Source organism: Oreochromis aureus, linkage group 18 (genome assembly GCF_013358895.1).
Source record: "Oreochromis aureus strain Israel breed Guangdong linkage group 18, ZZ_aureus, whole genome shotgun sequence".
Classification (NCBI taxonomy): Eukaryota; Metazoa; Chordata; class Actinopteri; order Cichliformes; family Cichlidae; genus Oreochromis; species Oreochromis aureus.
Window position 1 is genome coordinate 21,685,536 of NC_052959.1, and position 70,343 is coordinate 21,755,878.

The 70,343-nt window shown below is 40.9% G+C and overlaps 5 protein-coding genes and 2 long non-coding RNA genes across 14 annotated transcripts in view; 5 read left to right on the forward strand and 2 right to left on the reverse strand.

The window, feature by feature from the left end:
* Positions 1-2,787: 2,787 nt before the first annotated feature.
* LOC120434473 lies at positions 2,788-5,196 on the forward strand. The gene is made up of 2 exons (XM_039602626.1): positions 2,788-4,295; positions 4,519-5,196. Exon 1 carries the CDS (start codon positions 2,837-2,839, stop codon positions 3,761-3,763), a length of 927 nt encoding a protein of 308 aa, XP_039458560.1. The 5' UTR covers positions 2,788-2,836; the 3' UTR covers positions 3,764-4,295; positions 4,519-5,196.
* Positions 5,197-10,643: 5,447 nt separating this feature from the next.
* LOC120434472 lies at positions 10,644-31,258 on the reverse strand. 3 transcript variants are annotated; one of them, XM_039602625.1, is made up of 4 exons: positions 31,161-31,258; positions 30,301-30,389; positions 11,602-19,624; positions 10,644-11,488 (listed from the first exon to the last, which is right to left on the reverse strand). In XM_039602625.1, the coding sequence occupies exon 3, from the start codon at positions 19,598-19,600 to the stop codon at positions 11,609-11,611; it is 7,992 nt and encodes a 2,663-aa protein (XP_039458559.1). In that variant the 5' UTR covers positions 19,601-19,624; positions 30,301-30,389; positions 31,161-31,258; the 3' UTR covers positions 10,644-11,488; positions 11,602-11,608. The 3 variants fall into 3 exon arrangements, with proteins under 3 accessions (XP_039458559.1, XP_039458558.1, XP_039458557.1); XM_039602624.1 differs by having other exon boundaries at positions 31,112-31,225; XM_039602623.1 differs by having other exon boundaries at positions 30,301-31,167.
* On the forward strand, positions 28,662-32,239 carry LOC120434475. The gene is made up of 3 exons (XR_005609111.1): positions 28,662-29,118; positions 31,176-31,259; positions 32,155-32,239. It is a non-coding gene; the product is annotated as an uncharacterized LOC120434475 (long non-coding RNA).
* A 2,697-nt stretch (positions 32,240-34,936) lies between these two features.
* On the forward strand, positions 34,937-50,160 carry LOC116329462 (tumor necrosis factor receptor superfamily member 14-like). 2 transcript variants are annotated; one of them, XM_039601841.1, is made up of 6 exons: positions 45,099-45,891; positions 46,010-46,102; positions 47,428-47,553; positions 47,634-47,792; positions 47,881-47,965; positions 49,651-50,160. In XM_039601841.1, the coding sequence occupies exons 1-6, from the start codon at positions 45,849-45,851 to the stop codon at positions 49,787-49,789; spliced, it is 645 nt and encodes a 214-aa protein (XP_039457775.1). In that variant the 5' UTR covers positions 45,099-45,848; the 3' UTR covers positions 49,790-50,160. The 2 variants fall into 2 exon arrangements, with proteins under 2 accessions (XP_039457776.1, XP_039457775.1); XM_039601842.1 differs by lacking the exons at positions 45,099-45,891; positions 46,010-46,102 and adding an exon at positions 34,937-34,979.
* A 6,976-nt stretch (positions 50,161-57,136) lies between these two features.
* LOC116319406 (tumor necrosis factor receptor superfamily member 14-like) lies at positions 57,137-65,417 on the forward strand. 4 transcript variants are annotated; one of them, XR_005608984.1, is made up of 7 exons: positions 57,137-57,394; positions 57,522-57,653; positions 58,654-58,779; positions 58,892-59,050; positions 59,138-59,222; positions 60,934-61,208; positions 64,102-64,235. XR_005608984.1 is itself a non-coding variant. In XM_039601838.1 (6 exons), the coding sequence occupies exons 1-6, from the start codon at positions 57,370-57,372 to the stop codon at positions 64,238-64,240; spliced, it is 666 nt and encodes a 221-aa protein (XP_039457772.1). In that variant the 5' UTR covers positions 57,137-57,369; the 3' UTR covers positions 64,241-65,417. The 4 variants fall into 4 exon arrangements, 3 of the variants coding, with proteins under 3 accessions (XP_039457772.1, XP_039457774.1, XP_039457773.1); XM_039601838.1 differs by lacking the exon at positions 60,934-61,208 and having other exon boundaries at positions 64,102-65,417; XM_039601840.1 differs by lacking the exon at positions 64,102-64,235 and having other exon boundaries at positions 60,934-61,649.
* Positions 65,418-65,911: 494 nt separating this feature from the next.
* Positions 65,912-67,607, reverse strand: LOC120434201. Its single transcript, XR_005608986.1, has 2 exons — positions 66,459-67,607; positions 65,912-66,378 (listed from the first exon to the last, which is right to left on the reverse strand). It is a non-coding gene; the product is annotated as an uncharacterized LOC120434201 (long non-coding RNA).
* A 192-nt stretch (positions 67,608-67,799) lies between these two features.
* Positions 67,800-70,343, forward strand: part of LOC116321218 (tumor necrosis factor receptor superfamily member 14-like) — an 8,091-nt gene continuing 5,547 nt past the window's right edge. Inside the window, exons 1-2 of one of the 2 annotated variants that reach the window (XM_039601837.1) lie at positions 67,800-68,101; positions 68,227-68,319. In XM_039601837.1, the coding sequence (XP_039457771.1) occupies positions 68,077-68,101; positions 68,227-68,319 (118 nt within the window). In that variant the 5' untranslated portion in view covers positions 67,800-68,076. The remainder of the gene's footprint in view (positions 68,102-68,226; positions 68,320-70,343) is intronic. The other variant, XM_039601836.1, reaches the window with a different exon arrangement.

Genomic DNA, 70,343 nt, shown 5'->3' on the forward strand with positions numbered 1-70,343 from the left:
GAAACTCAGTACCATGACAGCTATTGACACAGTCATCTCGAGTAAGAGTGTTCATGGTTTACAAGTTAGAGGACTCCACTCTGAAAGTTGTATCCAACTACAACAGGCTTATAGCCGCGACTTTATCCCAGTGGACAAGTCGTACATCCCAACGAAGGAAACAGCATTACTGTGGCCTCATCTCAGAAGCTTGGCGGAAAGGTTGCCGCCTCTCCAAGATTGTGATGTAGGGCTCCTGATTGGATATGACTGTCCATCTGCGCTGGCTCCTCTTGAAATCATCATAGGTGACAAGCATGAACCCTTCACACAAAGGTCAGAACTAGGATGGAGTATAATTGGCTCATCAAACCCCCACCTAGACAGACAAGGAAACCAGAGCTTTGTGCATCGGCTCACAGTAAAAGAGTTGCCTGTTCCATCAGCGACAGATGTTATAAAAGCCCTGGAATCAGATTTTGCTGAGAGAACCTATGAGAACAAATATGTGTCCCAAGAAGATGTCCATTTCATACAGTTCCTCAGTAATCACATCACACAAAGGGAAGACGGACATTACGAAATGCCTCTCCCTTTCAAAGGCAACAGCCCACCCAACCTGCCAAACAACAAGAGGTTAGCCACAGTGCGTCTACAGTGTCTCAAGAAAAAACTAAAGGCTAACAAACAATACTACAATCAGTACCGAACATTCATGGAAGAAACCATCAACAGGGGTGATGCAGAGCCTGCTCCTACAGCATCTCAGGGGCAGACCGAGTGGTACCTGCCACATCATGGAATCTATCACCCCAGGAAGCCGGACAAGCTAAGAGTTGTTTTTGATTGTTCGGCCAAATCTCATGGTGTCTCTCTTAATGATACCCTATTAACTGGACCTGATCTCATCAACCCTCTGGTTGGGGTGCTTTGCAGATTTCGGAAAGAAGCCGTGGCCGTAATCTGTGACATTGAAAGAATGTTCTATCAATTCGCTGTCACCCCTGAAACCAGAAACTATCTGAAATTCCTCTGGTGGAAAGAAGGTGATTTGGAGAAAGAACCTCAGGAGTACAGAATGGCAGTTCATCTGTTTGGAGCTGCATCATCTCCAGGATGCGCCAATTTTGGTTTAAAGCATCTTGCACGACAACATCAAACCGATTATCCTCTAGCATCAGCCTTTGTGGAGAAAAACTTCTACGTTGATGATGGATTAGCCAGCGTTTCATCAGTTGAGGAAGCCAAAGAACTGATCACTCAGTCACAAGAGTTGTGCAGAAAAGGAGGCCTGCGCCTTCACAAATTCAACTCAAATGAAGAAGCTGCTCTCTCCAACTTAGACCCTTCTGAAAGGGCAGCAACCATTGAACCTCGTGGGTTTGACCCATCCGCTTCAGAACGCGCTCTTGGCATTCAATGGTCGATAAAGGATGACACCTTCAGCTTCAACATCAGCCTGAAAGATCAGTCTTCGACCCGCCGTGGTTGTTTGTCTGTCATTGCCTCACTCTACGATCCACTTGGATTTATCGCTCCATTCAGCCTAAGTGGAAAACATATCCTACAAGAGCTTTGTCACAGAGGCATTGGATGGGATGACCCACTCCCAGAAGATGTGAAGCCACGGTGGGAGAAATGGATAAATGGTCTTTTCAAGTTGAATGAGGTCTCGATTCCAAGATGTTACCACCCACATGACTTCCAAAACATTGTCAGAGTAGAGCTACACCATTTTTCGGACGCCAGCTGCGTAGGATATGGTGCATGTTCTTACCTGAGATATAAAAATGACAAGGACAAGGTTCATTGCAGCCTTGTGATGGGAAAAGCAAGGGTGGCACCCTCAAAGGTCACAAGTATCCCGAGGCTTGAATTCGCAGCGGCGGTGGTTTCTGCAAAAGTAAGCGTCCTGTTAAAGGCTGAGCTTGACATGAAAATTGATGATGAGTTCTTCTGGACCGATTCCCAAGTGGTCCTTGGTTACATCAACAATGACGCTCGCAGGTTCCACATATTTGTTGCAAACCGTGTTCAACTCATTAGAGACAACAGCAATCCCAATCAATGGTATTATGTGGACACCTCAGAAAACCCAGCGGATCATGCATCCCGAGGGCTCCATGTTTCAGACATCCACTCTACAAACTGGCTGCGAGGACCAAAGTTTCTCTGGGAACGCGAGTTACGTCTAACACCCAGCACTCCAGCTGAGTTACTTGTTGGTGATCCCGAAGTCAAGACAATTCAGGTGCTTGCAACTGACGTCAGTACCTTCAATGATATTCTCGATCATGTGAATCAGTTTTCATCTTGGACGAAACTCATAAAGGTGGTTGCAAGAATCAAAAGACTGAGGTCTCAAAAAAGGCATATTGAACATGCAACTATCGAGAAGCGTGAAAAGGCTGCTGAAGCAGTGATAAAGATCGTACAGCAGCACGCCTTCCCTCATGAAATAAAAACGCTTCAAGCCAAAAGGGACCTTCCAAACTCAAGCTCTCTCTTCAGTCTTGACCCCATCTGATCTGATGGATTCTTGCGTGTTGGTGGGAGATTAAAGTGGTCGTCTCTTTGCCACAAAGTGAAGCACCCACTCATCTTACCAAGCAACAGTCACATAACCAAGCTGATTGTGTCCCACTACCATGCTAAGACATGCCATCAAGGTCGAAGCCAGACACAAATGGAGCTTAGAGCAAATGGATTCTGGGTCATTGGTGGGAGCAAGCTGGTGGCCAAAACGATACACACCTGTGTAAGCCATGAGGAAACTCGACGACCTACAGAGAGCCAGCGAATGGCTGAACTCCCTAAAGAACGTCTTGAAGCCTCAGCACCCTTCACATTTAGCGGCATGGACTGCTTTGGCCCGTTCATCGTAAAGACAGCACGCAAAGAACACAAAAGATATGGTCTGATTTTCACGTGTTTGTACTCAAGAGCTGTCCATATTGAGATGCTTGAAGATTTGTCAACAGACTCTTTCATCAATGCATTGAGATGCTTCATCAGCCTTAGAGGAGCTGTCCAACAATTACACTGCGACCAAGGTTCCAACTTTGTTGGTGCCAGGAACGAATTCAAGGAAGCACTTAAGCAATGCGACACCAAGCAATTGGAGACCTTCTTATCTGAAAAACAGTGCGAATTTGTCTTCAATGCCCCTTCCGCAAGCCATGCAGGAGGTGTCTGGGAAAGGCAAATAAGAACGGTTAGGAATGTGTTGAATGCTACCTTCGCACAATGCCCAGGTCGACTTGATGATGCCTCTCTCAGAACGCTGCTATATGAAGCCATGGCTATTGTCAACAGTCGCCCATTATCAGTTGATGGAATTAATGATCCTCATGCACTGGAACCTTTAACGCCAAATCATCTCATCATGATGAAAACAAAGGTCGCTCTTCCACCCCCCGGAGTGTTCGTGAAAGAAGATTTGTATGCTACAAAAAGATGGAGAAGAGTCCAATATCTTATTGAACAGTTCTGGGGCCGCTGGAAAAGAGAGTATCTGCTCAACATTTCAACAAGGCAAAAATGGCACTTACCTCGGCGTAACCTCAAGGTCAATGATATCGTTGTTATCAAGGACGACAACCTCTCACGAAACCATTGGCGACTAGGTCGAGTTGTGGAGACCTTTCAAGACCATGATGGCTTAGTCCGTCGAGTTAAAGTACGAGTTGGGGAGAGAAAGCCTCAAAGAAAGCAAGATGCCCCTTCTAAACCTTCAGTTATTGAGAGACCAATCCAAAAACTAGTACTACTCCTTGAGAATTAAATAAAACAAAATATGTTAAGACAATAATAGTCATGTTTATACACTACCTCAATGCATGAAGTGCACTTACCTGTATAACTCTGATAGTTCAATTCAGTCATCCATTTATTAGTATAAGAAAATTCTGTACAATTCACTTGCTTTGTGAATTTGTTCGTTCATTGTATCAGGATTTGGTGGGAGTGTAAATGCCGGCAAAGCCACTTTACTTTGCACTTTTATTTTGAAGAGTACCTTAGCACTTCCTCTTTTATTGTGTCAGACTTCCTGTTCTGTTCTCAGTGAAACGACACAAACACGTTGCTTCAGAGTGAGTAAAAACGTTTATTTTTTGAAAATACTCATGCAAAACTATGTTTTCTATTTACCTGTCACATGCTATAACTTTGAAAGTTTACTCAGTGTGGTTGAATTCGTTTTATTGTGTATGCATGTCATTTGTTTGTGGTGTGGAAAGACTGGCAAAGAGATGTGCATGGAGGAGGTTGGCTAGCTGGTTCAGCATGATTAGCACCCTTGGAAGCAGAAAGAGGTTGGTTTAATGATTGCGAATGATTGTTTATGTATTTAAGAGACAGAAAGGTTGTTGTTAATTCATTTTATTAAATGCTGTAACATAAATTGTTTAAAAGCGATTGATTTATGTCAATGTCATGATTTGAGTTATCAAAATAGTTTTCTATATAGTAAAATGTGAACATTTCTGCACTTTCTACTTGAATGTTATAATGGTATTTGTTTGTGCATCGTTATAGTTTTCACGGTGCCATATTGTCGGTGGTAAAAGAGGAGAGAATAAAGTTGCATCAGTCGAAGCTCTCTGCGTCACGTGTGGTAATTCCAAGTGGGCAGCTACAACACCCACACATGGAACGTGGAAAACTGTGAGGGAATGCAACACCTGCAATGAACACAACCCAAAGCAGCTGTACCAGTGTTCAAAAAGGGAAGTTTCCAACACTGAAGGCTCCTTTTAAGGGCATCAAAATGGATTCTACAGACATGAGGAGCTGACAAAAGACAACAAAGAACATTCTTGTGACGGTGGAAATAAGAAGAAGCAACACCCTGCAGAGAAAAGACATAAACCCAGTCATAAAATGGCTGAGAAATGAACTGGTACCAAGATATGAAGTACCAAGAACCATCAGATCAGACAACAGATTCCACTGAAATGACAAACATCTGACAGAAGTGGATAAAACTTTTGACATCACTCATCGCTTCAGCATCTTACCATTCAGCATTGCGGGCCATTGTAGAGAAGCTAATTAAATTTTATAGAGGAAACTAGCCAAAAGCAGAGCAATATTTTTGTATAACAAAGGGTATGGTAGATTTGTCATGTCCAAAATAGAGTTATGTAATAACAAACACTGGTCCACGTGACTAAGGTTTTTCCCCTTAAAATAGTCAATAATTAAAAAGTAGAATACAACCAGCAGGGGCATATGCTAGGATGTGGTACTGCAACAGAACAAAAGCAAAATAAAGAAAGAAAACCCATTGTGTTTAACTTTGATAAATTCAAATTATAATGTACCATTACACTCAGAGGATCAATATGAAATTAAAATGGTAAATGGTAAATGGCCTGTATTTATATAGCGCTTTTCTAGTCCCTAAGGACCCCAAAGCGCTTTACATATCCAGTCATTCACCCATTCACACACTGGTGATGGCAAGCTACATTGTAGCCACAGCCACCCTGGGGCGCACTGACAGAGGCGAGGCTGCCGGACACTGGCGCCACCGGGCCCTCTGACCACCACCAGTAGGCAACGGGTGAAGTGTCTTGCCCAAGGACACAACGACCAAGACTGTCCAAGTTGGGGCTCGAACCTGCAACCTTCCGATTACAAGGCGAACTCCCAACTCTTGAGCCACGATGTGTGTAAATTTTGTATGAAACACATGACTGATAACTGTTCTGTCCTGAGCTCTTGTTTCCTATAGCACCCAACTTGACCACACCACCAGTTTTCACGCCAAAGGAAGGTAATTGCACATGTCTGATGGAGGAATCTCACCAAAAGTGGGAAAGGTAAGCCCCGATGGGGGTGACAACACCATAAATGTCACTTATGGTCAAATTCCTAAAATTTTGACACCAGGGACAGAGTTTTTAGAAACTGTTAAATTTCCTGCCCAGTACCTGGTCAGGTATTTGCACAGATGTCCACTTGGGACAGCTAGTAACAGATATAGGTCATAGGCAAAATACAGTTGTCCAGAAAGTTGAAATAGACTTTGACAATTTTAATCCTACACAAAATTCTCCAAAATTTATAGACAGAGAGGAGTTCTAGATAAATATAATTTAGCAAACCCTATAGCTATTGGGGGTTTGAATCTATAGTATTTCAAAATAACACCCGATAAAATGATTGACCATGTTGATTATGTTCATTACAATGTGCAGAGACTGGCTAACCTAACCAGGGAATGCAATAACAGGACTATCAGTACAGTCGACGTTAAAGTCACTTGTGACAGTCCAGAATAGGATGGCGTTGGATATGCTCTTGGCGAAAAAAGGATTGGTGTGATCAAGGTGTGGTTTGGCCTGTTGTACGTATATTTCAAAAATGATTCAGCTCCGGATGGGTCAGTTACCAGGGCATGGAAGGACTACAGACATTATCAAATGAGGTGAAGGAATTTTCTGGGATTGAAAATCCTCTGGGTGAGTGGTTGACTGAAATATTCAGAAAATAAAAAAAACTATTATTTTATCATTGATGGTGTAATTGGCCACATTCACAGCTATATTGACTTGTTGTGGATGTTGTCTATCCCATGTTTGAGGACTCTAATTAACAGATTGAAAACAGCGGCACTAATGAAAGAACATGCAGTGCCACCCTATCAGATGCCAGTGTCGGTTGGGGTCAGTGATGAAACAGGTGAGCTGGATTCATGACTGAACCAAGACATAAATTGCCCCTAGGTGCTTAGAGGTAGGAAAAGCTAAATGTATATTGCTATTTTCGTGCTAAAGGCTTTAATGATCAAAAGAAACTGAATCATGTTTAGAAGATAAAATGCCTGTGTTCGTTTAGTGTGTTCTCATGAGGAAGCATGCTGACGGTCTGGAAGACCCAGTATCTGACCAACTGAATGGGGACGACAGCTGATTTAGCACTGACATCACCAAAAGATGCCACCCCAGTGAAGAGGGAAAAGCTGAAAGGCTGAGTATCACACTGGAAGGGAACCTGTGGGATAGCAGGCTGAACGAAACACATGCTCTTTTGTTCACACGTTAAAAACGTGTGAAAGGAGGGACTGTTAGGGTTGAAAATTTATAATTATTCTACTAAATAAAGTTGTTTCATATACACATGGCAAATGTGCTCATATGAGGTCAAAAGCTTTGTTCGGCGTGACTGTCCAGACTGATATAATGTAAGAATGACGTAGAGTGGAGAGGGTTGATTGCAAACACGCTTACACACAGATAATGGTTAGAGAGTCCTGAACACAATATTCTGAACCAGAACTTATCACCAGAAGAACAATGGATAATAACATTAGACTATCAAGGCTAGGCAGAGAGGTGTTTGCCTTTTCTGTCTCTTACAGAGGAGGGAGCAGATACCAGATGAGGTCACGGAGGTACGAGAATGATTCGCAGCAGACAGCAAGACTGCCACGTCCGTGCGGGAGCCAGATAACCATAATAATCGATGTTATTGTCGTAGTATAAAACCTGTACCGCCTGATTCAGTGTCATCCTTTTTGTGAACCAGATGCTTGATTTCACACAGAGGTCCACAGCGCTGTGTAAACTTGTAATTTCAAATGCCAAAGCAAATTCAATCTTTTTAAATGACAGACCTTTTGTCACGGTTCTGGGTCATTTTGACCCAGCATTTTCTGTTTCTTATGTTTTGATGTTTTTCTGTACTATGATTTATGTCTGATTCTTTAGCTATCCTGTTTTGATGATTATTATAAATCGATATTTCAGTTTGGTTCTGATCATGAGTTTAGTTTGATGTTAATTCTTCTTTAAGTGTCTGTCGTCCCTGGGTTCCATGTGTTATATTCTTTCAGTCTGCCTCTCAGTGTCAAGTCTGCGTCTTTGTGATTTGTTTTGTGTTTTATTTTGATAGTCCCAGTCTGATATCAGTGTGTTCAGTTTTACTTCTCCCCTGTCTCGTTAGTCTAATTTCTCCCAGCTGTGTCTCCCTCCAGTTTCCCATTCCCTGATTACTCCCCAGTGTATATAAGCCCTGTTTCCTTTGCTCTCTGTCACGTCGTTAACGTCTGTTCACCCTCATTCTCTCTGTGTGTTCCATTTGCTCGCTTGCCTGCCTGTTAGTTTATTTGTTTTCCCAGTTCAGTTAGTTTTCTGTTCTTCTTATTTTCCTGTATTAAACCGAGTATCTTAAGTTCACCTCTGCCTCCGCGAGTCCTGCGTTTGGGTCCAATCCTGCCTGCCTGCACAGCACGCAGCCATGACACCTTTCTCCTGAAATTCCTTCTGAAAAATTTTGAACATGACAACACTCAGAGTGAAATTTACACATGCTTCAGTTTTGCATGAGTCAGCCATATATCCAAGAGCGAGATGCTGCAACTAATGACAAGACCTTTGACTGACGGTTCAAACAGCGACCTGGAACTCCTCCCTGAAAGTCAATGAAATCATTTCAAAATACAGGTGGCCCTACCTTTTACCAATAAGCAAAAAACAAAAACAAGGAGCAAGAGTCTAAAACAAACCAAAACAAAGCCCATGAAAGGTTCAGGAAAACAGGAAACAGTTCTGAAAGGTTCAGGGGCCAGCCCGGAGGTCGACAACACAAAATGGTGGCTGACTGGACTCACCAGAGCCGTCAGCAGACCTGAGGAGGTGCTGAAGCGATTCTTCGCTTCAGCAGACCTGAGGAGGTGCTGAAGCGATTCTTCGGACCCTCTAGCGGAGACTGAAGGCTGAACTGGCCCCTCAGACCCTCCAGCGTGGACAGACGAAGGCTGGAGCGGTTCTCCGGGACCCCCAGCAGGAACAGACGACTAGACGGGCCCCTCGGCCCCTCCAGAGGAAACAGAAAATGGCTGGGCTACAGGCAGAGCTAATGGTTGAGCTGCGGGCAGTGTAGATAACTGAGCAGGTGGCAGAGCAGATGAAAAAAGTCTTTTAAATCCAGAGAGAATAAAACAATTGGCTCCGAAATTAATGCAGTCTGGGACTGCGATTCCACAGAACACGTCACAGACTCAGCATTAGCAGGAACAGGAAAAGTGCTCTTGTGAATCACTATTGCGAATTGCTCAGTAATCCCGGAAAAGGGCTGAGGAGAGAAGTGGCGGTGGCGAGGGCGACGTTTCCTTCTGGAAGTGGGAACTGGGACTGGTGGAGAAATGGAGACCTCCTCCTCATCTTTCGACCACATAGCCACAAGGAAAGAGGCAGACGAACGGACAGGCGAACGAGGTCCTGGCTGGCGTGTGGAGGAAGACAAAGTCTGTGGCAGCGGCGCAGAAACTCTGTCCCACTGTGGTGACCACTGCGTAAGCTGCTTTACGGCGAGCTCAGACCGCTGCTGCGTTGGCGTAGTGAGGAAGAGGGCAAGCTCACATCCCCTGACCTGCCCCCTCCACGCAGCTATGGTGCTGTCCAGATTGGTGTCCAAGGCAAACTGTTGAAGCCAGGGGCTGGTTTTCACCATTGCTTCCACTGTGCTCAGTCCCACAGGCATAGCCCGTAGGCAGTCGGACTGGGATATGCGGTCCAGCAATTTAACCAGCCTTCCCATCTCAGCATCTAACTCCAAAGTGAAAAGGTCTGCGGGGTCCATGTTCTGGTCGCGATCTTCTGTCATGTGAAGGCTGTGTGCAGGCAGGAGTGGTGATATGGAGGACCCAAAGTGCAGACACTCAGAGGCAAAACGTGAACTCAAAACAGCTTTAATGCTGAACTCAAAAAGTAACAAAACTATGAATCTAAAATAAACTGACGCAGACAGACAGAACACACAGCAAGATGACGGTAGATCGCAACACTGACACAGAGAAACACAGGCCTAAAATACACAGAGGGAGCAATCAGGGAATGGGTAACAGGAGGGGGCAAATCAGGCCTAACGACACAGGGGAAGCAAAACCAGATACATTAACATAAGACATGGACCTTTAAAGTAAAACAGGAAACATAACACAGAAACGCGGACTTGACACGGGGATACAGCAGACAGAGGAGACAGCAACTATGGATCACAGACAGAAAACCAAAACACTAAAACTCTAACAAAACCCACACAGAGAACCTAAACTAAGAATAATCCCATAACCCATAAGACAAAGCTAGAATATAATGAAATAAACAAAATCAAAGAACCAAAAACACAAAACACTGGGTCAACAAGCCAGGCACCCTAACAGACTTATGGCCAATATAGTAATTAAAAGAGAGGAAGGCCCTAACATTGGCCAGTGAGAGAGTGGGGGAGGCCAGCTTTGGGGGGCTTTGACACAACACCACCCCGCCCCGGGTGAAGGCAGAGATCAGAGAGAGACTGGAACCACTAGCATGCCATTAGATTCAATTACAGGAAGAGGCCCCTGAATCCCACCCACAGCCAGGATCTGGATAGAACACAAATAAATAATGAAATGAAATAGACTGAAAATTTAACTGAGTAATCAGGAAGTCCTGTGTTTGGGTCCAATTTTCCGTAAATCTGAAATTTGTTTCTTATAACTGTTGCTTCACACTAACGGTGCCTATTCCATCTAAAAACAGCAACATGGTTTCCATATGACACAGAGTGATGACTTTGATTGAACCTGGTTGATTGAATCTTGATTAAATTTGTATTGTTGCTCTGACCCCTTTGCAAAGACAAATTAAAAACTCACAAAGACAACCAGCTTGTGTGTAATTCTATTTATTTCAGAATGTTCATAACAGTGGCCAATTATGTTTATAGGCCGTTTTCACCAGTATGTTTTAAATACATTTAGATAAACTTTTAAAGTATGTAATATCATATTGGTACATTTCCCTGCAGTTTTATTGTCCACTATTGTGTAAAAACATTTCCATAGAAATAATATATTTTATAATTTCACTGTTAACCCCCCCTCACCACCACCATCATAGTTACACTGAATTAAACAAAAATTATACACCGTTTGCAAGATAACGAATGGGATGCTGCTGACAGAGAACTACATGCAGGTTTTTTTTTCCTGTAGCTTCTGTGATTCATCTCAAGCAGTTTCTTTATTTCCAGAGCTCCTTTCACAGTCAGGCTCTGCAGAATCACTCCAGCTGTCACCTTGTGCTCCAACCAACAAAAAAGAAAATCAAGTTGCTAAATCTTAATATGACACATGTGTAGTTTGTCTCTTGAACACTGGAGGGCACTCAGGTACTTTGTGGATGATTTAGAAGCCTTTCAGAGTGATTAGTAATGTACTACAAGAAATACTTTGTTGCATCATTTTAGTAAGCTCTTTGTGCGCAACAAAAAACAAAATAAAAAACAAAACAAAACACAAAACCTGTCCTAAGTTTGCAATCTACATTAAGCTATAATGGCTCAACAAGCAGTTAGGACTTTCTTTTTTTTTCTGTGATAAGTACAAAAATTAAGTTAAAATTAAACCAAAGGCACAGAGATATCTGATAATGATGATTAGACAGGTGGAAGATCTCCAGGTTTTCACTGTACTTCATTTGCTTGTAAGAGTCACATTCTCTTCTCTTGCAAACTGAAAAGAAAACAGAAATCCCCTCTGGTCAGATGTTTACCACAATGCATGCAGGTACCTCCCATCCCTTTCATTATGAATCACATATAATATGATGTAAAATTTGACGTTACCTTTTCATCAGAGGAGGTTGGCAACTTCTTTCCTGTGTGGATCATTTTGATCTTTGTAGCCCTGGTTAGCGATCCAATTATTAATAGTAGTTAGATGGTCATCTGTCATAACACCTTTGTTTTTAAGCTGGTCACACCATTTATTTACCATCTTTTCACTGTGGTGTGGAAAACTGTTTTCAAAATCTTTAAGTCTGCTTTTGCTTATATTTGTATTCTGAAAGTTTTTGAAGTTCCTGCTACTATCCAACCAGAATCTTGGCATTGAACCAAGGATCGTCAGCTTGAAAGTACCCACAACATCATCATTACTTATGGTTTTAGTCAAAAGGTCTCTGAAGGCTGGTGATTTTGTACTGGGAAATTCACGATGTACTTCTGCAGGCACATAAACTGTTGGAAGTTCACGGCCATGATATTTGTGCACATCAGAAATGTTCCCAGTAGATGAGTTTGTTGCCAGTTCAAGCATGGCCTTTGCTAATCTGCTATTCTGGTTCTGTTCATGGGCCTTCAATATACTACTGACTGGTGGCTGGTGATCTGCATTGATGAACTTTCCAATTCCTTTATTTTCTTTTGCATATGTTTGCCAATCTTTGTATTTTTTTACTTTTCCAACTTCTTCCTGGCGTAACTTTTTGCTTTCTTTTATGACTTTTCTGGCTCCAGCTCCCTCTAACATGTACCAGTCCCCTCCCCTGATTGTTTCAGTTAATTCTTTCCGCTTGATGAAAGGCTCCCATTGGCCTGGGTGTCTGAGGAGAGTATCGGCCTCCACAGATCGAAGACGATTTGCTTCCAAAGTGATCTCTTCTTTGCTGGCTTGTGGTTTCATTCCACGTGCCAAAGCATAAAACAGACAGCTCTTGCCTTTGTTGTCTATGCTCACTGTCTGGTTATTGATGTGCACATCATAATGGCTATTGGGGTATTGGTCACTCTTTGGTCTGTAGATCAGGGTCACAGTTTGATTGGCATGTCGAGTGTCTGGGCTCAGCTCCTGCATTTTGGTAAGTCTTCCATTGCTGTCCTCTGTTAGGATGACAACTTTAGTGCCAGTGGCTTCTGACAGGACTCTGATATCAAGGATGGTGCCTGCAGTCGTGGAGTTCTTGATGTTTTCAGCATGTGATTGTGAGTGTTGACCTGCCTCTCCTTCAACTTTGTGTTTAGAATTCAGTTTTCTTGGCATGTATGCAATGTATCTGTTGTTCTGTCCAGCTCTGAGCTTTTCCTCTGTTCTGTCACTCTTTAAACCCTTTCTCACATATTTACCAATAACACCATTTGCCTGGCCTTTAACAATAGAAAAAATGTGACTGGAGACCTTTTGGTGGAAAACTTCTACCAAAGCATCAGCCAATAAAGTACTGATGGTGCCGGCTAAATCCTGCTTGAAATCTTTCAACAGTTTAATGTCTTCTGCAGACAGATCACTTATATTCACAGTCTCTGATTTTTGTTGCTTTTCTTTAAATATTTTCAGCTGTTCATGAAAATTTGAAAAGAACTTGTCTGACAGGCTGAGCACTGCAGTGATGGCTTCTCCTGCCAGTGTGACCATGTGGACACCTTGTATAACTGTCAGAATTGCTTTTGCTTTTCCTCCAGTGTGTGATTTAGCTTTTTCAATCACTGTGAAGAGGGATGAATTCAGTTTGTTCTGCCAGCTGAGGTCTGCATAGAATGGCTGTATTGCAGTTTTGCTTAACTCTGTGAAAACGGCCAGCAGCTCTTTCTTTCTTCTCTCGTTGTTTAGGTCATGAAGTTGTTTTTTGTCCTCAAGTTGTGAAAGAATAATGAAGTCTACTAATGAAGATGGAGGCTCTTTTTCTATTTTTAATTTCACTTCGTGATCAGTTGTCTCTTTCACTATGCTTTTGATTCCTTCTAATATTTTTTCAAGTATTTTATCTTCTATCTTTCCCACTCCAAAGGTGATGAGTTCTTCTGCAATTTGTTTAGCTGTGTATTTTACGGCATTCTTCATATTTGCCTTTAAAACAACACTGAGGCCATCTTTAGCTTGTCTAGAGAGAAATTTTGGCATTGACTTAAGCTGTTTGCCAAATTTAAGTAAGGTTTTAAAACATTTGAAGCCCTTTGATATCAGCTTTCCAACTCCGAACCCAATGAGAGAGACACCAATAGAAATGGCTTTGTCTATAGCCCATGACTTCCAGCTGAATTCTCCTGTCCTCATGGCCTCAATGCCAGTGATGCAGTCTGATATTCCCTCAGTAATGAGTCCCATTCCAACTAGAGCAAATGTGCCAAATGTAAATACAGTGAGCAGTGCTCCTCCAACAATCTTTAAAACGCCAAGAAAGAACACCAGAAGACCTTCCCATGAGAAACGAGGCTTTTCTTTCACAGAAAACACATATTTCAGACCTCGTCTGTAGAGATTGTAAACTTCATCTTGGAGATCTTCATCAGTATCTGAAAATAGTGAGAACATGGGAGATTTTTGGGTAATTGGATTCCTGCCTTTCTCTCTTATTTCTTCTAACTTTTGGATGGCCTCAGTAATGTTTTTATCAAAGTAACTATACATTGTAGACCTGGTTGATAACTGTTTTTCCAGGCTGGTTGGGTTGCTGTTGGCTGAGTCTGCAGAGGACATTTTTACAAACTGAAGACAGACTATTAGTTCCTCATTGAGAAACTTCAGAGATTCCTGTGCCTTCATTAGATCATCTATGGCCTTAGTGAGGTAATCTGCTTTCTTTTGTTGTATAGTGCAGTATGCATGATTGTAAAAAGCTACAGCTGCCCAGCTTTTATCTTGTTTCATGGCTTTTTCAAACATTATGGCTGCAGCATCCCACTGTTTTTCATCCAGTGCAATATTTCCAAACTTGATGTAGTGATAAATGCTGGAACATGGTGAAGTCTTACTTTCAGACTGACTTTTTGCCTTTGACAAATCAGCTTTCAGACTCTCTTGCAGTTCATTTCTCTTCAACTGATCAATTTCCTCTGATTTAGTTTGGAGCCAAATCCCCCAAAACTCATTCATCATGTCAACAACAGCTCTTTCCTCGTCTCCATCAGTGGTGTTATAAATATGTTGAAGTGTTTCACAGTATTCTGAAAACAGGTCCTCCCGCAGTTTCATCTCAGCAACATCGTTCATCATGTGACTTATCTTTTCTGCTGCAAGTCGGTCCCTTGTGCTCTTGGCTTCCTCCAGAGAGGACACTGTGTGGAAAGATGGCTGCAGGTGTTCAGTGGAGATGATTATCTGAGCAGATCCAGGTTTACCTTTGCGTGCAGTTCGTCCAAATGCCTGGAGTTCCACCCTCGTATTTTCAGAAAGGAAGGAGAGGATCACAAATAATCCTCCATTATTGTTCACCTCTCTGGACACTTTAATGTCTGTGCCACGGCCGGCAAGGTTTGTGGCAACAATGACATCACCAGGAAGCAGCTCCTTGTCTATTTTACTCAAACTGTCTCTGTCACTGCGGCAGTAGAGAATCACTTTTTTACTTGGGATGCTGCTCTTCAGCTCTTCGCAGATCTCTTTGGCTGTATTGATAGTTTCACAGATCACCAACGCTGCTCTTCCTTCTCTGTATGAATTTGGGGAAATCTGAGCCGTGACCACATGTTTTATTTCAGATTTCCATTCTTCAGCTGTTTTTTTCAGAGTACCTTTGACCTCAAATAACTTCTTTCTGTTGAATGTTGGTATTTTGCACACAGAGAGATTTGGATATAGATCCTGCAAAAACTGAATGTCTGCTTTGCTCCCCAGTGTTCCTGTTGTTCCGTATATTTTTCCCTGGTATTTCTCAAAAAAGGAGATGTTGGAAATGTAGTTTGTCACTGTTGAAATTGTGCTCAGTTTGACTTGGTGTTTAATCTCCACAAACTGCTGCAGACCATCACCCCATTTCTTATTCAGTTCAACAATACCAGTGGATCTGAAGTCCACTGGACAGACGTTGTCATTTTCTACAACATATTCTCGTCCTTGTTTCAGTAACATTGCCAGAAAGGCATTCTGAACCCACACTGAGACTTTCTTCTCCACCAGATTCTTCAAGAATCCAGGAATGCTGATTTTATCTTTATTGTTTTCACATGGGGTGTACTGAATCCTCTCAGAGATCAATTCTGCAATGGGCTTGATGAGAACTTCTTCTGACTCATAGAGAGGACAACACAATCCTTCCTCCAAGACAAGAAATGAAAGCTCTGGGATGTCCCGGTCATTGTATGGACTGCACTTTTGAAGACAGAGCAGTCCTTTGTCATCTAGTGTGTAAACAGTAAAGCCGTAAGGAACATAGTCCTCAATTTCTTTGAAAAAGTCAACCATAGCATCCTGACTCACTGTTTTCAGTTTACTGAGAAGTTCATCCTTTTCACTCTTGTAGATATCTTCTGTAAATCCTTTTGACACAATGTTGGATTCTTCAGCAATACTTAAAATGTCCATTGGATCATTAATTTCAGTGTCTTCTGTGTTCATTGAGTCATAGATAGCCTTGAAGAATGAAGCAGGAGGACCTCGTACAAATGTCTGGTGTCCTGTAGATAGGAAGCCATACTGACTGACGTGGCTCCAGATCATGGTGAGAATAATGTTCAGGTGCTGCATGGACACCATGGGGCTGGACAGGTATGTCAGCTGCACTCCTTGATCTAGCAGCAGTGAGTCCACTTCATCCATAATGATGCACTGAAAGTTACGATCAGGCCTCACATCCTTCATCTCAAATATTTGGCGAAGGTGATCAGCAGCAAAGGCTTCAATGGTTCCATAGACCACGTCCTTCTGATAGCATTCTTTCCGATCTTTATCCTCATTTTTATTTGTGTTTGTGTCGACTGTAATGCCAAAGTATTTGTAAAATTTGGCCCATTCTTCAGCATCTCTTTGACATAACACAGAGGAGCTGGACACTACATCCACCTTTTCACCTCTAAGCACACGCAGCACTGCAAACATCGCTATGACACAAGACTTCCCTTCTCCAGTTCCCATCTCCAGGAGCTTCCCAGTGTCAGACAGGGCCAACAGGCACCAGCTTATCATCTGAGTTGTCCTGGGAAACCACTTCCTTTCTGCTTTGTGGAGGTGTACAGCATTGCATAAGACTGCAAGGATCTCCTGTAAATCCCCAACCTCCATGCTGTGACTCAGAGTCCTAGCTCGCTCTATGTCTGTGTGTTTTTTAATTTCACCAGTTTTGATTAGGTTTGTTACATGAGTTACTATGTTGTATGATTTACTCAGTGTTTGCTCAACAATTTCTTTCATCTGCCGTATTTCATAAAAAAGGTTGTCAATCCTTTTAGTTTTCTCACCTCTGAGGCTCTTTTCTAGATGCTGGATCAGAATCTGAGTTGTGCATGAATGTATGAGCTCAATGAGAGATTTATTGTTTTCATCTGTCCAATTGGAGGAAACCTGGTATGTTTCCATCAAATGTAAAATCTTCAAGATGGAAATACAGCCGCTGTCATGGTGGTTGTGAGTTAATGCACCAAGAAGGTTTAAGGCCTCTACTGGTGACCAAAGTGCTTTTTTTCCAAGATTTGAAACCATCTTGAAGACTTCTTTGGTTTCTTTGTCTAAGTCTTGGAATTGTTCCACACAGGCAAATAAGCTCTCTAAACACCATTTGCCCGCAGGATCTGTCATGTTTTTAACAGCTTCTGTTTCTCTAGCAAACACTTGCAAGAGATTTTCAAGAAATGTCAAAATAAAGATCTCATTAGAAAGCAATTCCTTCCCTGTGATTTTCTTTGAGATGGTGATGATTTTTGTGTCAGTAATTGTATCTTCTTTTAGGTTACAATGGAGGACCTGAAAAAGGGCCTTAATAAACATATGTCTCAGTTCCACATCTTCACTGTGAAATTTACTCATGAGGTTCTGCAGGACCTCTGCAGCAAACACCAGGGAGTCATCGTCTTTGAGTCTTGAAAGCTCCAGAGCATGCAAAGCACTGAGACTTTGTTTTTCAATGATGAATCCACGATTTAACTGTGGGTTCCCTGTTTCCATCGTCTCTATGCCTTGTCTAAAGTAATCAGACACAAAATCATCCATTGTACCATAAACAATGTCAGCTTCATAGACATCCTGGAATGATGGATCAGTCTTCTTCATGTTTGTGTTGAGTGAAATGTCAAGGTGCTTGTAGAAGTCAGACCACTCCTTTGTTTGCTCCTCTGAGTGAACATCAGAGCTCAGCACAATGTCCAGTTTGTTTCCCATGCAGACTTGCATGGCTGCAAACATGGCTGTAACACATGGGTCTTCTTCCACACCAACCAGTTGTACCACTCCACTTTTCTGAGTCAGCACCAGTCCACACCACCGCACCACCTGCCTCACTGTGGGCCACCAGCCTTTTATGTTGAACACTGCTTTGCAGAGCTGACACAGACACTTCTGTTTGTTGTCTGAATTCAAAGATTCACATTTAAATGAATCTTTCATAAAAAGTTCCTCTTTTGGTACATTTTCTGTATATTTCAGGACACCAGTGTTAATGTTTTTTATCATATCAATGGCAGAGTCATTCAAATTCCACAACATCTTTACTTCTGCTAAAACTGCAGTTACACTGCTCTCATCGTTTCCTCTTAGAGTCTTTTGGAAATCCTGACAAAATCTCTCAGGAGCAGCAGATTCAAGGAGCTGGATTAGAGAGCGCCCACAGTCATCTATCCAGTCTGGTGGTATGTCATACACTTGTACCAAGGTAAGGATTTCAGTTATGGAATCATCATCTGCATATTTCTGTGACAGTGCTTTAAGCAGTGTGACTGCTTCCATTGGAGTCCATTGGTTTCTTTGTACAAGTTTGAGGAGCATTTCAGTGGATTCTGAGTGGGCTTCTTTTCCATTTAGATCTGTGAGTGTGGATAAGAGAAGCTTTAAACATTGGATTTCCATCTTTAAAGTGAACACAGAGGCTCTTCCAACTGCACTTTGCAGTGATGATGTGAGGGTGCTCAGGAATTCAATTATAAAGAGGTTCTCAGTGGAAATCTCATATTCTGCCCATTGTTTGGCTATGAGGACAGCATCATTATTAAATCTGCTATCGTCACGGAAAAAGTGCATCAGGTTCAGATACAGGGCTTGAGTCAAGAGGAAACTCTCAAAAACACCACATGCTGATTGGCTGATGGATCCCAAATAGGACTGCATATGATTGCAGATGGTTTGTAGGGAAACTCCTTCAGATATTTCCAGACACAGAGCACAGAGCTCTGTGATGAACACCTGAGTGTGCTGCAGAGTGCTGATGGATGGAGCAGCACGAATCCACTCATCAAACAGAAGTTTGTCCAGGACTGAAAGGATCTCACTGAGCTGATCAGCTGTGAGCTGACTCAGACTGATATTTGAATGTGGAAGACTGCATTTCACTGAGAGGATTTCAAGAAGCTCATCGCTGTCACTACCTGATTCATAGATAGCTTCAAACTCATCCAGATGCTCTATTAGAACATCTCGCTTAGACTCACATTCATCTGAGATGTGGCCACTCTGTTGTTTCTCAAGCTGCTCTTTAGCTTGTTGGTGAGATTCTTTTAGTCTTTGATTCAGTTTTTCTTTCTGTTGCTCCTCTTCTCTTCTCTTCTCCTCCTCTATTCTCTTCCTTTCCTCTTCTCTTCTCTTCTCCTCCTCTCTTCTTCTCTCCTCTTCTCTTCTCCTCTCCTCCTCCCTTCTCTTCCTTTCCTCTTCTCTTCTCCTCTGCTCCTCTCTTCTCTTCCTCTCCTCTTCTCTTGTCATTTCCTCTTGATCTCTGATTGGCTTGTTAAAGCAATATTCACATTCATACAATTCATTGTCACCAACTGGTCTGTAGTATTCACCTCCATTGAACACATGCATGTGTCGCCCATAAATAGTACTTTGGTATAAGTCTTCAAATGATTTGCATGGAGGCAAGACTTTAAAACATTTGCAGCATCTCAGGCGGCTTCCCATGTTACTCTCCTTTGGTAATTGATTACCCATTTGTGATGGTTTGGTGTTTGTTTACTAGAAGAAAAAAAGAAAAGAAAGAACAACTTAATGATCACAGACTACCCCAAGTCAGTGCCAGAGCATTTAGGCAAAAAGTCACTCAAGTGCTGCTTTAGGTCATCTCCCAAGTCAGGATCCTGGGATCATTTGGGATAGAAGGCAGAGGCAGTGATACAGGAAACAGAAACGAGCCTGCCAAGGTGGTGAGGGTAAAGAAAACACTCCACAAACCTATGCTGCCTAGCCTTTTCCTCACAAACGCCAGACTATTATGAACAAAATGGATGAGCTGAGGGTACAGCTGGAAGATAATAGACTCACTGGGGACTGCTGCAGAGTTTTGGATTTACCCAGCAAAACCCAATGCAGTTGTCAAGACAGAAACCAGAACTCATAGAAACAACAACAAGGTGGGGGTCTTTGCCTTTATATTAATGAAAAATGGGCAAATAATACTACGACTGTGGACAATCACTGCTCTCCAGACTTAGAGTTTGTGAGATTTTTCTTCCCCATGAGATTCAAGCTATTCTGACCACGGCACTAGATATAGCTTCCAATGCCAAATGTAACTCAGCCCATAGCCTTCTACATAATGCCATTCGCACCCACCTGAATAAGAAAGCTTAATAAGAAGCAGCACACATTAAAGCTGACGTCTTTAATCTTTGAACTTAAAAGTAGCGTTCCCCAAATTCCACCTGCATGTAAACTGTGCTACATCTGGGAAAAGGATAAAGTCTGCTCCAACATTAAACAGAGCTACTACAGAGCCTTTCCCATCACCCGCCTGGGTCAGTTGGACCACATATCCCTGTTTATGTTACCACCTTACATGTCCCTCAGGAAATGACCCCCCACCCCCTTAATTTGTAAACGTTTCAGTTTCAATGGTATTGAACAGCAGAAATTAGGCTTTCTTGTCAGAGGTCATTTTTGAAAAAATTAAATAAAAAAATAATAGCGGGCGACAGTTGCAGCCAGTGACTCATGCTGGGTCCCAGCTTTTGAATTACCTCTCTGCTCTCCTTGTAATATATGTATTCAAATAAAATAATTTGAATGCAGCTAAACAGAAACAACATACAAAAAATTAAATTTTCATCTTCATTTAACTCGATTTAAGCCCAGAAGTCTTTTACCACATGTTGTGGGCATCTGTTGAATTAGCAGGAGCGTTTTTTCTTCTTTTAAAGAAAGAAATAAACTCATCATTTCAAATCCTTTTTGTAAATTGCTTTCATTTTACATTTAAAGCACCCCCAAAACAAAAGCTTCCCTGTCAACTTGTGGCATTCAATTCATTTCAATTCAATTTTATTTATATAACGCCAAATCACAACAAAAGTCACCTCAAGGTGCTTTATATTGTACAGTATATCCTGTAATAATAGATACAGAGAAAACCCCAACAATCATATGACCCCCTATGAGCAAGCACTTTGGTGACAGTGGGAAGGAAAAACTCCCTTTTAACAGGAAGAAACCTCCGGCAGAACCAGGCTCAGGGAGGGGCGGCCATCTGCTGTGACCGATTGGGGTGAGAGAAGGAAAAAAGAATAAAGACATGCTGTGGAAGAGAGACAGAGATTAATAGCAGATATGATTCAATGCAGAGAGGTCTATTAACACATAGTGAGTGAGAAAGGTGACTGGAAAGGAAAAACTCAATGCATCATGGGAGTCCCCCAGCAGCCTATGCCTATTGCAGCATAACTAAGCCCTAAATGCTTTAACAAAAAGGAAAGTTTTAAGTTTAAGCTTAAAAGTAGAGATGGTGTCTGTCTCCTGAATCCAAACTGGAAGCTGGTTCCACAGAAGAGGGGCCTGAAAACTGAAGGCTCTGCCTCCCATTCTACTTTTAAATACTCTAGGAACAACAAGTAAGCCTGCAGAGCGAGAGCGAAGTGCTCTAATAGGGTGATATGGTACTACAAGGTCATTAAGATAAGATGGGGCCTGATTATTTAAGACCTTGTATGTGAGGAGCAGGATTTTGAATTCAATTCCAGATTTAACAGGAAGCCAATGAAGGGAAGCCAAAACAAGAGAAATATACACTCTCTTTCTAGTCCCTGTCAGGACTCTTGCTGCAGTATTTTGGATTAACTGAAGGCTTTTCAGAGAGTTTTTAGTACATCCTGATAATAATGAATTACAGTAGTCCAGCCTGGAAGTAATAAATGCATGAACTAGTTTTTCAGCATCACTAAGAGACAGGATATTTCTAACTTTAGAGATGTTGCGCAAATGGAAGAAAGCAGTCTTACATATTTGTTTAATATGTGCGTTGAAGGACATGTCCTGGTCAAAAATGACTCCAAGGTTCCTCACAGTGTTACTGGAGGCCAAGGTAATGCCATCCAGAGTAAGAATCTGGTTAGATACCATATTTCTAAGATTTTCAGGGCCGAGTACAATAACCTCAGTTTTATCTGAATTAAGAAGCAGAAAGTTTAACTAGATGGTGTGTGTTATCTGGCTTCATGGATAGATAGAGCTGCGTGTCATCTGCATAGCAGTGAAAATGTATACTATGTCTTCTAATGATGCTGCCTAAGGGAAGCATGTATAATGTAAACAGAATTGGTCCTAGCACTGAACCCTGTGGAACACCATAACTGACCTTAGTGTGTGAAGAGGACTCTCCATTTACATGTACAAATTGAAGTCTATTAGATAGACATGATACAAACCACTGCAGCGCAGTACCTGTAATACCTACAGCATGTTCTAATCGCTCTAATAGGATATTATGGTCAACAGTATTGAACGCTGCACTGAGGTCTAGCAGGATAAGCACAGAGATGAGTCCACTGTCAGAGGCCATAAGAAGATCATTTGTAACCTTCGCTAAAGCTGTTTCTGTGCTGTGATGAGCTCTGAAACCTGACTGAAACTCTTCAAATAAGCCATTCCTCTGCAGATGATCTGTTAGCTGTTTGACAACTACTCTTTCAAGGATTTTTGATATGACAGGAAGGTTGGAGATTGGCCTATAATTAGCTAAGACTGCTGGGTCTAGAGATGGCTTTTTAAGTAAAGGTTTAACTACTGCCAGCTCGTAGGCCTGTGGTACATAGCCGATTATTAGAGATAGGTTGATCATATTTAAGATTGAGGCATTAATTAGTGGCAGGACTTCTTTGAGCAGTTTTGTAGGAATGGGGTCTAAAAGACACACTGATGGTTTGGAGGAATTAATTATTGAAGTTAACTCAGAAAGATCAATTGGAGAAAAAGAGTCTAAATGAATATCAGTGGTACTAAAAGTAGCTATAGATTAGGGCTGCACGATATTAGGAAAACCTGCGATGTGCGATAACTGTGATCAATATTGCGATAACGATATGACTTGCGATAAAATAAATAGCAAAAAACAAAACAAAAAAAGAATACATAATTTCCATTTTACTGCAACAGTTTTATTTAAAGAAAGCTGCTCTATTAGCAGTGTAACAGCAAAGTGCACTTTAACATTGAAACATTGACCCCATAAAAAAAATTTCTGAGGCTTGAATTCTGAAAGACATCCTTCCGGGTCTCTATAATTAGTTTTAAATAAACATAACTTAAATTATACTGCAAATTATCTCAATGCAGTTTGTCAATGGAAAATTGTACTTAGTAGTCAGTATAAGCTTTTAATGATATAAGTTTGCATATGATAGAATACTGTATGTTGACATTTTGATGACTTAGACTGTTGTCCACTACAAGACTGTTTTATAAATTCTTTCTCACAGCGATAATAGCTGAACAAGCAGGAAGAGGAGAGCTGGACACTTTTATCTGCGCTCTCTAACAAGAAGAAGGGTTGCGTCCTTCTGAATCTCACAACACACACACATACACCTGAACCACTCTTATCTTCACTCCCTACGCACTAACATTCCGGAACGGAATGTTCCAGTAAGATAGCCACATACTGTTGTATAGTCATTTTTCTGAGAAGAGCGAAAATACGCCGCCCTGTTGTGTGGGCACCAGTGACTATAAATGCACGAATAAAGAGGTACACTGTGTGACTCTCTGCGGAGACGTTCACCCATGTACATGTGATTAAGTATTTTGTCTCACTGTGTTTCTGTTTGCCTTGGCAGACTTCTGTTTGGGATTTTCCCTTAACACAGTTGTTCATCATTTTACCACTCACCAAGTAGTTATGATGTAAGTCAAAACTGGAGAGGAAACTTTACTGTAGGGCTTGTGTAGTTTTCAACTTGGCTCAGTTCAAACATGACGGTCTTGCGGCATGTTTCGTACATTTGTGGAATGGCGACATGGGAAAAGTAGTTTCGTGAGGGGATGCGGTATCTCCGGTCCACTTTATGTATCAGACTGGTGAAGCCCTCTCTGCTAACTGTATTTATAGGCATCATGTCTTTGTCAAAAAATGTGTAATGGCGTCTGTTATTTCTTTGTAGCGCTTCGACATTTTCTCATGAGTTCCACTTGAAAAACTCAGATACAGAGATGGCTGTTGGACTGCTGTGCTCTTTGTCTTAACATTAGCAACCTTTGTTTGGCTAGCCCTATCTTTCTGGAACTCTTCAAACAGTTCTCTGTGGTTGTATTGAAGATGATGGTGGAGATTAGTCGTGTTTCCTCTGGTGGTTGCCACGAGTGTTCGGCAAGTTTTGCGGAGTACCTGTGTTTGGAGAACGTCCAAAGTACCTCCAAATAAGCAAGTTACTATTTTTTTTTAGGCACGAGTTCATAGTCAGAAGTGTTCTCGTCATGCGTCTCGCTCTCAGCCTTTACAACTCTGACTCGTTGCTGCAGCGTTGTTCGCTCCCCACCTGCGTAGGAGGCGGGCCTCTAATCCATTTGATTGGTTAATGCCGTGAAGGGCTCTATTCAACTGGTCAAATGTGTAAAGGGGTTTCTTTGATTGGTAAATTCGTTAAAGCACGTGTGTAAACATTTTAAGGTACCCAATTATCGCAGTTTACGCCGTCTTTTGCGATGGGCCCATCGCACAGGCTGATATTGCGATGACAATAAATTTTCGATTTATTGTGCAGGCCTACTGTAGATAATATTACATCTGCGGGATGATTATTGGTAATTTTTTCTCTAATGTTAAAAATTTTATTTGTGAAGAAGTTCATGAAGTCATTACTAGTTAACGTTAAAGGGATGGTTGGCTCAACAGAGCTCTGACTTTTTGTCAGCCTGGCTACAGTGCTGAAGAGAAACCTGGGGTTGTTCTTATTTTCTTCAATCAGTGACAAATAGTAAGATGTTCTGGCTTTGCGGAGGGCTTTCTTATAAAGCAACAAACTATTTCTCCAGGCTAAATGATGATCTTCTAAATTTGTGAACGCCATTTCCTCTCCAACTTACGAGTTATCTGCTTTAGGCTACGTGTTTAAGAATTATACCACCGAGTCAGGTACTTCTGATTTGAGGCCTTAGTTTTCACCGGAGCTACAGTATCCAGAGTCGTACATAGTGAGGAGGTAAAATTATTAACAAGATAATCGACCTCTGTTGGAGTAGCATTCAAATAGCTGCTCTGCTCTATGTTGGTACAGGGCATTGAAGATGATAACAGTGGGTGGATTATAGTCTTAAACTTAGTTACAGCGCTTTCAGAAAGACATCTACTGTGATAAAGTCTACTCTCCACTGCTGTGTAATCAATTATTGTAAATGTAAATGTTATCAGAAAATGATCAGACAGCAGAGGGTTTTCAGGAAACACTGTTAAATGTTCAGTTTCTATGCCATATGTTAAAACAAGATCTAGAGTGTGATTAAAGTGGTGGGTGGGTTCTTTTACAGTTTGAGAGAAGCCAATTGAGTCTAATAACAGATTAAATGCCATGTTGAGGCTGTCATTTTTAGCATCTACATGGATGTTAAAATTACCGACAATAATTATTTTATTTGAGCTGAGCACTAAATCAGATGAAACGTCTGAAAAATCAGACAGAAACTCTGTTTAAATGGTAAATGGTAAATGGCCTGTATTTGTATAGCGCTTTACTAGTCCCTAAGGACCCCAAAGCGCTTTACACATCCAGTCATCCACCCATTCACACACTGGTGATGGCAAGCTACATTTAAGGCCCAGGTGGACAATAGATGATAACAAGTAAGACTGGTTTCTGAGTTTTACAGCTGGGTGGACAAGGCTAAGCATCAGGCTTTCAAATGAATTAAAAGTCTGTCTTGGTCTTTCGTTAATTAATAGGCTGGTGTGAAAAATTGCTGCCACACCGCCCCCTCGGCCTGTGCTTTGAGATTTCTGGTAGTTAGAATGACTCGGGGGTGTTGATTCATTTAAACTAACATACTCATCCTGCTGCAACCAGGTTTCTGTAAGGCAGAGTAAATCGATTTGTTGATCAATTATTAAGTCATGTACTAACCAGGGGCGATTCTAGGATCAGAGCTTTGGGGGTGCTGAGCACCCAGAGAGCTGCCCAGCCAGGCAAGATAAACTTTACACGTCACGATGAGACTTCTTCCCTGTCTCTGTCAGTCCCTGCATCCTTAAATGTCTCCAGTTGTCCCGAGTTCTCTCTGACTGTCTCCTTGGTGCATTTAAACCCCTGTTCCTCCCTGTCCTCGTCGTCTGTTGTCTTCGTCTCCGTTATCAGTCATCATAATTTACCATCTCTGTGCAAGTCTGCAAATTTCTTTCTTAAATCATAAGATTCTTAAATTCAACAAGTCTCTCTGTGCCTGGGTCCTCGTCACAAAACATGACATCACTGTTTTGTACATTTTAACAATTTAATCCCACATTTGAGAAAGAAAGGCAAAACACTTTTTTGAAAAGTCTGTAACAAAACCATCAAATCTGATCAAGGTTATTTAAATGCTGCAAAAGAAGAATGGATTGGGATAAAAAAAAAATACATATCCTAACCTTAATTACTGGGGGAGAATAATGAATGATGCTCATAGTGAGTAAGAAGTAAACTGAGCGCATTATTTGGACAGAGATTCACTTTTAATGTGTGTGTATAATATAATACAGATACATAAAAATACTCCCAAAACAGAATAAATTATTACAAATAAAAATCTTTACTGCAGATACTAATTTTACTAATTTAATAATACTAATTTTGTGTTGTAAGATTTATGAGTTTCATGCTTTCATAGTGGTGCTTGGGAGAGCTTGACATTTTTCTCAGGTGGTACACACTGTAAAAAGTTTGAGAAACACTGATAAGTGTATGTGTGCTTTTGGAAAACATTTAAAGCTGCTGTACAGAATCTTTGAAACAAGCTTAAAACACTTTTAGAATATAAACAGAGCACTCTGCTTCTCTTTACAGCTCCTCACTCCACCAGGGCTGTTTGGCACTTTCTGATACTGTACTGCGACAGTCATACAGACAACTGGACAGTCCAAAAGTTGGCCCACCTATTACTGGCTGAGGTTTTAGTAGAGTTGTGGCTGAACCATAAAAATATATCATTAATTTTAATCTCCCAATCAATGATAATGTTGGAATGTTGTTAAAGAGGGTCAAAATGTTTCAACCCAGTTTGTTTTGCAGCTTCTGTATAGCAGCTTTAATATAGGGAGGACACAACTTCCTGATTGTATGAGTAAAATCAGGTTTTTTCTCTTTGTCAGTTTAATAGTTTCTGTTTTGCCTGTCACTGTTCCCTGTCTGTTTTCTTACCTGCTTCTTCCTGACCATGTACTTTCTCCTGACGTTCCCTCTTTCCTCTCTCCCTCTTTGGACTGACAATCATACACAAATAGATTGGATTCAATTAGATGAAAAATTACATTAATATGAAAAATACTATTAAGATCACTAACAAAAGTCCTCTCTCAGTGTACTTTCAACCAAAAGGCAAATAACCAAACCACATGAACATCTAATAAAAGATATAAATATTGAAACACTGATCCAACATTATCCTTTATTGATGGATCATTTGTTTTTACACTTTTACCTGAATGTTGCTCCTTTTTTTGAAAAAACTTCCTTATATCCCTTATGAACCTGGCTGTCTCTCTGTACACAAACACACACACACACACACACACACACACAACCGTAGTTTTAAGGTTAATGGGCATCCAGTCAGTTAGCTAGTTAGTATCCATTTCAAACAGGACAGTGGTAACAACAGTAGGCTACGGACAATTTTTAGTTTTAGATTTTAAATATGCTATATAAATTTCAATGGGAGCAACAGGACGGTCAAATGTCGCTGATTTTACTACAGAGTAGGACGGATTGTAGGGCAGCAAACATTGTCGGAAAACATGTTTTCAACACTGCAGGTTACCTGGTGTAATGTTTTTCAGCTAAAAAGAAACATGGCCTGACTGCTACCTAACTATATAAAGAGTAACTGAAGGTTAAATGCAGCTAATATGTCCTGTTTTAAGCCAGGCACTTACACCTCCGCTCCGCTGCGTCTGCTGCCGCTCTGGCAGCAACAGAGCTAGAGCCAGAGTAAGGGAGAGCCGAGCTGGAACAAACCATTTTGGGAGGGGGGGTGTTATCTATACTTTTGTTGTTAAAATGTTATGTTTCAACCAAGTACTGTATGGTTTTTATATTTTTAGCAGTGTGTCACACAGACAGCAAATATTGTCCAAAAAAAGTAAGAAATCTTTGGGGGTGCTTTGATTCATTTTGGGGGTGCTGAAGCACCCCCAAAAATGGGCTAAAATCGCCCCTGGTACTAACAAAGACTTGGAGGAGAGAGACCTAATATTTAATAGTCCACATTTCACCGTTTTACTCTTTGGTTCAGATGTGGATACTGTATTGTTCTTTCTTTGTGATTTTTTTATGTTTAAGTTGCTTATTGCTGGTTTATAGTTTGTTTTTTGTCTGTTTGGGAGCTGACACAGTCTCAATGGAGGTGGGTTTTTGGGGGGGTAGCAGGAGGAGAGAAGCTGCAGAGAGGCGTGTAAGACTGCAACTCTGCTTCCTGGTCCCAACTCTGGATAGTCATATTTTTTTTGGGGGGGGGGGGGGGGTTTAATAAATTTGTCCATATTTCTAGAAATGAGAGCTGCTCCATCCAAAGTGGGATGGATGCCGTCTCTCCTAACAAGACCAGGTTTTCTCCAGAAGGTTTGCCAGTTATCTCTGAAGCCCACATCGTTTCTTGGACACCACTCAGACAGCCAGTGTAACGATGTCAAAGAATTAACATGGTTTTGTTATGTTTAAATTCCTGTTAAACTTGGGATCGCAACCATGGATTTATTTTGAATGATTTGGTTCTGAAACTTTTATTTTGAAAATCCACAACGGAAGTCTGCTACTGGTAAACTGGTTTTCCCAAAGCTTATCCGTTTAGTAGCAACGAAAGTAACTGAGTAGATTTCGGTTTTATGATCTTGTTTTGAAATTAATGGGTTAGACGGTAGAACAAAAATGGACACGCTGAGCTAGCGGCTAACAGCTAGAGGAGACTGTTGTGTCTAATAATTTGAAACTTCCTTTGATAGTTTGGGCGGAATCCTGTTGCTGGAAACCCGTGGTTATTCATGTCCCATGTTATTGCAGGTATGTGTATTTTGAAACATGTATTTGGTTGAGCTGCTGGTTAATTCTGTTTAGGAAATACTGCTTATTAAGTTTTGCCCAGTAGATGGCAGCATTGTTCCATTTACTATTGTACATGAAAGGACATTTTGGCTTTGGTCTGGAAGTTTATTTATTTTCACATGAATATGAATGTGCATTTAAGTGAATTAATTTCTCTCTTTTTTTTACCTAAACCACAATGCAGTAATATTTTATTTTCCGTAATAAGTTTTGTTGCCATTTTATTTTTCAATCAATTTTTGGTTTTTATTAATTTTGAGAAAACTAAGAGTTCCACTATACGATCATTTGTTTATCCCGTAGTAGCAACGAAGCTTTTGCTGTGTTTGGGCGGAATCCTGTTGCTGGAAACCCATGGTATTCATGTCCCATGTTATTGCAGAGACCCTCAAAAGGGGGAATAAACCACACCTGAGCTCTACCCATCTCGAGTCCAGAGAGTTTTACTCATACAGCACCAGAAATAGACACTGAGAGGGGTTACACCAGCAATTTAAGAAGAACATGCAGCTAAACATGTCACTCCTTCTCTGATTGGGGAGGGGACCATAGAAAACAACAGGCATCACGGCAGCATCTTAGTACCATCTAAGTATGTTTCTTTAAGTGTGAGGTGAATGGTGATAATGTCATGTTTGGAGTTGGTTCAAGTGTGGACCCAAAAGCAGACAGAGAAGGAGGCAGATTGCAAAGTGAAGCAAAACTCATGAGACAAGAGCTTCCAAAATAAACCAGGAAATAACTAAAGCATGAGAACATCTTACACGGAGATGGTGAATTAACAAAACAGGGAAGGTGGTATAGACTGAAACAGTGACTATAATCAAACTATAACCAAGAACTAAACCTGCAAAACTGTAAATAAGAATAGCCCAAGGATGAAAACACGAAACTAACCATGAATATTTGCAATAGAAAACTCCAAAAACTTAAAGCACAATAACACAGGATGCCCAAAAATAAACATAAAAGCAAATGACATGATTTTAACTAGCTGTCTCTCCAGCAATATTTTATATTGTGAATGTATTGTGGAAGCTGTCCCCAAATCTTAGATGAATTAATAAGATGTCATTAATACAGCAGTAGGCCCAGGCTATAACTAAACAATGGACACACCATACAGTTTATCCTACATACTTTGCTTTGAAATGACGACTGGTTCAGTTTTGTTGAATTCCCATTTCCCGACTCCGCACTCCTTTGCTTGTATTTCTGAAGATGTAGAACTGTGAAGAGAGAATGGGGGGACTGAGAAACAACAAGGGAAAAACAGAAGTGCAAAATGCTAACCAGTGTCTTATTTTAATAATATTTTAGTAATATCTTTGACAGCCCATGCTGCTCATATGCAGAGGAATTTGGCTGAAAGTCTTTTCTCCTCAGCGCATCTCTCCATCAGTATTTTCTAACTGTATCTTTGGGAAATATAAATATGCAAAACAAGTCCATCTGAACAACACTATGCAGGTCTGTGTGTCTTCATAGCTCCAAATCATGTTAACTTAGTGTGTGCAAAGTAACTGGAACAACAGAACATAGCTGTCAAACAAAACCCAGTCAAACAGACTATTTAATAGCCAAATCTAGAAATGAACACACACACAAAATACAGCACTTACTTTCTTTCTATGTCAAAATAAAAGCAATACAAAAACAACGTCTCATCATTGCACTGTTTTATGCTTTATATGTAATAATGGCCATAACTCCTAGCAGCTAATAGCCATACTTTAGGATAACCTCTCGAAGTAAAGCTGAAAGTCTGTGCATAAATCACATATTGACTGAAGAAGTATGCATTTAAATCAGTCATTTAATCAAATCAAATTTGATTATTGGTCACATTTAAGTATAAACAGATATGAAAGAACGTCCTTGGCTCACACTGGATGTGCATGAAGTGTTCTGAAGTCTGCCACATATAAAATAACACATTTATGCTTTTCACCTGTCTCTTGGTGTGATTTCCTGCTGTCTCGACGTAAAGACAAACTTACACGTCTTTGTTTCAGAGGATCTCCAACACCGTCTGGGTTTACAGCTGTGTCATCCAGAAAACCACAGTTTGTGTCCCCATCTGAGCTTTTATTCTGCCCGTGAGTTTCGTTTTGAGTCGCTGTAACGGGACATGTTATGTCCCGTGTGCTTTTTTGTGCTTTTTTTAAACTTAATGTTTTGGGGTTGTTTCACCAGCTATTTATTTCCGCTTTCAGAGTTAGTCATTTGAGCTGTTTGCAAAGGTCGAGGCATGTAAGGGCTTAGAAACGTGACAATGAAAACAAATGTTGACTTTTCAGATTAAAGATATTTTCACTTGGATTATTCCACCAGGCTACTCTCACAGTGGTACATCCCATCTTCCCAATATAGAAAAGTTACGAGTTTTCTGAGAAATTTTGTTGAAATGTCCCTAATTTATGGTTGACCATAAAACGACAATGATGCATTGTCAAGAGATGTATTCTATGACACTTCTTCAGCTGAGAATCAAAGAGGAGAAACACACACACGCTGCAGTTTTTACTTGTAAGAGCAGTCACAGAGAACTCACACGAGAGTGGGGGCCTTGTGAAGTGCGCTCTGCTCCTGCTCTGATCTTTATTTATACAACAGTAGGTGCATTTGTTCATGACATTGGAATGTGGATGTGTATATGTGTGTGTGTGTGCCAGGAGAGGCTTCTCTTCCTGGTACGAAGTGAAACTGCTTGCTCAGTTCTTATCTATCACTAGCAGGAACTGCTCCTTCCCTGCATGATAACGGGTCACAGAAAAAAACAACAGTCTGAGTCATAAAGCGGTCATCATGCAGTATTCTATCTTTCGCAGACTTATATTATTAAAAGATTATACTGACTACTAAGTACAATTTTCTATTGACATGCATATTAAGTAGAAAATCTTGAATGAATAAATGAGTATAAAAGTTTGTTATGTTTTTTTTTTCTCATTAGATTTATTCACTTTTTGCTTTTGGTTTTTTCTTTTGTAGATGGAGTGACTGAGCAGATGGGCTGAGTGGTCCTCTCCATTACAGATGTGATCCAGACCAGTTGGAGACAGAATATCATACAATTTAAAAAAAAGAAAAACAACACCAACAAAACAAACAAAAACAAAATTCTAAACTTTTAATATTGATTTAATAAAATGAATAAACCTGTCATTTTAATGCAAAGCTGCCTCTTGTTATTTACATTTTAGAATCCTAATGTTTATTGGTAAGGTTAAAAAGGTTACAAATATCTGAAAAAACATCATCACAACATTCATCTTGGCCATACATAAAGAATAACAATAGTTTAAAGTTTTATTAGTAATTTGCTGTGTATCAGCAGAAATACCACTGAAGTCTTACTTCCCCTTAGCAGTGACCTCGCTGCTGTTTCAGTATTGCGTTAGGGTGCAAATATGATCAAGAATCAATGTCAGACTTCAACATATATATTCAGTTAAATTCAGTGATGGGAATAACAGTGTTACCTTTTTCAGTAACAAGTAATCTAACTAATTACTATTTCTATCGTTACAACGCCATTACCGTTACTAACAAGAAACTCGACCACTTCAAGATGACACAGCAACAAGGTGCTATATACCATTTTTTAAATTGTGTTGATAGGCCACGTAAAACCAGAGTCATGATAAACAATATAATACGTGGTGTTTTTTCCTGAATACTTTTGTCATGTTTACTGTCCAAGGGCAGCACTAGCAAGCACTCTCTGCTTATGGCCAAAAATAAAAACATAAAACAAAACAAAAGACACCCCTTTCATGTTGGTGGAAAAATGTACCATGTCCACCAATCAAAAAATGATATGGCAACATGACATTTGGTCGAGAGAGAAAGAGCGAAAAGAAAGAGAGAGAGCGACTTTTGAGATGTCTTGTGTAGTTAGTGTGTAGTGTAGTGGATAGTTTTGTGTGTCAGAACAATGAGGCGACTGCTGAATGTTACAGGTGCTGCTAGAAAGCCACCAAAGGCAGATTACAGTGTAAACGGTGTCTCCAGGTAGAAAACAGGAGGAGTGATACACCTGTTGCTGCCAGACCTGCAGGCTGTGATGTTCTCCTTTATAGTCGACAGAAATTCTTTTTTGGAGTGGCACAAATAATTTGTGTGGCATCTTATTTAATGCAGAATACCTGATTGTTATGTAAATAGTTTGAAATGGCTGCAAATAACTTTGTTTGCAAAACTTGTGCATAGGATTTTAAAATTTACAATTTATATTTACATTTAAAGTTATGAAATATGATTCAATAAACATGTTTGTGGTTGTTACAGTAAAAAATATAACTTTTTCTACTTGGATTTTTTGTTTTTTGTCTGATTTTAGATCAGGTGTGTTAATACAGTATGTCAAAATGAAAACATAACTGTAAATTCAGACATGTGAGGTTGTGCTGAAAAGAATAATACCAAACTAGGGAAAGTAAATAGTTTTAAAAGGTGAAATGAAGAGGTAAAAATAAAAGTAGTCAAAAACGGCCAATTGTACTCTGGACCCCAGAAGGTTAAACATTAACCTTAAGTAGTGCAATAGTTACTTTTCCTAGCAATTAATTACTTTTAGAATCTTGTAACTCAGTTACTTTTTTGAAGAAGTAAGTAGTAACTATAACTAATTACTTTTTCAAAGTAACTTGCCCAACACTGGTTAAATTAAATATTCAGTTACGTTAAACCTGACAGTCGGTTTTCATACTACTGAAGTCCCATTGACCTTCAGTCATGATTTCAACATCGTTTCAGTATAGACTAGTGTAATTTCACAGTGATGTGACTTTAAACTTAATATTTTGGATATTTACTCTAATTGACACTTTTCTAAGCAGTGATGATGATATCAGTTGGATATAAAATAAAACAAGTTGAGTGTTAAGACGAACAATTTGGTGGTAGATTAAAGTCAACCACTGACTGAGTTTAACCTCAGTTTCAGTGTTGAGAAATCACAGTACCAAAAAAAGATTTATTGTTAGTCGTTATTCTGAAAGTCAATCACTTAAACTTTGTTCCAGTTTTGTTAAAAACTTTCCACTCAGTTTGAGGCAACTGGAAATCCCGGGAAATTCAGCATTATAGCATTATAATGTTCCATCTAGCTTTGGCCTGCCTTTGTTTGTCCCAGATTCTAGTGGCAAACATTTCAAAGACCCATGAAAGTCTCGCCAAAGACACAAAGAAAACCTCTGCTTCTTTCCCAAATGCGACCAAATTTTTCAATGGTGCGACTAAAAAAATTCTTAGGTTGCACAACTTTGTTGTTGTTGTTTTTTGTTTTTACTTAAATGTCCTCAGACAAGAAAGTCTAATTTCTGCTGTTCAATACTGAAGAAATTTAAACTTTTTAAAATTATGCAAAATTGCAGAATATTTTTAAGGTTATCTGCTATAAAAAGCCAGGCCAGGAAAAAGAGTTTTATTCTCAGTTACTTTGACACAAAGGCATCTGCTGTGATGTTCACACCTCTGATGAAGTCTCACAAGTGTCAGTACTGATAAATGATTAGAATTCTAATATTTCTGACTATCTGAGGTAGGGCTGCTCAATTAATCGAATTTTAATCTCGATTACGATCTGGGTTTTCAACGATCATTAAAAATGACTGAGCCGATTATTAGCACCTCCCTCGTGCTTTACTCTCGCGCTGCTCCGTGTGGCAAATCGAGCGCACCTCTCTGCGTTTCGAACACGCGTCACAACAATTAAGAGGACCCGAGGGAAGCTCGGAAAGCTAAGCAGAAGTTATTTGGAGAGGAGAGGATAATGGCTGCTGAAGAAAGAATGCCGTTGGTTGAAAAGAGAGGTAAAACGACTTCAGTGGTGTGGAAACTAATGTTCCCTCTAAGCTGCGCACGTGCGCAATTGCGCACTGCTGGCACGGACGGTCCCTGCGCACAGAAAATCTGCGTTGCGCACAAAAAAAAATCTAACCTGAATTGAAATTAAAATTAAAACTTTAACAATTCTGTTTTGCAGTGTTAGTCAGTAAGTGACTGGCTGCTCCTGTATGGGATTAGAACGATGCCACCTTATCCTATAGTCCAGCCAATAATGCGATTCACATTCGTATATACGCAGCCAATCAACGTCGTTGACAGGCTATGACAGCGTCCTTATGTGCCGACACCGGTGTTTTAGCTGGCAAAGCGGCGTGGCTGATGTGCAGTGAAGCCACATTAATGACAACGGCCGTTTATCAATGCCCAAGTACGCGAGTACGTACTCGCGTTCTCGGTGAGTACGTACCCGCCGAGAACGCACGGGAGTACGTACCTGCCGAGAACGCGAGCACGGACTCGTGGGATGTTTCTCAATTCTCAAGTCCGCGAGCGGGGGGGGGGGAGTCCGCTGTTGAGTTTTGGACGAAATGCATTCTGGGATATTTAGCTGTCCCAAGTCTACACCGATGCATGCTCGATAAAATGGGCGGATCGAGAACACATCCGGGACTTTTTCGCGTTCTCGGCGTGATGCGCATGCCAATTGGAACAGTACTTGGTCTCCGACTGATGACGTTTCACGAGTACACGAGAACGCAAGTACGCACAAGTACGCATATTGATAAACGCCCAACGTGTACAACCATTGAAGATGTGAGCAGGACAGACGGAACAATTGACGGAAAAAGTGTGGACTTTATACCAGTTTTTAAATTGTGTTGATAGGCCACATAAAACCAGAGTTATGATAAAAATATTTGCAATGTTTGGTTTTCTTCCTGAATACTGTCGTTGTTTATATTTACTGCGGGAAGAAACGGTAAAAACGGCGTTTTATAAGGAAAACGCTCGAAAGCACTCTCCGCCTGTGAGCAAAACCAAAACCAAAAAACCCCCCACCCGTTCCTATTGGTCGAAAAAAGTACCATGTCGACCAATCAAAAAATGATATGGCAACGTGGCATCTAGATGTTAAGAAACGGGAGGAAGTTTTAGGAGTGACAGCAGTGTTCTGAGATGTGAGAGATTTGAGACGTTTAGCGCAAATCTTGTGTAGTTGGTGTGTAGTGTAGTCAATAGTTTTGTTGGTGTGTCAGAACAATGAGGCGACTGCTGAATGTTACAGGAGTGATACATCTCCTGTTGTCAGGCCTGCAGGTATCAGGCTGTTGTTCTCCTTTATCTCATAGTGGACAGAAATTATTTTTTGGAGTGGCACAAATAATTTGTGTGGCATCAGATTTGATGCAGAACAGCTGATTGTTCTGTAAATAGTTTGAAATGTTTATTTAAAAAAACGCCTTGGCTGCATTAAAAAAAATAAATAGCTGCAAAAAACTTTGTTGTTTGCCAAACTGAGTTACTTTTTTGAAGTAGTAACTATATAATTAATTGCCCAGCATTGGTCATTATATACTGTATTTGGCAGACAGAGAGTTACAGGACTCTCCCAGACCACAGACTCATAATACAAGTCAGAGCTTTATTTAAAAAAAAAAAAGAAAAGAAAGAAAGTTGTGTTTTCAAAATTGGAGTTCAAGTTATTTTTACTTCCAATAGTGTTAACATACTACACAGGTCATGAACAAGATTTTTTTTTAAATTTTCATTGTAAGTGGGCTAAAGCAGTTAATTAAAAGTAGTCTAACATAAATGTAAATGCTGTAATTTGATTATTTTAATAAACCATGTAACTTGGATGGATTAGATGCTGGCGTGACCACAGTGCAAACGTCTGATGTCGCTCACAGTGGTCCAAGGGATCGCTCAGGGAGTTTGTGTGTTCGCTCAGACACATGAAATATTTGAGGGAACATTGGTGGAAACATTATGGGTTCGCGGAGTCAGACGTGGATCAAATATTGTGCAGTATTTTGAAGTTCACTAAACAGATGTTTACATTTTTCATTTATTTTTTATATTGCAAACATTTGCACTGTAATCAGTATTTGCACACTATTTTATATTATTTTTTGACAATCTTTAAAGCCATTATTCAATACATTGTTATTGTTAAATAAATATCATCAAATAATCGAGATCTCAATTTCAGTGAAAATAATAGTGATTATCATTTTTGCCATAATCGAGCAGCCCTAATCTGAGGCAAAACTGAATTGAATCGAATCTGGACCTTGTGAATCGGAATCGAATGGATTATAGAAATCAGTGATGATACCCAGCCCTAGTGAGTAGCCTAGGCCTGACAGAAGTGGATGTAGCTGTGGGTAATAAGAAAAGATGAAAAGAACTATTGATAACTTTTGTGTTAAGTTAAGGCCTGATCCGTCTGAAATTCATAGCCAGTGCTCTGACACAGAGCCATCAATCTTTGAATGCTGAAAAAGCACAGTGTATCCAGAAAACACATTATATGTCGTGATAAATGCACTGCCCAAGTGTCTCTCGCCCCACTGCCTTTCAGCAGCAGGCAGCAGCAAACAGGTCGTCAGAGGAGGCCGAGATGATGATTAAGTTTAATATTGTCTACAATATTGCCAAAGAGTGCCAAAGCACTTTAAACACAAGCACAAGATTGTTAGTTAATCATTTAAAAATCAATATTGTCTGTATGGACAGCAATTCCCCCCCCCCAAAAAAGTGCACATGTAAAACTGCGGTGTTAAGCGATGCGGTTGAAAAATTTGGGTGCGCCTAACAGTGCAAACGTGGCAAAAGTTAGTCTAGAGCCCTGGGTAGTGTTTACAACTCTGCAGAAAGGAGGCGGCTTGACCCGGAACTGCAACCGGTAACCCATAGCAACGGTTCGCAGCACCCACGGAGAGGGCGCAAGTGTGTCACTGTGGGAAGTGAGCAGCCAGCCTGCCGGCTGGCCTGCAGCATCATCAGTGGGGCTTTGTCGCCCCCGAGTGTGTCTGCAGGGGAATGCATTGCCTGCCTCACCTGGCTCATTCTGCCTGCGGGACTCTTTCTCCACTCAGAACCAAAGTGGGGAGGGCTGAGGCCTCTTCCTCCTTGGCATTGGGTCCCACCGGGGGCCTTTGCTCCAGGCCAACTGCCGTGTAGCTCGGACTGGAGGATGTGCTCCCGCTGGTGGCACACCCACTGCAACAGTGGGTGCCAGCCTCTTGCCAGTCGGCAGATGAGTGGCAGGCCTGTGAGAACTAGCTGCGGGCTTGGGGTTCGCCTGATGTCTGGGGATGATGTCGCGCAGAGCTTCTGTCTGCTTCTTCCTCAGATCAAACCTAGCCTGAATGGCTTCAAGTGAATGTCCGAATAACCCAGCTGCAGACACTGGTTCGTCCAGATATACAGCCCTGTCCCTTTCCGGGACATCAGAGAGGGTCAGCCACAGGTGCCTCTGCGCCACTACTGTCAGAGCCATCCCTCTGCACACGGAGAGCGCTGCACAGCGGGACTGACTCATCAAGAACAGGGCTGTCATCAGGAACCAGCGATCCGAGCTCCGCCAGGCACATCGCCTGGTACGTCTGGAGCATGGTGACAAATCATAGATGTCCAGGCTGATGTCCAGCACGTCATCATCTTCCTGGGAAGCGCTGGTGGGCTTCAAGGCAGGCTGAAGCCTGTCAGCCAAGGCTCGCAAAATTTCAAAATCTCTGGTAGCCCTTCGGGCAGGCACTCTTCAGTTTTTGGTAGCCCAAAATAAATTTAAGTAGCCCGAATAAAAAAGCTCGTCATATTCCAGCCACAGAAATTCTTTTGTCCATGAAACCAAAAAAGCTGAGCTTTCTTTTTGCCTCATAGTCTGATTTGTCATAACTTTTCCGTTTTGTGGTAGGCTTTTATTTGGCTGCCCCTTCTTCACCCTGACCTGTCTTATTTGGCTCAGCAGAACTAAAATACCGGCGTAAATCCTGCTGCTTTTACACGCGCACACATAACGGTCAGCGATTCTCTGCGCAATCAACCTCTCACATGTTTAAGCTTGCTGTGGGAGATTTCACTTGTCGCGTTTGAATAGTAAGCTAATGAGTGATAAGAAGATGTCAGAGGAATTGGTGCGCAATTAATCGTCACTCACCAATTAGTGCTGCCGCTCTCTACACACCGTTCGCGCGATCGCAAAGTGAAAGTGAAAGCAAAAAACAAGCACAAATTCAAACGCGATTTCAATATGTCACATATTGGCAGTGGCTCATCGATGCCAATGAGATAATTACTCAGCTACATTTTCGAAAGAATGCAAAAGCATTGACATATATTTTCCCTTTCTATGATAGCCCGACGGGCAGGGCTGAGATGGATTTTGGTAGCCCGACTGGAAAAATCGCTAGCCTCGGGACGTCGGGCTAGCGATTTTGCGAGCCCTGCTGTCAGCACTCCTGCATGGTTCCGGCTCGTCTTTGACTAACACCTCAACATATTCCATGTGGTCAGCCCAGCTAACTGCAGGGACATCAACCAGGCTTCGGGCTCTGTCAACGCTCTCCCAGCGTGGACGATCCCCAGACAGGGCAGGCATCGTGCCGGCTGTCGTGAAGAGAGAAACCGCATCCCTGAGGACAGGGGTGAACAGAAGATTTCTGCTTTGCTCAATTCAGTTTGTAGTCCATTCCAAAACGCAAAGCAAACCGTTGCACAGAAAAACTCGAAATTACCGCTCCACGGGCAGCCTACGCACCAACTGCGCGGTGGACGCTAAAACCAACAGGGGTAGTTAAGCACACCATTGTTTTTCTTGTGACATTACCAATAAGTTTGATGTGTCACATGGCCCTCTTCCTATTGGAAAAACAAAAGTTGTATCCAAGATGGCCAACTTCTAAATGGCCACCATGGTCACCACCCATCTTGAGGAGTTGGCCCCCTCACATATACTAATGTGCCACAAACAGGACTTTAATATCACCAACCATTCCCATGTTATTGTGGTGTATCCATATAAATGGCCCACCCTGTATATTTCTGCACTACGTCACACCGACACGCAGTTTACTTAGTTCCGCTTTTTGTGTCTGGTTTATTAATATGCCTATTAATATGCCAGCTCTGCACTAAAATTTCCTGTCTCTGCAAAAGCATGCAGTTTCCTGGCAGTACTATTGGCTCAGATTCTACTCAGAGTTGGCCCTTTTAGACTGGAAGCAAACTATATTAAAAACAAGTAGCAATAAGCACTAACAATATATTAATTTTGTGACACTAGCAAAGGTGTTCTCAGCACGGTGAAGAGCGTAAGTACTGAGGGATGACTGTGATGACAGCGGTTATATGTGCAGGCCTGGCTATGTGCATGTCATCAGAGGTCATCTGCCTCAAAGGCGTGAATAAAGGTTTCTTCAGCCAGGAAACGTGAAGGCGTGATTTACCATACCTATGTGTTGTACCGAGTGAATCAACTTAAAGGGAACCTATGGACTCCCTCTGCTTCTGAATTATAAACTATAGTGGTCCCTCATTTATTGCAGGAGTTACGTTCCAAAAATAAGTGAAATCCGCGACAAGTGAAATCCGCGAAGTAGCCAACTTTAGTTTTTACAATTATTATAGATGTAAAGGCTGTAAAACCCCTCACTAAACACTTTATACACTTTTCTCAGACAGGCATGACCATTTTCACACTTTTCTCTCTTGTTTAAACTCTCAAAGCCCAGACCTTCCTAGGAAAAAAAAGGCAAGTATTATAGAATGAAAACAAAGGCACCCGTGGTTCCCTTTGACGGTGCAAAACATTTTGTCGACATTGTTGTGTTTGTTGGGCAGAAAACTTAAAAAGATACAGCACAGCATTTCAGAGTCACACTGCTAGCGATCAAAGATTTATGTAAATTTGACAAGCTGAATGCATTCTGTACTGTGCCAACCAGGGCGCAGAACACAATGTGCTGTAAAAAAACAAAACAAAACAAAAAAAACCCCAAACATGCAAAATTGCACAAAAAAAAATCTGTGAAACAGCGAGGCTGTGAAAAGTGAACCGCGTTATAGTGAGGGACTACTGTACACAATTAATACTTATCTGAATAACTCAGTCTATATGGCTTTCAACAAATCTCTATCCGTTCCACAGTCACTTCCAATTGAACACCTCACTATATTTAACACTGACTTGCATTTTTCTACTTTTTAAAAAATATTTTTATCCATGCCACTCTTTGATCAAACAGGAAATCAAGAAGCTTCAGTTTTTTTCTTAAACTCTTCCGTGTATAATTTGATTTCATCACAATTTCCCTCGTAAAAAAACATTTCTGTATTTTAATATCCAGACAATTTAAAACCCTCATTCCTATGACCACTTTTCCACTTTTGAAATTGCTCCCTGTAGCTTCTTTACAATAAATTCAAAAGTTCTTCCTCTTCTTGAGACTGGCCCATCACCCCCATTCAACCATCTATGTCCTTAAATAACAATGAAAATAATAACAGGCTCAGTGTGCTGTTTTCCACTAGCAAACGTCCTAAATAAATCCTTTATTTGTCTTGCACTAAAAAAAAAAACTTTATCCAGATGTAGAATCAACCACTGATACCTGCTTAGATCATTTTATTTAGTGGAACTTCTCTCCACATCATTTCATGTGCTTTTTCTGTTAAAAAAAAAAAGAAAAAAAAGACCAACACACTGTTTACTTTGCTTTTCTTATTTGGTAGGTTTGGTTGTACTGTATAAGAAATACAATCTTTTCTTTCCTGGTGATATTTAATTTGGATTTCATAAGTTATCATTTAAGTTCTGTCTTTGTAAATGGTATATTTAATCAGTCATTTGTGTCTTCAACTTGCTTTTGGCTGCTCTCCTGTCACAAGGATTCACTACATTGGTTCGCTTCAAATATTTGATTTGTCAGTTTTTGTCACTTCTGTTTCTTGTCCAGGTTTCAATTATGATATTTTGTGTGTTCCTTTTACCAAAGTAATTGCAATCGTACATTTACACTAATCAAAATTCAAGACAAAGTGATGTATTCAATTGAACATTTTATTCAAAAAACATAAACAGCACAGGGTGGCTATAAATTACTACCCAGTCGTATGCTAAGTGTTAAGGCCAATATGTGACCCACCTTCCACTGGGACACAAACTTCAACACAAGAGTAGCAGATTTAGGTCAGTGTAATTTCACAAACTAACCACCTATTACTAGTTTTAATTCACTTTTTGCATAAATAAATACATTTCTTAAAATATGGGAACCATACATATTCTCTTGTGAGTAATTTCAAGCACTGGCGGGCTTCAACCCAGGCTGAAGGCTTTACACCAGTTACCCATCCTGACGTGACCCCAAAGGGGATTTTTTTCTATTTGCTACAATATCACCCTTTTATCTAAAGATTTAATTTCTCTTCATTTTTCCACTTATTTACTAATCTTATCTGAACTATGACAAATATACAGGCAAAGCGTTTGCTTTTGCCTGTATATTTGTCATAGCTTCATCATTCTCATCATTCTCTTAGGGCATCTCCTAATCAGAAGGTTGGTGGTTTGATCCCTGGCTAATTCAGTCTGTATGCCAAACATCCTAAGATATCCAAGATACTAACCCCAAGCTGCTCTCTGATGTGTGTGAATGTTAGATAGGACAAAAAGTGAGGAAAGTTGTGTAAAGCACTTTAAGTGCTCAGATAGAGTAGAAAAGCAGAACCAGTCCATCATGTAGCTACCCTGTCATCTAATACTGGATACCATACTCTCTTTTAATGGAATTCATCCTTTTAACCACTGATCAGACTTCAAGAATTTGTCTTTTTCCTTACCGTGTTTGTCTCCCTTTGCATTTTTACTAATTCTTCTTGTGACCTTTTATTTTGAGTAAGATTTATTTAAAAAAAAAAAAAAAAAAAGTTATTTCAGCTTTTAATTGCTTTTAATTACTTTATCACATTCCTTTGTCCACCTGGGTACAATCTTCTTTTTGCTCTCACTTTCTTCTTTATAGTCAGCTTGCTGCTTGTAGAACAGCGTTATAAACATCATAAACATTCATATCAAATATTTTGCATTTCCTGGCCACTAAAAAACCTGAGTGTCCCCCAATCTGCAGAAATGAAACACCACTTCTGCACACCCCCTGTATCATACTCCTCTACACTCAGTTTGCTCTCAGTCATTACAGGATGGTGGTTACTGATCTGAGATCCCTGTGTTGCTTTTGTTCTGCCATTATCATAATAACGTTGGTCCAGGATCGATGTGATGTCATGGCTTTGCAATGTGAGGAAAATTTTTAAAAAGATAAAAAAAAGCCTTGGTTTCTGTAAAACTGTTAAGCATTTTGGGCATTTCTTTACTGATTTATGTAGTATCTTAAATATGCTATCAAGCTGTTAGCCAAATTTACATTATTCATGTTGGTTTACTAGTGAGCATTTTTTCTTTGTTTGTTTGTTTGTTGTTGGGTTTTTTTGCTAATGCTAACTGAATGCTCAGACAATTTCACTGGTCAGTTGTTCCCCTCCTCAGTTGTGTCCCTCAACATAAATACACCCTCAGTAGAGAGTGTATTTAACTCACAATACACCATCTGCTGAGAGAGGCCTACCTCAGGCTGTTCAGATCTGGGTGTTTACCGTAACATCTCAGGGCCCAGATGGAGTTTTTTTTCCTCCTCATCTGGCCATAGACTGCAGTGCTCAGCAGTCCCTGAAATTTCCCTGAGGGTGTTTAGGAAGTGTGTCTGTGGTTGTAGTGATGAAACCCAGCAGTCGACATCCACTGGGCAAACTGCTGCTCTCCAGATTTCCTGTTCTGCCTTCAGCTCGGTATATCGCAGCCTCTTCCTCTCACTGACGTCTTCCTCTGATACTGTAGTAGTAGTAGTACAGAGAGAGGTGGACCAAAGTACCAGACTGGTCTTAGGATGAATAAAAATGTACTACTTTGGCACTTTTGTTTCTTGTCCAGGTTTCAATTATGATAATTTGTGTGTTCCTTTTACCAAAATGCAATCGTACATTTACACTAATAAAAATTCAAGACAAAGTGATGTATTTCCTTGAAATTTTTATTCAAAAAACATACACAGCACAGGGTATTGGCTATAAATTACTACCCAGTTGTATGCAAAGTGACCCACCTACCACTGGGACACAAACTTAAACACAAGAGAAGCAGATTTAGGTCAGAGTAGTGATGGTAAATTTGATTCTTTTTACTGAATCGAGTTTTAATGAGTCACTCACCAAAGTGAATCGGGTTTTTTGAGTCATTTGAGTCACTGAGTCAGTTGACCAGAGAGTGCAAAAAATGTACATTTTCACTCAAACTTAATTTGTTTCTCTTTTAATGTAAATCCTACTGCTAAGATGAGTGATTCTTAAAGAAAACAACTATTTTATCGAGCAAAAAAGACCAAAAGAATTTCTAAAGGGAACATTTCTTTTGTTTATTTTTATTTTATTAGTATTTTCCTTACATGTGTCAAATATATATTTTCTCATCTAAATGTCCACTGAGCTGTGAGCCAGGGGGCGGTAGTGCGCCTTAACATTGGTTGCCAACCAAGAAGAAGAAGAAGTAGCTGCGAGCCAGGAGGGAGGGGGTGAGTGAGTGAGTGAGTGAGTGATTCGTTCGCTCTATGATTCAGCACAGGAGGGAGGGGGTTAGCGAGTCATGAGTGATTCGCTTGCTCTATGATTCAGCACAGGAGGGAGGGGTTAGCGAGTCATGAGTGATTCGCTCGCTCTATGATTCAGCACAGGAGGGAGGGGTTAGCGAGTCATGAGTGATTCGCTTGCTCTACGATTCAGCACAGGAGGGAGGGGTTAGCGAGTCATGAGTGATTTGCTTCCCCTACGATTCAGCGCAGGAAGGAGGGGTGAGTAGCTCAAATGTGCTGTTAGCATGTTAGCAGAGCGATGCTACTGTGAACCGAGGAGCTATTGTCTTGATGTGAGCTTCTACTCAGGGTTTTTTCTTCCAGTTCAGAGCAGAAATGTTTTTGTTAAGATACTGGATGTTGTGTTTTTCTTCACAATTTGAATTATAAGCTAGATATATTTCTACTAATGAAATTAGTTTGCTAACAGCAACAGGGATGAGTCAGTGAGTCAGTTGCGCTTGTGAATCATGATTCACGAGTCAGTAAAGTGATTCTCGAGTATTGAACGATTCGTTCATGATTCGCGCATCACTAGGTCAGAGTAATATTACAAACTAACCACCTATTACTAGTTTTAATTCACTTTTTGCATAAATAAATACATTTCTTAAAATATGGGAACCATACATATTCCCTTGTGAGTAATTTCAACTTTTGCGAGATCTCGCAAAAGTCCATCTTTATTATTTTTTTCTGTTGCGGGCCTCCGTATTTCCGGACTATACTACCTCTGTCTGAACTGTTTCTTCTAAACTGTGTCCCCGCCACACTTCCATCCCATCACCGGTTTCTCCGTCTTTCTGGCCCTGTCCCACTACGAACCGTCGTCCACTCATCTCGGAAGTCGGAATACGCCCTAGTTCAATAATTCTGATTTAATCAAAAACGCACCATGAATTCACGTCGTCGTGCTCCACCCAGTACGCCACAACCGGTGCGTTCCAGATTAAGTTTAAAATCGGATTCCAGTTTTTTCCTGTCGGAATTTTCATTTGAAAAATGGTCCTCCTTGAGATTTCCACCTCGCAAACGTCGGAGCAGCCTCACAATCCCAGAGTTAACCATTCAGAACACTGATGGCTTTTAGGCATGAACGCCCACACTAAACGAAGAACAACGTTTAAGCTAACTTTCTCTACAGAATTGTAAAGGGTTACTGTTATTTAAAAAAGAATTGCTTCAGCCGCGATATAAGGCAGCATGTTAGCCTGTGATATCATGGTTTCTGTGTTCCTCGTATTTGGTAAGTCAAACAGCAGCTCCATGTTTGCAGCACATCCTTTATGTAAAGCTAACCTTAGCTTAGCTTGTAGCCTGTGTGGAGGATTATCACAGCGTCTTGATCCTGTGCTTGCCTGCAGCATGTCTCGCTGCCCCCGTGGTTTCTGCGGTGTCTTGTCACACAAAGGAGTATGCAACAAGGGATGGGCAGTGCTGCCCGATGTGCCAAGAAGGTACGATAAGAAAACATTTCTAGAAGTAAACCCGCCCACATTATGTGAGTTCCCACTGTGAGAACAAAGAGTAAATAAACAAAGAGCCATTTTTCTTATTTGATGTTACATCTGCTTCTTTTATCTCACAATTCTTTAAGTTAATAAACCAGAAAATCTGCTGACTTCATCTCTTTTTTTTTAATCATTTTTTTCCCCTGAAACTGTCAACTAACCTTCATAAATAGTTAGAATTGACACAGTTCAGATAATAGCTTTCAGGAAACATCACAAGTATTGTAAATACATTGTAACTGTTTGTCTGAGAAGGCAGCACACAAACAAGTTATTAAGTTGCACCTTCAGATGAGATAAACCTTTTTTTCATACCTCCAGTCCACCTCGACTCAGTTCATCTTACACATACTGAAACGTCATTTCATATGATCATATGTGTTGAGCATGTGCCTCTACAGCACTGTTGGCACAGGGTGAAGTGTGGGGTAATGCAAGGCTTTGTGGCACACTATAACCATTTCAAATGTACCAGAGCTGTAGAGGTTTAAAAACAACTTGATCCCCATATTCACAGTTCAATTCACATGTTATTTATATAGCGCCAAATCACAACTACAATCGCCTCAAGGCAGTTTATACTGTAAGGTAGACCCTACATACAAGAGACGCCCAATGACCTCTTTTGGTATCGTCACATCTTGAAACTGCTACTGTGTGAAAAAATAATGATGCACACAAGGATTGTACAATTCTAAACAAGGCAATTTCTTATACCCATCTATCAATACCTGAAAAAAGTTGTTCTTTTCATCTGCACGTACATTTGAAACAGTGATGAAACATTTCTCTATCTATCAACAATTAGTTCTTCATAATGCCCAAAAGATGACTAGGTAAGCTACTAGTTTGTGTTATCTTGTTGTTGTAATAATTATGTGAAATATGCAGATGGTTCACAGAGCAGAGGCTCCTCCACTATCAGAAAAAGTTGTAAGTGGTGCATACTGTTATCTGCTCCACAGCACACATCCACACAGGCTTGTATTTTGCAATAATTGCGCACACCAATTGTTCTTGAAATATAAAAAATTTCAAAATATAGTAGGAGTACAGAGGAAACTATTATATTCTGGCAGTTATTTTGCCAGTACCAGCTGCTGGTTGCTTAGTAACTTTACACAGTCTATTGTGGTGTTTAAAGTTTTCTAAAATGTGTGTCTAAAAAGATTCACCCCAGATTTAATACACTGTGCATTCACTGTGGGTTTGTGTTCTTGAGCTTTAATGTGGCTTTAATGTTCACATAAATGTTGTGCTGTGTTGAACAGGTACAGTTGTTCAGAGAGACTGCACAGCATATTCAGGAACTCGGTGCCGTTTCTGTGAACTGGGGACTTACGTGAACCAACTCAATGGTCTATCTCACTGTTTCCCCTGCACTACCTGTGATACAGGTACAGATGGAAACTTCTTAGTCAAATTTTAATTTAAAAAATAAAAAGGTTTTCAAATTGCACCGATGTTTTTTTTTCAGGTCATGGTCTCTTTGTCAAGCGGAACTGTACACCAAAAACTGACACAGTGTGTGATGTTTTAAATGGATATCACTGCAAAGATTTGATAGACAGTAATGGATGTAGTTTGGCAGAGAAACATTCACAGTGTGCAGCTGGTCAGAGGATAAAAGAACCTGGTAAGAAAAGTTAATGTCACAGTCTATTTTTTAGATGAGCTGATAAATTTGAATTTTTTTTGTGTAACAATGAATGCGTTTCTTTCAGGAACCAGCAGAAGTGACACAGTGTGTGAAGACTGTCAGCCAGGCTTCTTTTCCAGGGACGGTGTGAACTGCACGGCTTGGAAAATGTAGGTCATAATTTATAACAAAATCACTCTAAATGTTTATTTTATTTTCAGTTACTGATCATCAATGTCTTAATGGAATCTCTCATATACTTTGGACCAGGGCTGTGCCACATCATGTCATCTGCAATAATATCGGTATTACACTATACACTATGTGTCGCTATAGCAAGAATATGTGTTTGTATCCTAGTGTTTATGACAAGGAGTCAAAACCATGCATGTCTGAATGTAAGAGCAGTGTGCAACTAAAAATGGAGCTACTTCAGCAGCTTCCAGTGAACACAGAACAAAAACATGCAGGAAAACTGTTTGGAAAAAAGTGAAAACAACAAACTGGTAGAAGAGGGTAGAAACACACCTTTGAGTAGAGAGAGACACATAGGACATGAGCAGTCACTAGCTGCACTCGCTAGTTAGGCTCTATATAACAGGAGGAGCAAACAGTGGATGGAAATTAGTGATGCAGTTACATGATGGAAAAGCAGGACTTTAAGCATACACTTTAAGCATAGACTGACCAAGGCAGAAAATATTTTTTATGTTTATATTTTTTAATATTAATATATGACAATATTGTGCAGCTCCTAACATTTCACAAGAGTAAGGCCATTTAGTTATTGTCAAACTCAAGTTTTAAAATTTATTTTATACTTTCACTTGAAAATTCCAGGGAAAATACTACCTAGGCTAGTTTTGTGCTCACATTTTCTTTCATTAGATTCACACTTCAGTTTAAGTAGTCTGACATTGATGAGAGTAGCTCTCTGGAAAAAAAGGATGCTTCATCTACTTACAGTTATTAATGCTGCTGCCTGTAAGCATTTAAAAAACATACAGTATTTTTTTCTATATCTTCATATCTCTGTCATCATATATTACCCACCTCCACACAGGACTTTGGGAATTGCCCTCCTTTAGTAACCTGAGGTGAATAGTTTAAACTACAGTCATATATTATTAGAGAGTCATTAATAATAACATGGTGGTGTCTCAGTTACTGTGTATTGAAGATAAACATGAGTACCTCTGGAAACCTCTGCATGTGTGCCATTCTGTCTGTAAACATGATAGCTTGAAAGGTTTTGAATGAATTCTGATAAAACCTTGTTGGAGTGTAGAACTGACAAAAATCCTAATAACTTAAGAGTGTATAATTCTTACATACATGTTGCATATTATCAACACATAGAAAGCACCAAATAAAAATGTAAAACACTATGTCACATTTGACCTCTGACCTCTCCTTCAATATTCTGAGACAGATGACAGCACAGTTGTGGCATCAGTTAATCCTGATGGCCACATTCAAACACATAAACATGAGCTCTGCTTTATCACAAACATCTTGTTTTTAGAGTGAAAACAGAAGATGTTTGTCAGCAGGAACACTAACTGGAGCCCATATAGAATGCACTTTACAGATATTAATACATTGTTACATTTTTATGTCAGGCTCATAAAATAAAATAATAATTAACTTAGAACTTAAAAGTTAGAACTACTGATGTGATATTCAGACTTGCAAAATTACTTCAGTTTTTCATCAACATATGACAGGATATTGAAATATTATAACAATTTACTTACAATTATTATCTTGAAAATTCTCTGTGGTCCTGCTCATCATGTGGATTTATTTGGATTTATTTGGATTTTCTTTCTCTTTCACCTCTTCTTTCCAACAGTTGCTCAAACAGACAGATAAAGGTCAAAGGAAGCTCAACCAGTGACGTTGTCTGTGGGAGAACATCAAGTCAACATTACTTTGTGTTTTTACCTTTTTTGCTTTGCTCAGTAGCATTTACTAGCCTCGTAACAGGTTAGTGCATCGTCTGCATTGAGTGTTTTTTTCCTGCTGTAACACTAATTTTCTTTGAGTACCAATAAAGCGAAGAAGAAGAAGGAAGGAAAAAAAATGCCTTTTTAAAAAGAAAATTGAACTCACTAATTATGAGCAATTTATTTATATCATTAATAGACTTTTAGCTAGGAAGGCCAGAAGACCCAGCATCGACAACTGAACAGGTGCATTTGGATCACGGTGTTGTTCCAAAAGGTGATTTCTGGTGTTTCTGTATGTTTTTTGTTTTGTCTTTTAATGTGTAATGTCTTTGCTTTTATTGGAAGGTAGACTGTAGTCAAAAGGATTTATGAAGGAGTTGTATATAAAATAAAGAAACTGCCTGTTTTGCAAATATCTTTATGACTGCATTATTGTACCCAAATTATAATCTGGTTGCTGGCCACTTAAAATGTCTAAAAAACTGTTATGTTATATATTTGTTGCAATTTCTGCAAGCCTCTTGGCCCAACATCTCTTTAAAAAGACATTTTTAATGTCTATGAGGTTTTTTAACTGGATCCATGAAGCATATCTAAAAGTCACTTTGTCAAAAACTGATTGCAGCTTCTACCTTGTGGAAAAAATGTTGTTTGTGGTAAAAATGACTCGATATCATTCAAGATGGAAACATTTGACATATTCTTTTACACATTATAGGCCAACAGGTCATTTATGACAGTTTAAATGGGGGCAATCACTTTTTTGGCACCACAACTAACCACAGAAAACAGATGTGTCCAAAGTCAGAGGCTGTATTCACTAAAAGTGTAATTTAGTCACAAAGGACTAAGATGTAGAGTATCACATTAAACAGTGCAGAAATGTAGTGTATCCTCTGTACTGTGTGTGCTGATGGGCTTTGGTCTGAAGGAAAAGAGTTCATGTACAGCAACATCAGATAAAGTCTGTGGAGGGACTTTACTGAATCTGAAGGTGTCCACTGCATGAAGATAGAAACACAGGAGCTGTAAACCAGGACACATCAGCCAGAATGGTTGATTTTCTTGCTACAAGACATAAAGTACTAAGATGAGCCTAATATGTAATATATAAATAATATACAATTCTGTTCAGTCTTGTATAAAGTTATTAAAATCAAACTAACAGATTTGATGGCTGTTATGATGTATTTGGTTGATGCTGAAACTAAACTCTGAATATGGTGTTAATTTGAAGTAAAATGGTAAGGAACATCCTCTCCGTGAATCGCTACCTTATCGTGGTGGAGGGGTTTGTGTGTCACAGGGATCCCAGGGGCTATGTTGTCTGGGGGCTTCTGCCCCCTGGTAGGGTCTCCCATGGCAAATTGGTCCTGGGTGAGGGACCAGACAAAGAGCGATTCAGAAGACCCGTATGAAAAGAACATCGAGGGAACAGTTTACCCTGCCCGGGATAGGGTTACCGGGGCCCCGCCCTGGAGCCAGGCCCGGGAGGGTGCCCGAGGGCGAAGCGCCTGGTGGCCGGGCCTTAGTCCACGGGCCCGGCCGGGCACAGCCCGAAGAGGAGACATGGGCCCATCCTCCCGCAGGCCCACCACCCGCAGGAGGCGCCATAGGGGTCGGGTGCAATGTGTGTCGGGCGGCGGCCAGGAGCGGAGGCCCTGGCGGACCGATCCCGGCTGCCAAGACTGGCAATAGGGACATGGAATGTCACCTCTCTGGTGGGGAAGGAGCCTGAGTTAGTGCGTGAGGTTGAGAAGTACCGGCTAGATATAGTCGGGCTCACCTCACGCATGGCTTGGGCTCTGGAACTAGTCTCCTGGAGAGGGGCTGGACTCTGTCTCAGTCTGGAGTTGCCCCTGGTGAGGAGGCGGGCTGGGGTGGGTATTCTAATATCCCCCGGCTTGCTGCCGGCACGCTGGGGTTTTTCCCGGTGGATGAGAGGGTTTGTTCCCTGCGCCTCAGGGTCAGGAACGGGTCCTGACTGTCATCTGCGCTTATGCGCCGAGTGGCAGTTCAGAGTACCCAGCCTTCTTAGAGTCCCTGGGGGTGCTGGAAGGTGCCCCACCTGGAGACTCTGTTGTCCTACTGGGAGACTTCAATGCTCACGTGGGTAACGACAGCGAGACCTGGAGGGGCGTGATTGGGAGGAACGGCCTCCCTGATCTGAACCCGAGTGGTGTTTTGTTATTGGACTTCTGTGCAAATCACAGTTTGGCCATAACGAACACCTTGTTCAAACATAAGAGTGTCCATAAGTGCACGTGGCACCAGGATGCTCTAGGCCGCAGGTCGATGATCGATTTTGTAATCGTATCACCAGACCTGCGACCATATGTTCTGGACACTCGGGTAAAGAGAGGGGCTGAGCTGTCAACTGATCACCACCTGGTGGTGAGTTGGATCAGGTGGCGGGGAGGACGCTGGACAGACCCGGTGCACCTAAGCGCGTGAGTGAGGGTGTGCTGGGAACGTCTAGCAGAGGCCCCAGTCCGCGAGATCTTCAACGCACACCTCCGCAGAGCTTCAACAACATTCCGAGGAGACTGGGGACATTGAGTCCGAATGGACCATGTTCAGCGTCTCCATTGCCGGCTGCTGCATTGAGCTGCGGCCGCAAGGTGGTTGGTGCCTGCCGTGGTGGTAATCCCGAACCAAATGGTGGACACCAGAGGTGAAGGGAGCCACCAGGCTGAAGAAGGAGTCCTATCGGGCTTGGTTAGCCTGTGGGACTCCAGAGGCAGCTGACAGGTATCGACAGGCCAAGCGGAATGCGGCTCAGGCAGTGGCTGAAGCAAAAACTCGGGTGTGGGAGGAGTTCGAGAGGCCATGGAAAAAGACTTTCGGACTGCCTCAAGAGATTCTGGCAAACCGTCAGGCGCCTCAGGAGGGGAAAGCGGTGCTCTACCTGCACTGTGTATAGTGCTGGCGGTGCGCTGCTGACGCCGACTGAGAAAATTGTCAGACGGTGGAAGGAATACTGAGGACCTCCTTAATCCCACTGACACGCCTTCCGAGGAGGAAGCAGAGTCTGGGGATGAGGGAATGACCCGCCAATTTCTGGGGTCGAGGTCACTGAGGCAGTTAAACAACTCCTCGGTGGCAGAGCCCCTGGTGTTGATGAGGTCCGCCCGAGTTCCTGAAGGCTCTGGACGTTGTAGGGCTGTCCTGGTTGACACGCCTCTACAATGTTGCGTGGAGATCAGGGGCAGTACCCTGGACTGGCAGACCGGGTGGTGGTCCCCATCTTTAAGAAGGGAGACCGGAGGTGTGTTCCAACTATAGGGGATCACACTCCTCAGCCTCCTGGGAAAGTCTATGCCAGGGTGCTGGAAAGGAGAGTTCGTCCGTTAGTCGAACCTCGGATACAGGAGGAACAATGCGGTTTTCGCCCTGGTCATGGAACACTGGACCAGCTCTTTATCCTCTCGAGGATACTTGAGGGTGCATGGGAGTTTGCCCAACCAGTCTACATGTGTTTTGTGGACTTGGAGAAGGCATTCGACCGTGTCCCTCGGGTGTCCTGTGGGAGGTGTTGCGGGAGTATGGGGTGTCTGGCCCACTGTTACGGGCCATTCGATCCCTATACAACCGTTGCAAGAGTTTGGTTCGCATTGCCGGCAATAAGTCGGACTTGTTTCCGGTGGGTGATGGGCTCCGCCAGGGCTGCCCTTTGTCACCGATTCTGTTCATAATTTTTATGGACAGGATTTCTAGGCGCAGCCAAGTGGCGGAGGGCTTTCACTGGTGGCCTCAGAATCTCATCTCTGCTTTTGCGGATGATGTGGTTCTGATGGCTTCATCGGGTGGGGCCTCCAGCTCGCACTGGAACGGTTCGCAGCCGAGTGTGAAGCAGCGGAATGAGGATCAGCACCTCCAAATCTGAGGCCATGGTTCTCAGCCGGAAAAGGGTGGAGTGCCCACTCCGGTCGGGATGAGTTCCTGCCCCAAGTGGAGGAGTTCAAGTATCTCGGGTCTTGTTCGCGAAAGTGATGGGAGAAGGGAGCCGGAGATCGACAGACGGATTGGTGCTGCGGCTGCAGTGATGCGGACGCTGCACCGGTCCGTCGTGGTGAAGAGGGAGCTGAGTGTAAAAGCGAAGCTCTCAATTTACCGGTCGATCCACGTCCCGACCTCACCTATGGCCACGAGCTGTGGGTAGTGACCAAAGAACGAGATCGCGGGTACAAGCGGCAGAAATGAGCTTCCTCCGAAGGGTGGCTGGCCTCCCTTAGAGATAGGGTGAGAAGTTCGGCCATCCGGGAGGGGCTCAGAGTAGAGCCGCTGCTCCTCCACATCGAAAGGAGCCAGTTGAGGTGGTTCGGGCATCTGACAAGGATGCCCCTGGGCGCCTCCTGGGTGAGGTGTTCGGGCATGTCCCACGGGAGGAGGCCCCGGGCAGACCCAGGACGCGCTGGAGAGATTATATCTCTCGGCTGGCCTGGGAACGCCTTTGGTGTTCCCCGGATGAGCTGGAGGAGGTGGCTGGGGAGAGGAGGTCTGGGCTTCTCTGCTTAGGCTGCTGCCCCCGCGACCCGACTTCGGATAAAGCGGATGAGGATGGATGGATGGTAAGGAACATAACTAACTAGTGACCTGCTGGTTCACTTTTCATTCACGACTCTTTAAGTTACAGCTTACAGGCAAACAACTCAAAGCAAACCTGATGAAAAGAAGCAAAGACTGTGGGAGAAGCAGTTGGAAAAAAGAACTGCAATAAGAGTAAAAGTTACAGTGAAAATAAGATGTTTGAAATAATCTGTTGGCCAAGTTCAGTGTTCTGTCCAATAGAAGCTGATTCGCCTTCTGTGGTGTGATTTTAACCTGAAGCTTCACTGGGTCATTCTTTCACAGCTTAAAGAATAAACAAAGAAATGTTTTTAGATGTTTTAAACTTTTTTTTTTATATCAGAATGAAAGAATGACTCAGATGAGGTCATAACCCACACATCCTTCATAATATGACCTGTAAGTAGAAAGTGGTGTATATTTGTGGTTTTGCAGGAACAGCCTCCACAGATAGTGGATGATATGACTGCAGCAGTGGAACATTAACACCTTGTCACTCACGCACTAAGTGACACTTCAGAGCAGACATGGACACGTGATTTCTTCCAGTGCAACAACTTTTTCATTTTTTCCCCCCTCTGTACCTTCCAGATGTGAGTCATTAAACCAGGTGATAACTCCTGACTGATGCTCAGTGTTGGAAACAAAAGGGAAAAAATTGCTACCATCACTGGCTGTGTGGTGGTTTTAGTTATGATTTCCATAGCTTTGGTGATTTTAATTATTATCATTTTTAAAAGATGTATCTATGTGAGGATGTCAAAGAACTCTGACATCATGATTTAGATGATATTTTCTGTCAAGTAATAACTTTTTTTCAGACAAAAATAAAACTCAAAACAATAAAGGAAATGAATTTTGTTATATTTTTTATGTTATTTCTGAGAAGGAAAGAAAAGAAACAGAGCCACTGAATGGGTCAAAGCACCAGGTAAGACAACAGTGAGGTGTTCACTGTGGACTCTGTGATCTCTTTTAAAAAGCAGCTAAAAACTCAACTTTTTGAACTTGTATTTGCTTAAAGTTTTGTTTTAATGTCTTAGAATTTTGTAATGAAGCACTTTGCATATTTATGAGACGATCAGACCTTTACTGCAGCATTATGGAACAAAGAAGAGCAGTTTCTAATGTTTTTATCTTTGCGATACAGATTTTCCTTGGAACTGGTTGTGGATGTTTGTGTAGATAAAAGTTCATAGTCAACACGTTCTCACTCCCAAAGTGTAACATTTTACGTTGCCATAGTTATCCTTGTAATGTATTTATGGGGAATATTTCATAAAAAAGGTTGACTGCACAGAGACAATAAAGAAAACCTTGAACAAACTTGTGTAAAGCAGACGTACAGTAGTTCTTAATCAGATTCATGGACACTAAAAAGTTTGCATCTTTTTATGAAGTTAAGGAGCCAACATGTTAGTCGGTATCACAGACAGCTGGTTTTATTTCATTTCCTGCACCCTCACATCTCCAGTTTCACAGCCTTGCACTTCCGGCCTTCTCGGTCTTCTAATGACCCGGCCCACGTAGACCGCGAAGGGCGGTATCTGTCGGGGATACCTACTTTGGCACGACACCGGGTCCTGCAAGGATGCGGTGCAGGTTTTGGGACACAACTATTAGGTCCTACGATTTCCTTCAAGCCCTCTCCCCTTTTTTTGTCTTTGTCTAAGCCAGAGGTTCCCAAACTGTGGGGCCCGAAAAAGAAAGAAAAGAACGCTTGGACACTGCAGCATAACGGACAGGTTTTTGACGGGGCACCCACACAAACGCAAAGCAGGAGATGAAGCATCGCCAAATATGTTTCCAAACCAACTTCCTTCCAAGCCAAAGACTAGAAAATATGGTGAAGCATATCTTCCCTTTGGCTTCACCTGCACAAGTGCCAAGGTAGGTCTCCCCTGCAGAATTAGTTTTCCTTGCGTCGGGAGCACGCGCTGGGCTCTTCAAATCACGGACAAACAGTATCCCACATGCTTGATTTTTAGTTCACAAACACTTCTTGTAATGACTAACTACTCCTGACATTTTGGACATGTTAGCTCTTTATGCAGTAAAGTTACAGTGGGATACAAATAATATCAGGCTGATCCTGCAATTTGTTCCCCCCGGTTCAAATCACGGACTAACAGTATCCCACAGCTGTTTTTGTTTTTGAACCCATTTTGCACAGAGAGGCATCAATACATTTTTGAAAAATGTATTGATAGCAATGTTGAATATTATTACACAGGAAAAAAAACAACTACACGTAAAATAATTACACCGTGACGCCTCTGCCTTTCTAAATGGAGGGACAGTAACTGCGTGTGTATATGTAAGCGTGTAAAACCTGAAGATGGTCAGATTAACAGTAACAGTATTTTGTCTCTATCTGCCATTCTGCAATTCATCTCATGTAAACAATAACGTGGCGCACAGCGTGACGTGAAAAAAGGCACATACCTTTGTCGTTGCGTGACGAACTCTGTATTCCTCGTCCACACATAAACGCAAAAAAGGAGTTTTAAATAATCTCCGTTTTCAGTGAATCGCAACGCCGTTTACGTGTTGACTAAAGACCCAAACGCATAGAAACAGCGCGTTTTCAAAAATACCTGTGTAGGTGTGGACGTACCGTAAAAGAGTTAGTAGTATATTTTATTACGACCTGTAATTTATTGCCGTTTACTTGTATTTGCTTAATTGTTTACTAAATGTTTGAGGTGTCAAATAAACCGCAATGGAGTTTGTAAACCAAATATGGGTGTGTGTGTTTGGAGGATGTGTTTGTGCGGGGGGGGGTAGGTGGTGGTGGTGGTGTTTAGGTGGTGGGGGGGCGCGAACATTTTCCTTGTAAAACAAAGGGGGGCCTAGCGAAAAGGGTTTGGGAACCACCATCTGGCCTCAAACGTCATAAAATGGCTTTTTTTGCTCATTTTTTCCAGCAATGAATAGATTTCCTGTTTACACCCACATCAAAACCCAAACCCATTGCTGTTAGATTTATATAGAAATTTGGTGAAATAGAGTCTACAAATGTGTTATAAGGCAGCGTGTTAGGATGTGATATCATGGTTTCTGCGTTGCTTATCTTCGGTAAGTACAGCAGCAGTTTCGTGTATACGACACAGCTTTTAGCTTAAGCTAACCCTTAGCTTAGCTTGTGAGCTAACTGAGCTATATATCTATCCCACGATATTAAAACTCATGTGTTTTCCTGTAGGATATGCCGCCGTCTTCATAGTGCCCGTGTTATCCTGTCGACCAAAGGAGTATAAGACAAATGACGGACAGTGCTGCCCGACGTGCAACGAAGGTACGAAGAAAAGGGACGACTGCAATGAAACTCTTTGTAGTATGTAAACTATTGTTTTGACAGAAATGTGTACAAACCTCCAAAGCAGGCCATTCCGAAACATAATAGCTTTATAGAAGAAAAAAAAAAAAAAAAAACTAAACAAACCCCAGATAGATAAAGGGGACATGACTTTAATATTTGATCTTTGCTTGATTTCGTTTTTGAAATGACAGGATAGACAGAAGTGTTTCTAACATGAAATGAAGGGTTTGCTTATACAGATGACAACCTTGTTTTTAGTGTAAAAGTTTTAAACATTAGTGTTAAATGAAAACACAATCTATCATTAGATATTTTATGTTGCATTTAAGTAATTAATAATTACTTCCTGCATCTCAGTCAAACATAAAAGGAGAAATATGTGTGTTTCATGTGTTATTGACCCAGAAAATCTGTTGTCTTAAATTTTTTTTCCTTCCAACAATCAGCTAAATTTATTGATACTTAGAACTGACACAGTTCACAAAATGTTTTCCAGAAGCAGTAAAATGAAGCACAAGTTGCATTACCAGCAACGGGAGACAATATATGTAAAGGCAAGAAGTCGGTAGTGAGAAAGCAACGTATGAAGTACATTCCAGGGTTCTTAAAACAATTAAGCAAGATGGATAGTACGTCTTTACATGTAAATGTATTAATAATGTCTGTTTACCCACTTTCCTGTGATTATTTCCATGTTGGGTTGAAGTGAAATATCTCCCTCTGCTGTTACTTCAGGTTGCTGGAACTGCACATGTGTCCATTTCATGCTTTGGAGAGGCCAAGCATGAAATGGACACAGTGGACTGATGTGTTTATTACATGTTTTCCTGTACTGGGTCAGGAAATAGGGGCACATTGAATTTGCAGATCAGTAATGTTGTATCGCTCAGTTCACTTTTGATTCCCAAGCTGCTTGACTTACCGTAAAGTACACCCCAACACTACAACACTACTGTAGGTTCACTCTGGGACAAATGGTAAAAGTTTGATATAAAGGTTATTCTGTGCTTAACAGGTAGAGTTGTTCAGAGAGACTGCACAGCATATTCAGGAACTCAGTGCCGTTCGTGTGACCTGGGGACTTTCATGAACCAACCCAACGGCCTATATAACTGTTTCCCCTGCACATCCTGTGACACAGGTACAGTCAGATGGGAAATCCTTAGTAAAGTTTAAATAAAAAAAAAATAAGGCTTTCATTTAAAAGTAAATTAGATAATATTTTACACTAATGTTTTGTTTTGTTTTTTTAGGTCATGGTCTTTTTGTCAAGCAGAAGTGTACAGCAACAACTGACACAGTGTGTGATGTTTTAAATGGATATCACTGCAAAGGTTTTACACACAGTAACAGATGTAGTTTGGCAGAGAAACATTCACAGTGTGCAGCTGGTCAGAGAATAAAAGAACCTGGTAAGAAAAATTAAAGTCTAAGACCATTTAGATGAGCTAATAAATTAGAATTTTTTTTGTGTGTAACAATGAATGTGTTTCTTTCAGGAACCAGCAGAAGTGACACAGTGTGTGAAGACTGTCGGCCAGGCTTCTTTTCCAAGGACGGTGTGAACTGTACAGCTTGGAAAACGTAGGTCATAATTTATAATAAAATCACTCTAAACGTGTTTAATATATTCAGTTATTGATCATCAATGTCTTAATGGAATCTCTGATATACTTGGGACTAGGGCTGTGCCACATCATATCATCTGCAATAGTACCAGTATTATACTATATACTGTGTGTTGCTATAGCAACATTATGTGTTTGTTTCCTAGTGTTTATGACAAGGAGTCAAAACCATGCATGTTTAAATGTTAGAGCAGTGTTTCAATGATGATTTAGTAACTAAAAATGGAGCTACTTCAGCAGCCTCCAGCAAACACAGGAGAAAATATGCAGGAAAACTGTTTGTAAAAAGTGGAAAACACTCCATTGAGTAGAACAAGGCTATGAAGACACATGAGAAGACAGGAGCAGTTACTAGCTGCACTCGCTAGTTAGGCTCTGTATAACAGGAGGAGCAAACAGTGTGTGGAAATTAGTGATGCAGTTACATGATGGAAAAGCAGGACTTTAAGCAGTTGGTTAAAATCCTGACATGATAAACCGCCCCAGATAGAAAATATTTTTTATTTTTATATTTTTTAATATATTAATAACAGTTTTAAAAGTTTTTTATACTTTATTTGAAAATTCCAGAGAAAATACTACCTGGGCTACTTTTGAACTTACATTTTCTTTTGTTAGATTCACACTTCAATTTAAGTAGTCTGACACTGATGACGGTAGCTCTCTGGAAAAGGATGTCAGTACTTACAGTTATAAATGCTGCTGCCTGCAACCATTTTAAAACTCAATGCTTTTTTTTCTATATCTTCATATCTCAGTCATATATTACCCACCTCTACATGGGACTTTGGGATTTGCCCCCCTTTAGTAACCTGAGGCCAGTGATTCAGCTGATTAAACAGAAAATTAGCCAACTTTTGATTTTAATGTTGTAATTGTAGAATAAATACTTTGAATTTGTTGAAAATAAAGTTTGAATAGTTTAAAATACAGTCATATATTATCAGAGATTCATTAATAGTAACACTGTGGTGTCTCAGTTACTGTGTATAGAAGATAAACATGATTACCTCTGGAAAGGAGGTCATGTTTTTAACAGGGTGTGTGTGCATGTGTGCCGTTCTGTCTGTAAACATGATAGCTTGAAAGGTTTTGAATGAGTTCTGATAAAACCTCGTTGGAGTGTAGAACTGACAAAAATCCTCATAACTTAGAGCAGTGTTTCCCACCCACTGTGCCGCGGCACATAAGTGTGCCATGAGAAATGATCAGGTGTGCTGTGGAAGATTATCTGGTTCCACCTGATTAGTACTCTAACGGTGTGTTCACACCGAACGCGATAGAGGCGGCCAGAGCATCAGGTTTACATGTAAAGTCAATGGAAAAGCGCGATGACACGCGATTGCGCGTCCGGCGAAAATTCGGAAGCAGATTTGCGTCGCGAAAACGCCAAAACGCCTGAAACGCGCGTCAGTGTAGCGCGTGGGGGCGTTTGACTCGCCGAAGAAAACCCGCGCGTGAGTTTCTGTGTTGCATTTTGTGCATACGCGTGTTTCGCCTCTACCGCTCGAGTTGGAAAATCTGAACTCCGGCGTCAATTCGCGCCGCAACAACCAATCAGGAGGCTGGTGACGTGGCTCTGACCTAGGTACTGACGCGTACTGTCCCGCTATTTTCCCACTGATGTACAAATACCTTTCCGCTAACAAGATAATGTGTTTATTCAGAGGACATCTGCAGGAGAAAGTGGAAGAGCCTCAGGGACACATATAATAAGGAGAAGAGGACAGAGAAGGAGAAGAGGAGTGGGTCTGCAGCAGGATCGGGGAAGAGATGGAAGTTCTTCGCGGTCATGGGGTTTCTGGACCCCTTCCTCACCCCGCGGGAGACTAGTGGCAATATGGTGCGGACCGTGGAGAACTTCCCCCCCGAGGACCAGGGACAGCCCGGAGAGGCAGGAGGGGAGTGTCAGTCAGAAGGACAAGGTTTACAGTGAATTAATGTAGGCAGTTAATTTATGCGTGTTGTCATATAGGAATATATTTTGGTTATTAATAAAACAGTATACAGTGGTCCCGCTGTTCACCCGTCACATTTCGCTGATTTTTGTTATTGCACCGTACAGCTTTCAACAATGCGCATTGCATTCTGCAGCCTGATTGACAAATCTCCTCCGTGTCGTGTCTCCTGCGCTTGCCAAACTTATCATGTTTGGTTTTGATAACCATCACGTCCAATAGAAAACACAGCACAAAAACACTCATAACTATGACCCTCATTCGGAGATACACACCTGCACCACGAGGGAAAAAGGCGCACGAAAAGTGGCGCAGACGGAGAAAAAGCACAGCAAACTTCCTCCCACATTCCTCCCACATTTCGGTTCACGCGTCCAAAATATGCAATTTTGATGCGCGATGGATTTTTCTTGGACACGCGTTGAGGTGCGAATGTGCACGCGTCAAATTAGGGGCGTTTGGGGCGTTTTCGCTCGCGCCTTTCGCGTTCGGTGTGAACACACCGTAAGCGTCCAGCATGAGTCACGGGCAGAACAATTACATTCTCTTCCACTAGAGGGCAGTACAACTATCTGCTCTAATTAAATGAGTTGCCAACTGCCAGTAAAACAGAAGAAGACCAAGAAGAAATTACATAATAGTCACGCGGTGAGTGAGACAAGGCAGCGCATAATAGCAATAAATAAATATTTAAAAAGAAAAAGTAGTCAATCTGACCTGGGTCCTGGAGAAAATTCCGACCCAGATGATGCCCCTAGCACAGGGGTCTGCAACCTTTAACACCCAAAGAGCCACTTGGACCCGGTTTCCACGCAAAAGAAAACACTGGTAGCCGCAAATACTTTTTGAAATCTAAAATGAAGATAACACTGTATATATTGTTTTTTGTGCTTTGTGCGAACAACTAAAGTAAGTAAGTAAAGTTTATTTATTAAGCGCTTTTCACAGACAGGCAGTCACAAAGCGCTGTACACAAATATTAAAATAAACAATACAATCAATAGACATTATACACAATGTAAAAGATCAAATGTAAATAATGTAAAGAATATAAAATAATGAGATCAACAAAAGGCTTGTTTGAACAGAAAGGTTTTTAACTGCTTTTTAAAAGAATCTACAGAGCAACTAAGGTGTGTTGCTTATGTAATCCATGAAGTGCTACAGAGAAAATTACATTTTATTTATGTAATTAACACATTTTGAGCTCTTAAAGAAATATAACAAAAGGAAAGACACCCAGCTGAACTAAAATGATCCATGTAGCAAACAAAAACTGTTGTGAGCCGCCACCCTTATATCGCCTGTTGGCTTTTGGAGCCTTGACCTGACTTTTAAAAAGTAATTGGAAAAAAAAAAAAAAAGATATTTGCAAAATTCTGCCTAAATATCTATTTTACCTTGTTAATGTGTGTGGCGGGGCGTGGTCTGCAGCGCCGCTGCAGGGGAGGCGGACACACCTGAGCGGCACCCGCAATCGCGCCTCGCCGCCTTAAAGCCTGTGCTCTCTCTGCTGTTGTGTTGTCGGGCTGTGAGCTGAAAAGCTACAGCCGGCTTTATGCGAACAGCAACCGTGTGTGAAAAGTGGTTAATAAAGAGATGCTGAAAAGCATGTCCATGCAAACATCGTCGGGTCTGCCGTGATGTGTTTACAGTGAGACTTCTGGTCCCGAACCTCTACGCACAGCGTCTGCAAATCGGGGCTTTCATCTTTACGCAGGACTGTAAGCTGTCATCTGTGAGGCGGGAGCGGTGTTTGTTTTTAACATAGTTCACGGTGGAGAACAGCTGCTGACATAATGTGGATCCGAAGATCCATAATTGGCCTATCTGGGGTTGAAAGTCTCGATAAATGCACGGCGTTTCTGCGGGTATACCGGCTTCCGCGAGTGTGACGCTTATTTTGAGCGATGAAAAAAATAATAAGATATAATTTTATTTTTATTTCAAAATCACAATAATCTTCCAATTTAGAACTACAAGTTAAAAAAAAAAAAAAAAAGAACTAAACACAAATAAAATGCACTTCAGCTAAATACTTCTTCTATTTTCCCAAACCACCCGGAGCCGCAAAATAAGGACTAAAGAGCCGCATGCGGCTCCGGAGCCACGGGTTGCCGACCCCTGCCCTAGCATGAGTAGTGGTCAGAAGAAAGCAAAAAAAAGTGTACTCGGGACAAACCGAGCCAATTCTGCTATGCCATGTGCACGGGGAAAAATGATCAATATGCTTTTTGTGACATTGTTCTTTAGTGCCTTGCCGTGTGATTTTTTTTTATGTGAAATACGTGCTGTGGCCCCAAAAGGTTGGGAAACACTGACTTAGAGTGTAAAATTCTTACATACATGTTGCATATTATCAACACATAGAAAGCACCATAGAAAAATGTAAAACACCATGTCACATTTGACCTCTGACCTCTCCTTCAATAGACTGAGACAGATGACAGCACAGGTGTGGCATCAGTTGATCCTGATGGCCACATTCAAACACATCTACAGATGTAAACAGGAGCTCTGCTTTATCACAAACTTCTTGTGTTTAGAGTGAAAACACAAGATGTTTGTCAGTAGGAACACTAACTGTAGTCCATGTACTTGTACAATGGACTTTACAGATTTCAGTACACTGTTACATTAGATGTCAGGCTCATAAAATAAAATAATAATTAACTTAGAACTTAAAAGTTGGAACTACTGATGTGATATTTAGACTTGCAAAATTCAGTTTTTCATCAACATATGACAGGATATTAAAATATTATAACAATTATTATCTTGATAATTCTCTGTGATCCTGCTCCTTCACGTGGATTTATTTGGATTTATTTGGATTTATTTGGATTTTCTTTCTCTTTCACCTCTTCTTTCCAACAGTTGCTCAAACAGACAGATAAAGGTCAAAGGAAGCTCAACCAGTGATGTTGTCTGTGGGAGAACATCAAGTCAACATTACTTTGTGTTTTTACCTTTTTTGCTTTGCTCAGTAGCATTTACTAGCCTCGTAACAGGTTAGTGCATCGTCTGTATTGTGTTGATTTTTTAGTTTAAAGCCTTAACAACACAGTGTTGCCTTTTTATTATTGGTTAGGGGTTTTTTTTTTTCCTGCTGTAACACTAATTTTCTTTGTGTAATAATAAACCAAAGAAAAGGAAGGAAGGAAAAAAATTTCTTTTTACAAAGAAAATTGAACTCACTAACCATGAGCAATTTATTTATACCATTAATAGACTTTTAGCTGGGAAGGCCAGAAGACCCAGCATCGACAACTAAATAGGTGCCGTTGGATCACGGTCTTGTTCCAAAAGGCGATTTCTGGTGTTTCTGTATGTATGTGTAATGTCTTTGTTTATATTGGAAGGTAGACTGTAGTCAAAACGATTTATGAAGGAGTTGTATATAAAATAAAGAAATTACCTGTTTTGCAAATATCTTTATGACTGCGTTATTGTACCCAAATTATAATCTGGTTGCTGGCCACTTAAAATGTCTAAAAAACTATTATGTTATATTTGTTGCAATTTCTTTTAGCCTCTTGACCCAACGTCTCTTTAAAAAGACATTTTTAATGTCTATGAGGTTTTTTAACTGGATCCATGAAGCATATATAAAAGTCACTTTGTCAACAACTGATTGCAGCTTCTACCCTGTGAAAAAAATGTTGTTTGTGGTTCAAAATGACTCGATATCATTCATGATGGAAACATTTGACATATTTTTTTTACACATTATAGGCCAACAGGTCATTTATGACAGTTTAAACGGGGGCAATCACTTTTTTGGCACCACAACTAACCACAGAAAACAGATGTGTCCAAAGTCAGAGGCTGTATTCACTAAAAGTGTAATTTAGTCACAAAGGACTAAGATGTAGAGTATGACATTAAACAGTGCAGAAATGTAGTGTATCCTCTGTACTGTGTGTGCTGATGGGCTTTGGTCTGAAGGAAAAGAGTTCATGTACAGCAACATCAGATAAAGTCTGTGGAGGGACTTTACTGAATCTGAAGGTGTCCACTGCATGAAGACACAGAAACACAGGAGCTGTAAACCAGGACACATCAGCCAGAATGGTTGATTCTCTTGCTACAAGACATAAAGTACTAAGATGAGCCTAATATGTAATATATAAATAAATCATATACAGTTCTGTTCAGTCTTGTATAAAGTTATTAAAATCAAACTAACAGATTTGGTGGCTACTATGATGTATTTGGTTGATGCTGAAACTGTGGAACATACCTTAATTAATGTTTCATAAACTCTGAATATTGTGTTAATTTGAAGTAAAATGGTAACTAACTAGTGACCTGCTTGTTCACCTTTCATTCACGGCTTTTTAAGTCACAGCTTACAGGCAAACAGCTCAAAGCAAACCTGATGAAAAGAAACAAAGACTGTGGGAGAAGCAGTTGGGAAAAAGAACTGCAATAAGAGTAAAAGTTACAGTGAAAATAAGACAGAAGAAATAATCTGTTGGCTAAATTCAGTGTTCTTTCCAATAGAAGCTGATTCGCCTTCTGTGGTGTGATTTTAACCTGAAGCTGCACTCGGAGTGATTAAATTTGGAATCTAAAAGCAATGTGAGGATGACAAAGAACACTGACATCATGATTTATATTATATTTTCTGTCAATAACCTTTTCTCAGACAAAAATGGAACTCAAAACAACAAAGGAAATGACATTTTTTATATGTCTTTTTTTATTTCTGTGAAGGAAGGAAAAGAAACAGAGGCACTGAATGGGTCAAAGCAGCAGGTAAGACAACAGTGAGGAGTTTGTTGTGGATTCTTTTTTTTCCTTTTCTTTTTTTTTAAAAAAAAAAGCAGCTAAAAATTCAACTTTTTAAACTTGCTTTTGGGTAAATTTTTGTTTTAATTTCTTAGTATCTGTCACAGATTATTAGGCTGATGACTCACTCACAGGACTCTGAAGTTTAGAGAGAAGGTGAAGGATTTATTTACAATGTGGCACCTAGTGAGGATATATACAGTGAGACAGATAACACAGGACTCCAGGGGGTCCGAAGGGGAGGGAAGGTCCAAGGCAGGCGCACACACACTCCTCTTCTACTCAATCCACAACTCACTCAGATAGTCCAATCCAGAATGCTCATGCTCACTCACACACATCCACAGGAATCCAGAAGGCCTGTACAGAGAGGGAAAACAACGTTAGGACGAAGCTCTAGGAAATCACAAAGAATACTCAAAGGGCTAGGCTACACTGACGCTAGGTAGTGTGACGATCCAGTGAGGAAGCAGCCTCTCCTGCCGTCTTAAGTAGTCTGCCAGGGATAATACGTGTGATGAGAAGCCAGAGCAGCATCAGTGTTAACGAGCCACAGGTGTGTGTTGAGGGCGGGCTCAGAGGCGGGGAAGCAAGGTCCACTTCTGCCCTGGTGGGAGAAAAGACACACACCACAACCTCTCCAGATCTTGAGAACCATGACAGCATCCTGTAGTGAAGCACTTTGCGATATTTATGAGATGATCAGACCTTTACTGCAGCTTTATGGAACAAATGAGAGGAGCAGTTTGTAATGTTTTTATCTGTGCTATACACATTTTCTGTGGAATTCGTTGTGGATGTTTGTGTAGATACAAGTTCATATTTATCCTTGTAATGTATTTATGGGTAATATTTCATAAACAGCTTGACTGCACAGAGACAATAAAGAAATCCTTCAACAAACTTGTGTACAGCAGACGTACAGTAGTTCTTCATCAGATTCATGGACACGTCTTCTAAAAAGTTTACATCTTCTTAAAGAGTTAACATGTTAGTTGGTATCACAGACAGCTGGTTTTATTTCATTTCTTGCATCCTCACATTTCCAAGATTCTGTGTAACTGAAGCACTGCCGTGTTGATCATTATGAGGTCACAAATTATTTGAGTCTACATACAAAGAAGATTAATCAAATGGAAGAGGAGACTGTGAAGATGGAGACAGAGAGACATCAGGATGTCCTGAAAGATAACATAGCTGTTGAAACTGCTGGTTTTCTCCAATCACTGCTTTGTACCGATGCTGCTTAATAATACCAGTGAATACCAGTGACTGGCTACAAGTCATTTCAGTCAATTCTATATAAAGACACTCACTTGTTTTTTTGTTTTTTTTATTTGTCTTATCTATTTATAGTTGAAGTAATGATGGTACTGAACTGTTTTATACTTCTAGTGCTCTTTTATCCAAGCCATCACTGGATTTTCAACTCTTTGCAGTGAATACACCACGACGTGTCATCATCTGGAGATTACGTTTCACCAAACTAATCCCTCTTAAATAATTAATCTTAAAACCTAAATATTATTAATTAATGGTAACCATCTACGTGGTTATAAATTATTTAATTTTTATTTCACAGTGGCAAATAAGAATCCAGGTGCAGGTTCAAATAAAAATCTCAGCTTAGCTATGTCATTATTCATTAGTAAAATCTTCGGCTACGAATACTTCCGCAATCCTCAGTCTCGTGTTACTCATAAATATTCATCGGGTTCAAGAGAAGGAGTAAAACATGTGTATAAATTAAACATTAAATCCTACGATTTCCTTCATCTTCCTTCAAACTCTCTCTGTTTTATTGTCTCTGTGTAAACGAAGATGATCCTTATAAAAGATAAGTAAAATATCTTCAGTTTCTTATTGTCGACAAAAGTCACGAGAATCGTCAGTGTGTGGGATGGACTCTGGCTCTCTTCCCCAAGTTTTCTTCCTGTTACGCCCACATCGCAACCGAAAGTGTAACTTATTTTATCTGTTTCTGTTAGATTTGTATAGTAATTTAGTGAAATAAAGCCTACAAATGTATTACAGAGCACCGTGTTAAGATGTGATATCATGGTGTCTGCGTTGCTTATCTTCGGTAAGTACAGCAGCAGTTTCGTGTATACGACACAGCTTGTAGCTTAAGCTAACCCTTAGCTTAGCTTGTGCGCTAACTGAGATATAGGTCTATCCCAGGATATTAATATTCTTGTTTTCCTGTAGGATATGCCGCCGTCTTCATAGTGCCCGTGTTATCCTGTCGCCCAAAGGAGTATAAAACAAATGATGGACAGTGCTGCCCGACGTGCAACGAAGGTAGGAAGAAAAGCGATGACTGCAATGAAACTCTCGCCAGTATTTAAACAAACTATTGTTTGGACAGAAATGTGCACAAACCTCCAAAGCAGGTCATTCTGAAACACAATAGCTTTATAGAAGAAGGAAAACCCCCACAAACCACATATCGATAAGGGGACATTGATATTTGATCCGCTTTTGGTTTCGTCTTTGAAATTACACGATAGACAAAATGCTGTTCACAGGACAGCAAGAGTAATCGATCTGGAGAATCTTGTCTTCGCTATCGTTCCCCTCGTATGTTTTATCACTCCGACTTCAGCGTTTTCGCTGCATAACTAAAGCGTGCAGTTTACTTTGTGTTCACGCAAATGGAGTCGAGTCAACTATCGCCACCTGTGGCCAAGTGCCATAGCCTACCTACAGCCAGATTAACTTGTGACACACACGACTGCACCACGTTTGAATTTGTTTCATGCACAAAACATTTGTAACTTTCAATTTTGTCTGTTTTTGCATCTTGCAAATAAACCTTTAAACTGAATGAAATTATATTATGTATTTATTTTCAGCCTACATCAGTAGAAAATGCCAAATTACATACTGAAAGTAATAGAAGTCACCACTCATGATTTTAATTTTATTTACCATAACAAAGAAATACATCTTGAACAAATATATGACACATTAATATTTCACTAGAGTTGTAACATCACATGCTGTAAGCATAGTCTGCCTGTGTTAGGAGGTTAGGACCTATCACACAATCTGTTGTGTGATAGGTCCTAACACATCTGTTGTGTAGAACACAACAGATTTAGAACACAACATTTTAACTTTTTTCTTCTTTTTTTGTCTTGTTTTAAGCTTGTTTGCTTAACTGGACTCAGTTTGCAACTGAACAGCTCCACTCTCCTTTCTCCTCAATCCACTCTACAACAACAGTTCTCCTGCTTCCCTTTTGAAAACTCTTACAGATTCATCCATATCCAATTTTTTTGCTACTGACTTCTCATGGACCAAAATGACCTATTATGTAACATGGTGTGACGACAGGGGGTTAGGACCTATCACACAGCATTAACTTTCCCTTTGCGGGCTGCTGGAAGCTGGGGTGAAAAGTAAATGAGTTTTAGTAAAATCACTGAGCTTGACTAAAATAGATGTATTTTTTAGTTGTTAATTATCTCACGAGTCGCTGTGATTTTGACGACAGAGATTTGCTGCTTCATTTTGCTCTGCTCTGCCTACTGAGAAACCTATCAATGGGTCATTTATATACTAACAGTGATTGGATGTTTAGCTTGTGGGGGTGAGAGGGGGTTTTCTGCTGAGTTTTGTGTGAGCCTGTGCACAAACGGAGCACGAAAGGAAAGAGCGAACAAGAGGTGAAACCATGTCATCTGTGCCTTTTCCAGTGCATTTTTCAGATGCTGTAGTAAATCTTGTCCATATTCAGTTGTGGGTAATCTATTTTTTCCTTTCTCAGCTTCTGAAAGGTTGATTTAAGGGGGCAGGACGTTTGTTTAAGGGGGCGTTTTCCCTTCTTGCCCCAGTGTAGAGCCGCCTGGTCTATTATTAGATATTTTATGTTGCATTCAAGTAGTTAATATTGACTTCCTGCATCTCAGTTAAATTTAAAAGAAGAAATATGTGTTTTATTATTTTTATTATTATTTATCACAAGCAGTAAAATGAAGCACAAGTTGCATTACTAGCAATGGGAGACAATATATGTAAAGGCAAGAAGTCGGTAGTGACCAAGAAACCTATGAAGTACATTCCATGGTTCTTAAAACAATTAACAAAGATGGCTAATATGTATTTACATGTAAATGTGTTAATAATGTCTGTTTAAACATGATTATTTCCCATGATTATTTTCATGTTGGCTTGAAATAAAATATCTCCCTCTGCTGTTACTGCAGCTTCTGCATAAGTGTCCATTTCATGCTTTGGAGAGGTAAAGCATGAAATAGACACAGTGGACCGATGTGTCTGTTACATGTTTTGCTGTGATACTGGGTCAGGAAACTGGGCCA

Excerpts from the sequence above, each read along its gene's own strand:
- LOC120434472 (XM_039602625.1), bottom strand. The coding sequence starts at position 19,600 with ATGGGTAATCAATTACCAAAGGAGAGTAACATGGGAAGCCGCCTGAGA.
- LOC116319406 (XM_039601838.1), top strand. The coding sequence starts at position 57,370 with ATGGTTTCTGCGTTGCTTATCTTCG. Across the intron at positions 58,780-58,891 it reads CTGCACATCCTGTGACACAG|GTCATGGTCTTTTTGTCAAG; the intron begins GTACAGTCAGAT and ends TTGTTTTTTTAG. Across the intron at positions 59,051-59,137 it reads TCAGAGAATAAAAGAACCTG|GAACCAGCAGAAGTGACACA; the intron begins GTAAGAAAAATT and ends TGTTTCTTTCAG.
- LOC116329462 (XM_039601841.1), top strand. The coding sequence starts at position 45,849 with ATGTTAGCCTGTGATATCATGGTTTCTGTGTTCCTCGTATTTG. Across the intron at positions 45,892-46,009 it reads TTCTGTGTTCCTCGTATTTG|CATGTCTCGCTGCCCCCGTG; the intron begins GTAAGTCAAACA and ends GCTTGCCTGCAG. Across the intron at positions 47,793-47,880 it reads TCAGAGGATAAAAGAACCTG|GAACCAGCAGAAGTGACACA; the intron begins GTAAGAAAAGTT and ends CGTTTCTTTCAG.
- LOC120434473 (XM_039602626.1), top strand. The coding sequence starts at position 2,837 with ATGGACTGCTTTGGCCCGTTCATCGTAAAGACAGCACGCAAAGAACAC.